At 44.9% G+C, this 72,089-nt stretch overlaps 1 protein-coding gene and 1 long non-coding RNA gene across 2 annotated transcripts; both read right to left on the bottom strand.

The window, feature by feature from the left end:
* Positions 1 to 27,841: 27,841 nt before the first annotated feature.
* Positions 27,842 to 55,151, bottom strand: ADAMTS15 (ADAM metallopeptidase with thrombospondin type 1 motif 15). Its single transcript, XM_045483486.1, has 8 exons — positions 53,828 to 55,151; positions 41,825 to 41,957; positions 41,140 to 41,307; positions 40,623 to 40,906; positions 34,895 to 35,072; positions 33,672 to 33,853; positions 33,391 to 33,566; positions 27,842 to 31,395 (listed from the first exon to the last, which is right to left on the bottom strand). The coding sequence occupies exons 1-8, from the start codon at positions 54,782 to 54,784 to the stop codon at positions 30,621 to 30,623; spliced, it is 2,853 nt and encodes a 950-aa protein (XP_045339442.1). The 5' UTR covers positions 54,785 to 55,151; the 3' UTR covers positions 27,842 to 30,620.
* Positions 55,152 to 57,779: 2,628 nt separating this feature from the next.
* On the bottom strand, positions 57,780 to 65,327 carry LOC123600949. Its single transcript, XR_006713894.1, has 3 exons — positions 65,190 to 65,327; positions 58,027 to 58,035; positions 57,780 to 57,792 (listed from the first exon to the last, which is right to left on the bottom strand). It is a non-coding gene; the product is annotated as an uncharacterized LOC123600949 (long non-coding RNA).
* Positions 65,328 to 72,089: the final 6,762 nt, after the last annotated feature.

The following is a 72,089-nucleotide window of genomic DNA, read 5'->3' as shown; positions in this document are numbered from 1 at the left end:
CCATCACAGCTCTACTCCAGCCAGATGCCATAGAAAAAAGCTGTGGCCCCACCCTATCTCTGCCAGCAGAGTCTGAATGGGGAGTTACTTTTCATCACCTCATCAGGCTGTAAAAAGACACCTACAGTGTCACTATCATAAAGGCCAAGAAGAGAGCCAGGAGATTTACCCCCCACTGGGCAGTGACAAATCATCTTCCACTGAGGTATATGTGGAGACAAATGGGGAACTGGACTTCAAGTCCACATGGAAATAATGAAGTGTCCCCTCAGCCTGCAGAGCTTGTGTCAGAGAAAACTTAGTGGAAAATCAGGACTCACTGCCACCCAGCTGTAATGAAACCACCACACCTACCTTCCCTAGTGTCAGTGGAGACTACATGGGAAGCAGGAACAAGATACTCCTACCTCTGTCAGCCAGGAGATTTCAGTGGAGGCCTAGTGAGGAGCCAGAAACCCCACCCTTGTCCAACAGTAATGAGGAGTCCCCTTCAGGTGTCATTGGAGGCCAAATGAGGGACCCAGATATCTATTCTCAGCAGTAACCACATGCCATTCTTCTCCTAAAACAGTGACTTTAAAAAATAAATAAATAAAAGCTAAAATAGAAGGTTTAAATAAGAATCAGAGTCCCAAACATAATACCCAAAATGTCCAAGTTTTAGCTGGAAATCTCACATGCCAAGAACTAAGAAAACAATTTGAATGAAAAAAAAGACCATCAATAAATACATATACCAATATAATAGCAATTGTAGTATTATCTGACAGAGATTTTAAAACAGCCATCATAAAAATGCTTCAATTTATACAATGCTTAAAGACAAATTAAAAAATAAAAAGTCACAGCAAAAAAAAAAAGGAAGATATTAAAAAGAGTTAAATGGAAATTTTGGAACTGAAAAATATAATAGAAACTCAACTGGTGGACACAACAGCAGAAAACAGAGGACAAAGAAAAGAATCCATACACCTGAAAATAAAGGCAATAAAAAATACCCAATATTGGCACCTGGGTGGCTCAGTCAGTTAAGCATCCAACTTTGGCTCAGGTCATGATTTCATGGATCATGGGTTCGAGGCCCACATCAGGCTCTGTGCTGACAGCTCACAGCCTGGAGCCTACTTCAGATTCTGTGTCTCCCTCTCTCTGTCCCTCCCCTGCTCACTCACACGCTCTCTCTCACTCTCTCTCTCTCTCTCAAAAATAAATATTAAAAAATTTTTAATACCCAATATTAACAACAGAGAGAAATTATACTGAAAAAAAAAAAAACATGAACAGAGCTTCAGGGACATATGGGATTATAAGAACAACATCAAAAATCTAACATTCAAGTCATCCGAATCCTGAAGAGAGATAAAAAAGAGGCAGGACTGAAAAAGTACTTGAAGAAATAATGTCTGAAAACTTCCCAAATTTAGTAAAAAGCAAAAACATAGAGACTCAAGAACCTGAACAAAGGCTAATAGGATAAACCCAAAGAAACCCATACCAAGATACATCATAGAAAAACTCTGAAAACTAAAACCAAAGAAAAGTTCCACAGAAGAGAAGTGAAACTTTACACGGGCTGAGGGGCAGGGAGCAGGATTAAAATGAGAGTGGATTTCTCACCAGAGAGGAAAAATGCCATGAGGAAGTGATACAATATATTTCAAGTGTTGAAAGAAAAGAATTGTCGATCCAGAATTCTGTATCTAGCAAAAATATCCTTCTGAAGTGGAGAGATAGACCATGCTCATGATTAGAAGACTCAACATAGTGAACATGTCAATTATCCTCAAACTTATACATAGATTTGACATAATTCTTATCAAAATGCCATCAAGGATTTTTGTAACTATAGACAAAATTATTTCTAAAATTTATATGGAAAGGCAAAAGAACTAGAATACTTAGAAGAAATTTTTGCAAAAGAAGAATCAATAAGAGGATGACACTATAGATATGGCAATAAAGATTGTGTATATTGGCAGAGGGAAAAATATATAGATGAGTGGAACAGAATAGAGAACCCAGACCCACGTAAGTATGTCCAACTAATTATTGGCAAAACTGCAAAAGCAATTCATGGAGAAAAAGATAACCTTTTCAAAAAAAATGGCCCTGGAATAACTAGACAGCCAGAGGCAACAAAATGACTTCAATCCAAGCCTCATGCCTTATAAAAATTCACTCAGAATGGATCATGGACTTAAAATAGAAAACTATAAACAGCCAAATGTTGCATGGTGACAAGTGGTAACTACATTTATAGTGGTGAGCACTGCATAATGTATAAAATTGTTGAATCAGTATGTCGTATACCTGAAACTAATATAATATTTAATTCCAGTTAAACATCAATTCAAAAATAAACAAATGAATGAATAAATAAACAAATAAATATAAGGACCTTTGTTAAATTGAATTTGCCAATTCACTCAGAATGGATCATGGATTTAAATGTTAAAAAAAAACTATGAGGCTTTTTTTTTTTAACCTAGGAGAGAAATCTTTGGGATCTAAGGCTAGACAAAGAATTCCCAAGCTTGACACCAAAATTACAATCCACAAAAGGAAAAATAATAAATTGGATTTTATCAAAATTAAAAACATTTGCTCTGCAGAAGACCTCATCAAGAGGTCTATAGACTGGGAGAAAATACTTTTAAACCACATATCTGGCAAAGGACTAGTAACTAAAATATAAAAAGAACATTCAAAACTCAGTCAAAATATAAACAATCCAATTTAAAAATGGGCAAAAGACATAAAGAGACATATACAAAGAGGACATAAGAATGACAAGTGAGCACATGAAAAAATGTTCAACATCATTAATCATTATGGAAATGCAAATTAAAACCATATGAGATATCACTACATACCTATCAAAATGGCTAAAATTTTAAAAAGTGATAAGGAGAAACAGAAGCACTCACACCTTCCTGGTGAGAATATAAACTGGTACAGCTACTCTGGAAAACAGCTTGATCATTTCATAAAAAACTAACCACACAACTACCATATGATCCAGCAATTGTACTCTTGGGCATTTATCCCAGAGAAATTAAGATATTTTCACACAAAAACCTAAACATAAATGTTTCTAGTAGCTTTTTTCATTATAGCCCAAAACTTGAAACAGCCCAGATATCTTTCAATAGATGAATGGTTAAACAAATGTGGCATATCCACACCATGGAATACTACTCAGAAATGAAGAATAACAAACTATGGACACACACGACACCCTGGATGAATCCTCAGAGAATTATACAGCCTGAAAAAAGCTATGCCTGACTTCTGGTTTCCGGCCTGGCATGTAAGGAGCTTAGAAGTCATCACTCTGTCCTAACAACAAGTAAAAATCAACAACTCTTCTTAGATTTATCAGAGAAATGAGGTCACAGCATACACTTCTGTGTCCAAAATTGGAGGAACCGACAGACAATGCAGAGAATTACAACCTACCAGAGCAGAAACCCATGAGAAAAACCTCTGTGGAAACCAGTGCTGAGGCAGGAAAATCTAAACTGCAATTGCAAATTTCTAGAAATTCTGTGTGAACAAAAGCCAACAACTGCAAGACAACTCTCACACTCTTGTGAGTTTTACCCCCAGGTTCTCACAGTGAATGCCATAGGAAAATCCCTTTGTGCTTCCAGCAGGAGGAGGAGAAAATGAACCATTTTGAAATTCACCAGAGGCCTGTCCTCAAGGGAAACAATTTTACTAGAGCCTAAACTACTGATGGTTTTTTCTGAGCCTAATCCACCTGGAGAAAAGAAAATAGTCAACTCCAGATCACTCTAGCCTTCCCTGTGGGAGAAGGAAAATACCCAACCCCAGTCCCTTCTAGCTATCTTACCACCTAAGGGAGTGAAAAAACAAAACTGAGAAGTATGTGTAAAGTTCACATTCCAGAAGCATAGACTCACTAGAAGGCTTAAGATCTAATCATGTGACTATAGAAAAGTTCCTTCCCCCCACACTTTACCACATTAGTAAAGGCCTATTTACTACAGTTCCTTTTACCTAGTACATCATGTTCAGCTATCAAGAAAAAATTATAAGGCATACCAAATGTCAAAAAACACAGTATGAAGAAACAAAGCACGTATCAGAACCAGACTCAAACATAGCAAGGATATTGGAATTATCAGGAATTTAAAACAACTTGAGTGGTCCCCCTTATCCATGGGGATACATTCCAAAACCCCCAGTGGATTCCTGAAATAATAGATAGTATTAAATGCTATATACAGTATATTCTTCTTATACATACATACTTATGATAAAGTTTAATTTATGAATTAGGTACAGTAAGAGATTAACAATAACTAATAATAAAATAGAACAATTATAAAATATACTGTAATAAAAGTTATGTGAATGTGCTTTCTCTCTCTCAAAATATCTTATTGTACTGTAACTCATCTTTCTGATGATGATGATGATGTGAGATGGTAAAATGCCCACAAAATGACATGAGGTGAGATCAATGACACTGAAATTGTGACATAGTAGTGTTAGGCTGCTATTGACCTTCTGACAATGCATCAGAAGGAGAGGCCTCTGTCTACAGACCACAGTTGAACACAGGTAACTAAAACCACAGAAAGCAAAACCATGGATAAGGTTGGGAGAGGGGACTACTGTATGATTAATATGCTAAGACTGTTAGTGGATAAAGTAGACAGCATGCATGAACAGATGAGCAATGTAAACAGAGAGATGGAAATTCTGAGGAAGAACCAAAAAGTAATGCTAAAAATAAGAAAACACTGTAACAGAAATAAACAATATCTTCCATGAACTCAGTAGTAGGCTGGATATGGCTAAGGGAAAAAAATATCTGAACTTGAGGATATCTCAATAGAAATTTCCCAAACTGAAAACAAAAAAGAAAAAAGACTGGAAAAAAAAAAAAAAAACAGAACAGAATATCCAAGAAGAAATATAGGACAACCACAAAAGGTGTAAAATACATGTAATGGAAATACCAAAAGGAAAAGAAAGAAAGGAACAGAAGACATATTTAAAGCAACAATGACTCAGAATTCCGCCCCCCCCAAATTAATGACACTAAACCATAGAACCATAAAGCTCATAGAACACCAACCAGGATAAATGCAAAAACAAACAAAAAGACACCTAGGCACATCATATTCAAAGTGCAGAAGCACCTGGGTAGCTCAATCAGTTAAGTGTCTGATCTTGATTTCAATTCAGGTCACTATCTCATGGTTTTGTGGGATTGAGCCCCATGTCAGGCTCTGCGCTGATGGTATGGAGCCTGCCTGGGATTCTCTTTCCCTCTCTTTCTGCCCCTCTCCTGCTTGTGTTCTCTCTCTTGCTCTCTTATTCTCCCTCTCAAAATAAATAAACTTTAAAGAAAAAAAGTGCAGAAAATTAAAATAAGTAAATAATAAAAATAAACAAAATTAAAATAAAATAAAGATTGAAATGTTGAAAGAAACTGAGTTTAAAAACACCTTATCTTAGGGGAACAGAGATAAGAATTATATTTGACTTCTCTTCAGAAGCCATGCAGATGCAGGCAGGAAGAGAATGGAGTGACATATTTAAAGTGTTGAAAGGAAAGAAAAAAAAATCAACCCAGAATTCTGTACCCTTTGAAGTTATCCTTCACAAGTGAGGAGGAAAGACTTCCTTAGGCAAACAAAAATTGAAGTAATTTGTTGCTTAGAGCTGCCTTAAAAGGTATGTTAAAATAACCTCTTCAAAGAGAAGGAAAATGATATAGGTCAGAAACTTGGATCCACAAGAAAGGAAGAGCACTGAAGAAGAAATTAATGAAAGTCTTTCAACAATAGCCAAATTATGGAAAGAGCCTAAATGTCCATCAATTGATGAATGGATAAAGAAGTTGTGGTTTATATATACAATGGAATATTACTTGGCAATGAGAAAGAATGAAATATGGCCTTTTGTAGCAACGTGGATGGAACTGGAGAGTGTTATGCCAAGTGAAATAAGTCATACAGAGAAAGACACATGCCATATGTTTTCACTCTTATGTGGATCCTGAGAAACTTAACAGAAGACCATGGGGGAGGGGAAGGGGAAAAAAAAGTTAGAGAGAGAGGGAAGCAAACCATAAGAGACTCTTAAAAACTGAGAATAAACTGAGGGTTGATGGGGGGTGGACAGGAGGAGAAAGTGGGTGATGGGTATTGAGGAGGGCACCTGCTGGGATGAGCACTGAGTGTTGTATGGAAACCAATTTAACAATAAATTTCAGGGGCGCCTGGGTGGCGCAGTCGGTTAAGCGGCCGACTTCAGCCAGGTCACGATCTCGCGGTCCGGGAGTTCGAGCCCCGCGTCAGGCTCTGGGCTGATGGCTCAGAGCCTGGAGCCTGTTTCCGATTCTGTGTCTCCCTCTCTCTCTGCGCCTCCCCCGTTCATGCTCTGTCTCTCTCTGTCCCAAAAATAAATAAACGTTGAAAAAAAAAAATTTAACAATAAATTTCATATTAAAAAAAAGAAATTAGTGAAAGTAAAAATAAAACTTTTATTTTTCTTATAGTTACTTGACCTCAGAGATAACAGTTTGTTCAAAATAATAATAGCAACCATGTATTCAATTACATATACTTGTGTGTGTATATATATATGTACAATATATGTATATATATGTATTTATGTATGCTTATCTATAAGTAAAATGAATAGTAGCAATAATATAAGGGACAAGAGAATAATTAGGGTTCTTTTGTTAATATAATATAAAGTTAATATAATATTGGAGTATCCACGAAGTAATATAGTGTTATTTGAAAGTGGACTTGAAATAGTTGTAAATGTATATTGCAAACCATAGGTTAACTACTAAAAGAAGTAAAAAAAAAAAAATTATAACTGATATGGTAAGAAAGGAGGGAAAATGGAATCATAAAATAATATTGTGACAGGAAAGGAATGGTAGACAAAAATAGGAACAAAGTCAAGATCAACATATACAAAATGTAACAAATATTGTAGTTATTAATCCAACTATATCTATAATCACTTTAAATGTTAATGGTCTAAATATATCAATTAAAAGATTGTCACAGTGAATCAAAAAAACAAAATCCTCCTATTGTTTGCAAGAAACCCGCTTTAAATATAAAGACATTGGGGCGCCTGGGTGGCGCAGTCGGTTAAGCGTCCGACTTCAGCCAGGTCACGATCTCGCGGTCCGTGAGTTCGAGCCCCGAATCGGGCTCTGGGCTGATGGCTCAGAGCCTGGAGCCTGTTTCCCATTCTGTGTCTCCCTCTCTCTCTGCCCCTCCCCCGTTCATGCTCTGTCTCTCTCTGTCCCAAAAATAAATAAACGTTGAAAAAAAATAAAAATAAATAAATAAATAAATAAATATAAAGACATAAATTTAAATAAATACAAATATCATGCCAACTAATCAAAAGAAAGTGGGAGTAGCTATATTAATTTCAAACAAGAAAAGTAATCAAGGATTAATATGTAGGGCTCAATTCTCCAAGAAGACATAACAATATTTTATTTATTTATTTATTTATTTATTCATTCATTTATTTATTTATTATTAGTTAACTAACATACCATGAAATATTGGTTTCTGGAGCAGAATTCAGTGATTCATCACTTACATACAGCACCCAGTGCTCATCACGTGTCGTCTTTAATACCCATCACCCATCTAGCCTATCCCCCACCCACCTCCCTCCATCAACCCTCGGTGTGTTCTCTATCATTAAGAGTCTCTTATGGCTTGTTTCCCTCTCTCATGTTTTCCCCCCTTCCCATATATTCATCTGTTTTCTTTTTTAAATTCCACATATGAGTAAGACCATATGGTATTTGTTTTTCTCTGACTTTTTTCACTTACCATAATACACTCTAGCTCCATCTATGTCATTGAAAATGGCAAGATTTCTTTTTTTCTTGATGGCTGAGTAATATCCCATTTTATATATATATATATATATATATATATATATATATATATATATATATCACATCTTCTTTGTTCATTTATCAGTTGATGGACATTAGGGCTCTTTCCATATTTTGGTTATTGTCAATAATGCTGCTATAAACATCAGGGTGCATGTATCATTTTGAATCTGTACTTTTGTATCCTTTGGGTAAATACCTAATAGTGCAATTACTGGGTCATAGGGTAGTTCTATTTTTAACTTTTTGAGGAACATCCATACAGTTCTCCAGAGTGGCTGCACCAGTTTGCATTTCCCACATCAGTGCAAAAGTGCTCATCTTTCTCAACATCCTTGCCAAACCTATTGTCTCTTGTATTGTTAATTTTAACTATTCTGACAGGTGTGAGGTGGTATCTCATTGTGATTTTGATAGGTATTCCCTCAATAATGAGTGATGTTGAGCATCTTTTCATGTGTCTGTTAGCCATCTGGATATCTTCTTTGGAAAAGTGTCTATTCATGTCTTCTGCCCATTTATTCACTGGATTATTTGGGTTTGGGTGTTGAGTTTGATAAGTTTTTTTATAGATTTTGGATACTAACCCTTTATCAGATATGTCATTGGCAAATATCTTCTCCCAATCCATGTCTGCCTTTTAGTTTTGTTGATGATTTCCTTCTCTGTGCAGAAGCTTTTTATTTTGATGAAGTCCCAATAGTTCATTTTGGGGTTTGTTTGTTTTTTTTGCCCTTGCCTCCAGTGACATAAGACATAATGATCTATAATGTCTGTGTACCTCCCAAAAGATTGTCAAACTATGTGAGGCAAGAACTCATAGAACTGCAAGGAGAACAGATGAATCCACTGTTAGTGTTGGAAATTTTAATATCCCTGTTTCAGAAATGGACAAACCCAGAAGACAGAAAATCAGTAAGGACGTAGTTGAACTCAACAATATCCTCAATAAATTGGATACAATTGACATCTATAGACTATTGCATCCAACAACAGAATACAGATTCTTCTCAAGAATACACATTCTTACCCAGCTCATGTGGAACAGTCATCAAGATAGATCACAGCCTGGGCCCTAAAACAAACCTTAAAAAAATTAAAAGAATAGAAATAAAATACTATCTGCTCTCAGATCATAAGAGAATTAAACTGGAAATGAGTAATAAAAAGATACCTAGAAAACCCCAAAATATTTGGAGATTAAACAACACGCTTAATCTCAAGATAAGTTTTTAAACATCTTGAATTAGATGAAAATTAAACATCAATTTCTGAGAGAAATTCACAGAATTGAATGTATATATATTAGGAAAAAAGAAAGATTTAAAATCAAAAAACAAAACTATAGTTTTGCAAGTATTGATTGTTACCTTTGGGGGACCTGAGTGAAGACTATGTGGGCTCTCTCTGAATGGTTTCTCATAATTACATGTAAATCCATAGTTATTTCAAAATCCAAACTTTAATTTAAAACAATAACGAAAGGAGAGCTGGAGATATCCAGAAATGGAAAAAACATACAGCATCCTAAAGTCATGGTGGCGGGGAAGTGCAAGATGCCATGCCGAGGTGTTATAAACCACCTCCTGACAAGGCCACCTTCCCTTCCCCTTTCCAAACAACCATGTGAAGCCAGTTCCCTCTCAAGGCTATAGGAAGCTTTGGGGTAGGAGCAGGAGAGTGAGGGGTGGGATGTTCATACAATTGCTTTCGAAGGAGGCAAAGAATAATGTCTATGTCAGTTCCGAGAGAGGGAGGGCAGACATATGTGGGCTACAGGCACCCACATGCCAAAGTTTCTCATTTCGAAGTCAGTCTTGAAAAATGGGCTACGGGGGTGAAGGGGGTAGCAAATGAAGTTGATACTCTGGTAGAACCACAGGCCACAGACACAAAGTGCGGCTTCTTGTGGCATGCCAGCCCCATGCCTGCTGTCTCTGAGCCCCAGTTGCTTCTTGAACCCATCTTTAAATTGTCTGTGATACTTCAATGGCTTCCCTGAATTCCCACTTTTTACCCTAACCTAGCTCAAAATGATGTTTTGTCTTTTACAAATAAAAAAACTGCTGCCCCAAATACCAAGGCTCGGGCTCTGGCTTGTAAATACCATTAATTCAATGGTTGTCACCTAAGAAAAATTTAATCCAGCCTTCAGTTACCCTCAAGCCACAGGACCAGCTTCAACAAAAGGAAGCAGTGGGATGATTGTGACAGTAGTAACTTCTGTGTGATGCCAGGAAATTGCCTTCCTCTTTCTGAATTGATTTCAATCTCTGTAAAATAGGGATAGTAGCAATCAGTGTCCATTCCTTCCCTCTCCTTCAAGAATCAACTCGAATGCCAACTACATAAAGTCTCTTCTCATTCACTTCATGCAGCTTCTCCCTCCTCTCAACTCCTATAAAATTTATCTAAAACACTCCCACACTTTTCATTTTGGGTTTTAATTACATGAACATTGTGATATTCCCCCATTACATTGTAAATTCCCTAAGGACAATGTTTGTGTTATCTTTATTTGTCTGTCTATGGTGCCCATTATGATATAGATAAAGTGAGCAGTGAGTACTTGTTGAAAGAATAAATCAAGGACAAATTGAGACAATTTGCTCAAGATATGAGTAAGCCCTTTTAAAAGTATAAACCATAAATTACAAAGTGTAAATGCACTGCATATATATATATATATATATATATATGTATATATATGGTCTGGTTATGCCTCCCTGCCACTTACTGATTGTGTGGTCTGGACCTAGTACCTTAACCTTCTTGTGCTTCTTGCAAACAAGGGCTCTACAGACAAGGCTCGATGGGGAAGGTGCAGTTGCATTCTGTTTGCTTTTGTTTTAATTTCTACCACTCCTAATTTCAAAGTAACAAAAATGAAATTTGGATACAATAAAACCTCTGTGCTCTAGGCATATAAAGATAAAAGGGTGAAATTAGAAATAATATACAGGAAATGGGGGGGGGAGAGATAAGTTAACTGGAATGATAGGAGACCACAGGTCACTGTAATTAGGCTCTACATTTAGTACTAAGCTTCCTGGTAGCCAAGGCAAAAAGCAGAACACAAAAGTGTTCTTTTTTTTTTTTTTTTTCTTTGTACTGTCAGGGGAAAAAAATCATACCAAATATTAGGAATGGCAAACCCTTTCCCGGAGCTGCCTTTTGCAAGAATTATGGTGTAATTCCTTTAAAAAGTCTGATGAATAACTTTGTGGGTAACATCCTCAGCTGCCTCCTCCCTGAACCACAAGGCTACAAAGAGAGCCACTAATCCAGAGAGGCCCTGAATCTGGGAGAGGATCAGAAAGGGCTCAAGTAAAGAGCCAGCCCCCAACTGACCCCTCAGCCCAAGGCAGCTGTGTAAATTGGCCAGTCACATCATTATTTAAAGCTGTCTGATTGGGTGTAAGAAAATGCCTGCCTAAAACAACTATTTTCCATTTGGCATAAGGTTGGGTTGTTCTCTCTGACAGTCTTTTGCCATTGGATTAGCTCTCTAGTATAACAGATTGTGTCTCCTGAGTGTAAAGCATAAGCCATGATAATAAACCGTGATAACAACATTGGTTTCCTGTTTAGTGTGGCAGAAAGGCATGTGCCAAATTCACCTAAAAAGTCATCAATTGTTTGCAAGTTAAAGAGAAGTATGTTTCAAGAGAGAGAGATAGTGAAGCAAGAGATTGAGGACATAGCTACGCAAAGTCTGGGCTTTTTGAATCCGGGTGATGGGGTACCTGGGCTTTCTTTGTTCTGTTCTCTCTGCTTTTGTGTGTTTGAAAATACCCATTTTTTTTTTCTTTTAAAAAAATTAAGCCAAAGAGCATTGTAATTTATACTACAAGACTCTGGCTATGAAAAGTGATTTGAACCGAGTAATAAAGCAGGACCCAGGGGTTACCAACTATTCATTGCCACTGCCATGACTCAACAGCTCCAGGAGGCCCCCAATGGCTTTCCTGAGTTCACACACTGGCCTTGTCCCAGTCCTGGCTGAGGGCACCCCAGGGACCCAGTGGGCTTTGAGTACTTCTAGAAGCATCTCAAACAATGAGCTGTTTGTTCCCATCAGTGGCTGGGCCTTGGACAGCCAGTCTCAGCTCCCTCAATGCCTGCAATGAGAAACTCTGACCTCTGTGAACGCTGGGGGAGAAGAGGGGCTCTGGCCTTCCCTGGAGTGGGGGAGGGAGAATGTGGTACTGGCCCTAGGGACTGGTGGATGTGGGGTAGGAAGAAGGAAAAGAAAGAGAACAAACATGAGGGGGGAGAGGGGTAACTTTCTTGTCAAGACCTCTCCACCTGCAGGCATACTGAAGCTGCAATACTACAGGAATGGCCCAGAAGGAAGGAGCCCAGAGCAACAGAACCCTGTATGGAGGAGAAGCTTCAGCAGTGCTGGTGGTGAATGGTTGTGACCTGGAGTGAGAAGATCCATAGAGGTGGGTGAACTCAGGGCAGCCTCCTCTCGCAGGGCCTGATGCAGAACCCTGAGTCTGGGTACCCTGATACAAGCTGATGCCTGCAGATTAGCCCGTGGAGGGGGTAGGCCTATGACCAGAAGGCAAGCGGCTAAGGGGGAAGGGGAAGCTCTCATCTGACCCCTCTGAACTTGGCAACCCCTGCTCCTGAGCAGCAGCCAGCTTTGCTCTTCCTCTCTTTGAAGAAAGCAGAAAAAGAAAGTGCTTTGATTTTCCTAAAACAAACACTATGCTGAGTAAAGAGATAAGCCAAGCCTTGGGTTGGCTCAGGCTCCCCTGTGCAAGGGAAGTCACACTTCATATTTCCAACATGAAAGCCGAAGAAGGGTTGAGCTGTGTGCAGGCCGAAGGCTGGAGAAGCTGTTTGCCACAATTTTCTTCTTGACAGAGAGGCCTATCAAGCTGAGGAGGCGGGGTGGGGGGGAGGGTCTGCTGTGATCCTGCAATGGTGGTAACTGAGGGCACATTTCTCTGGCAGCAGGGACTGAATATCCAGAGCCAATAAAATCCAACAAGGAAAGAGCCAGATCTGCACAAAAGGGTCCTTGGTGGCTGACAGTCAAGGAGGTCCCACCTCCCAACCCTGGGGAGTTGGAAAAGTGACCTTGTCGGCAGAGGGACATTTTCTGCAGAGAATTTGCCTGAATAACACCAGACAGGAAAGGCAGGAATCAACGTGTGAGGCTTGAGGGCAGCAGGAGGACTCCCCCTCCTCCCATGTGCAAGTGCTCATAACTGCTCTCTGCATTGACATCTCTGTGCATTCTTGGGGTGATCATAAGAACAGCCAGGCACTCAGCATTCTAAGTGCTGTTCACATGTTATCTCGCTTAGTCTGCTCAGCAAACCTACCAGGCAGGTACTATTATCATCTCCATTTACAGATAAGCACACCAAAGCACAGGGAGGAGCAAAAATTGCCAAGGTCACACATAGTTCATAAGGAATAGACTGGGGTTTGAACCTGGATCCTTGGCTCTGGAGCCTGAGCTGAATCATCATGCTTCAGCTCTCTCTCACTGTGGCTTGCAGGGCTTCCCACAGGCTCTCTTGCATCTCACCCCCACATGTGATTTTCCCCCCTCAAGCCACTCTCCTGAACTTCCTGGTTGCTTGTTTCCATTGATGGCTAGTGTTGCACCTGCAGGTGATGCTCACATGACCCTGTCCCTCAGCCCACCCAGCTCACATTTTAGGCCTCTTCCTATAACCCTCTGGCCATACTCCCCCCAACTCCAGTATATATTCTTCTCTGACTAAAAAAGTCAATTCCACATGACTTCCCCCAAAGAAAGAATGGGGGAAAAAGAAGAAATGAACTGTTCCCTCTTTCTAGCTCAAATATTCTTTTGGCCTTGATAAGGCCAAATATTCAAGTTGGCCTTGATAAGCCAATCTCTTATGATTAAATGAAGGGCCCTGCTGGCAACAGGCTCTGGTTTGCACATAATGAACAGATGGGGTCAGGATAGACACATACTCTGAGTACAAAGGTGAAGAATCTGGAGCATCTTAATAAGACCAGGAGAGCAAAGCCCCAGTGCCAGAACATCACCATCACCACTGACCGATGCAGACTTGACCACAGCTTGTCTTAACAGGGGACCAACAAAACTGTGTTCAAGGCACAGGGGCAAGGGACAAGAATCTACAGGAACCTTTCAGAAGTAATTCATTCTACAAGAAGGAAGTGCCAAAAGCCAATATCTTAGGTTGGGACAATGATCTAAGAAGTTATAACTTCTCTCTGTGATATGGCTATATTCAAAGAAGCTCTTGACAACCAAAAAGGAATATTGAAAATGAATTTGTCAGATCCTTCCTACCCGGACCCCACCCTCAATGTTAGGGAGATGACATCCAGCCATCATAAGTGTTTCTATCTACTTCTAGAGATGTCTAAATGAGCTGGAATATGGATGACTTAGTGACACTTCCCTTAAGTAATTTTCCCTGAATCTAATCTTCCTGAGCTGCCTTCTAAATTTAGTTTTCCAAGTAGATTTTGCTACAAAAGAGAGGTAAATAATATCAACAATTGTTGTCACATACTGAATTCTTACTAAGTGCCTTATAGGTATTTCCTCCTTAGACAGTCACAAGACTCCTGTGATTTAGGGTTGTTTTGTAGGCAAGGCCATGTTTGCCTATTATTAGATTACTTACAGGCAGGCATTGACCTAACTACCATTGTTCCTCTGCAGATTTTAGCATGGCACCTTGCATGCACAGTAGACTCTCAATTATTTGTTCAAATGAATCGTATTCAATTAACAACACTCTGGAATCAAGAACACACCTCTTCACTCCAAGTTGAAGTGGGAACTCTTTTTTTTACCATAGTAATAAAAATAGCCAATATTTATTGGTCTTAGTAGATGCCAGGCACTTGCCTAATGTTTTACATTCATTACCTAATGTGACTGTCATAAAAAATCTTATTATTATTTTCCCCATTACAAATGAAGCTCCAGAGATGTAGAGAAGCCATCACAAAGGGGTAAAACCAGAATTTGAGCCTATACTCTCAAATCATGAATCAAACAATGTAACTCTAGACTGTGTGTTCTTTATTGCTAAACTAATATAAAATTTTTTTAAATATTAAAAATGAAATCCAAGCAATAAACAAATGGGAAAAAATTTTCCCATAACCCATTCCTACACAGCCACATCCCCTTCACCACAATGTCTACCTACTCGCTCACAAATTTCCACTGTTAAATGTTTGATGTATATCCTTCCTAATGGTTTTTGGTACACACGTGCACATATACGTTACATACATACTTTGTTTTCAAAATGGAATCATACTCATACTAATTTTCAATTTATTACTTTTAACAATACTAGGCTCTTTTTAATTTGAGTATACATAATTTGTTATAGGCTAAATTGTGTTTTCCCCCAAAATTCATATGTTGAAGCCGTAACCCCCAGGACTTTGAAATGTGACTGCATTTAGAGACAGGAGTGATTACGTTAAAATGTGGTCGTTAGGGTCCCTAATCCAATATGGCAGGTGTCCTTATGAAAAGAAGAGAATAGGACACATACATGTACAGAGGAAAGACCCTGAGTAGACACAAGCCATGGAGAGAAGTCTTGGAAGAAATCAGACCTGATGACTCCTTGATCTTGAACTTCTAGCTTCCAGAATTGTGAGAAAAGTAATGAAGACACCTAGTTATGGCAGCCTAGTAAACTAATACATAGCTTTACCACCATTAAAAACTGCCACATACAATTCACATACAATTTTATAAATGTACCATAACCGATTTAAATAGTTCCTTTTTTGATAGGAATCTAAGGCCAGCCTGCCTTCCTTCCTTCTTTCTTTCCTTCCTTCCTTGTTTCCTTCCTTCCTCCCCCCCTCCCTCCATTCTTCTTTTCTTCTTTCCTTTTAAATTATAAATAGTGCTGTGACTAACACTCCTATGTATACTCCTGCACATTTATAAGTATGTGTTTCTATAAGTTAGATTCATCAAAGAGTTCCCATATCAAATAAGAAGCATATTTTATAAGTCAGTCCATATTGCCTGGAGGCTTTTGAGTTTTGCATGCATACAGTTTGTTAAATAATTCATCATAGTTCTTTTTCTGTACTAAACTGTCTTCCTGCTCTCCCTTCTATGCTGCCTGTTTCATTTTTTGAGTTTTTGACCTTATAGAGAGGGAGCTAAAAAAGAAAAAGAAAAAACAGTTACATGTTTAGCTTCAAAAAATGACCAAACCCCTCAGTCTTATAGAAGTCAAACAGCGTGTTCTGTCTCTAGCTTCTATTTGGGGCTCTTCATCTCTTGAGTTCTCTAAGCAATGCCTTAAACTTACTGAGACCACATTAAATCATCTGTGAAGCCACATGACCCTAACAGCCAATATGGTTGTCCTTGCTAAATCTCTCCAAGAATAGTCACGGGAGGAGAAAAGCAGCAGTGGTGTTGGAGAATTCTCCACAGTTGGATTCAAAAGAGTTCAACACATTAACACAGAGACTCATTTCTGGTACAAAGGATGTGAGACATCAATCCTCTCTTCATTTCTCTCACTTAAAAAAATGTCAATGCCATATGATTTCAGAATGCTCTTCCCCTGTTTAGAAACTAGATCCACCATTGTTACGGCTTAGCCTAAAGCCCCAAGTTTTCTGGGCAGGAATTCAATTCTCCATAGTCTACTCTTATCTGCTTTTACCTACCACACCTTTCTGGCACAGTGCCTCTGCTTCAGGTCAGCTTCTTCACCACTCCGCAGGGGCCAGAGTTATCACTGCCTGGTGCCTACACTCAAGTTAATTTTACAGTTTCTCCATTAGTCTGTGAGCCGTCTGAGTGCAGATCTTGTCTCATATTCCATATTCCACTTCATATTCCATATTCCATATGGATATTCCACATTCAGTATGCCTGGATTCAACTGAGAAAATGATACATATTGAAAAGGGGGGAAGAGGAGAAAAAGAATACAAAGGATACAGTGTCTGCCTCAAGGAGACCCCCTTCCAATCCACCCACACTCACCATCTCCCATCTGTCTGCAGCCTCCACATTTGACCTGTGCCTTCCTCATCCATCTCATCCCCTCGTCTTCCACAAAACTTTCTGGACTACCCTGCGCTATTTATTTATTTCCTAAATATATGCATAACCCCCCTGAACTGGATGACAGGCCTGTTAAGGATAAGGACCATTCCTCAGGCTTCTTTCTTATGCTCCACAGCTCCAAGCACACACTGCAATAGAAAGTTATTGGACTGAACTGAAAACACTATCCAACAATTAGTCCATTTTCTTTGTATGCTTGGGAGAGCAGCTGAGACAGGAACATAGTTTTTGGGAATTTCTGTGTGATCAGAGGCCCAGAGAGAACTGTTCTCACTATTTCTAGCCCTAAAACCTACCAAGCTAGTTGTCACTTATCAGTGTTGGTTTCTGCAAAACCAATCTGCAAAATGGGAATAATAATGGAACCTATTTCATCAAGCGGCTCTGAAAATAGACAACATGTAACACATAAATACTCATAACCTATAAACACATATAACATACACAACATAAAAGGATTTAACAGTACTAGAGCCGGATGTAGAAAACCATCCATTATTAGCTGCAGCAGCCTCATTATTACCCCACCTTTCAAAAGGTATTCAGATTTCTTTGCCCAAGGCCCAGTACAAAGAGAATGTAGTGATGAGAGCTACCCATTGGGCGGCAGTGCGGAATTCAAAACGTATTTTGGTGTCTAGGCATGGCATGAGAAATGCAGAGAGAAAATAGAAGTATTTCAGTATCACTTTCCTGCCCTCTGACATCCAAAACTACTTTAAAAGTCAAGAAGGACTAAGGAAACCACACAGGCAATAGCAAGCCTTTATACTGAAATTTCTCAAATATGTATTGTCCTTTTAAGGGCTGCCTACAGATAGAAGAGCAGGTAGGTATGTTTTGGGTGGGCAAAGTCCAAAAGGAGTGAAGAATCGTGGAGTTTTCCAAAGTATAAAGCCAGAAGATACACTTCCTTTCATTTCAGAAGAAATGACAGACAAAAGCATTTGAAAATTCCCCTGGAGCTCGGTTTTTCTATGTATGGAATTGATGAGTCTTTGAGCATGAAAAGAACCATGTCAAGTCCAACACCTCATCTAACAAGTGAAAAAATGGGACACCAAGAGAAGACAAGTCACTTGCAAAAGGTCACTGAGCCCAGTGGTAGAAGAGCCAAGACAGAAGTTTGACTGTAACTCCCAGAGCCATGATTTTCCATGTATAAAGAGGTACCTTTTGAAGAAATAAGAACAGAGTGACTTACCAAGACATAGTGCCCTGGACTCATGGAATAGGACAGACTTCCCCGTTAAGCAATTGGGTATCTATCTAATTGTCTCAAAGGCAATTTATAGGTGTCAAATTTTCCCAGGATGGTGAGGAGAAAATAGCAGTGGCCTAACCCAATAGAATCTCCATTTCAGAGATTGGGTGGCAAGGAGATTTACCCAGGTTTCTTTAAGAATGTTTTCTTACCCAGATACAGTACATAAACCTTCTCATTCAGAAAAAGCCACATTTTTCTCAGCCTGACTCCAATCCATTTGCCAATCCAAAACAGAGTGTGTTACACATTAAACCACAGGATTCTTTATGGGCAACATATGGAGCCATAATATCTTGTAACCCAGTGGAATTGTCCCTAGAGTTAATATAACTCTGTTAACATATGTTTCTGCTATTCCCATCCTGAGATACATGTATTAAAATATATTATGCACAATGTATGGTTAATTGAAAGATACAGGGGGTATATTAAAAAAATAAATCTGTTTATATGACCTATGCTGCAATACATTTGAAATACCATACTGTTGCTTTCACACTAATGTATGTGGACTCTCTGTCTTTTCCTCTGATCACTCTGTCCTTTTCCTTTCAATCTCCTATGTCTCCTTGTATGTTTTCTTGGTACCAAGCTAACCACAAAATAGTAAGATTAGAGGTAGGGGGATGTGATGCGAGAAAGTAAGGCAGTCAGTATGGAAGTGTGGTAGGAAGTGAGGAGCAATAGGAAAAAGAAGTATCAGTCATCCCATCCCCTCAAATCTAGGCAGTACCAAATTTTAGAAACATAATCCAGAGAGGAGATCAAGAATATCTAATTTCCTCTCTCTCTGTTCTGTGGTCATATCCATGTGTCAAAATGGCCTAATTTTATACTTTCCTTTAAAGTGAGGAAATCATTGAAAGGAAAAACATCAATCTGCAGTTTCCTTTGACAATTCATTCACTGTCAGGCCCTGTACACAGTTAGTTATCAAGACTGGCTCACACTTGACCCTACATATTTCTGGAATTTATGTCATCCTCTCCAATTCATTTTGACATTAGTCCAGACTATGAAGGTCTTAAATCTGTATTATTGCAGGGACCTCTTACTTGGTTTTTCTAATAACAGTCTTTTCCTATCCCAGTCCATGCTCACTACAAACTCACAAGAGTTGTGAGCTCTTAAAATATGATCTGATTTAAAAATATTTTTTAAAATCCTTCAATGGCTCTCCATTTCCCACCAAACAAAGCACAAACTCTTTACTGTGGCATAGAAGGCCCTTCATGATGACACCCCAGCCAAGCTTTGAAGACTCATCACCACCACCCTGCCCCTTGCATTCTGTATGTAGTTCAGCCATATCATACCATACTATGCCCATTCCTAAAGCTCCATCCATACATCCTGACCCCATTGTGAGGAATGCCTTCCCTCCTGTCTACTAACAAATTCAATTCATTCTTCAAGACCCAACTCCAACATTATTTCCTCTGTGAGGTCTTCCCAGATCCACTGAAAGTTATTACTGTGATTGCTTCTTCTATAATCCCATAGATTAATATGCCTGCCTCCAATATACCCTTCCCCACACTGTATCAGAATCATTTGCTTATGCCTGTCCCATCCCCAATAAAAATGTGAGCTAAGGGTTTCATTCTATAACTCTTTTGATAAACATGGAATTTAGAGTCCTGACTCTGTCACTTACAAGTTGAGAGAACACATGCTAGATCTTTAACATCTTTGACCCTCAGCTTCCTCATACACAAAAGGGTGCCATAATTTAATATAATTCATAATGCTGTTGTGAACAATAAATACAATGACACAAGTAAAGACCCTAACATAATACTTGTATATAGTTAATGCTAAGTGATGGCTGTTATATGTATGCCCAGCACTTATGAAGTGCAAAGTCATTTAAGGCCTACTCTCAAAGTCCTTAGAGTATAAGCCAAGAGAAAGATAACACTGTGCAATATCAGAAGGACACGGGGGATGCCAGGAGAGTATGAAATGGGTCATCTACTGTTATGGCTGAAAGTCATTCTAGAAGGAAGGATTGAAAAGGGTTGAATCCGGAACCAGAGACAACAAGGATAGGCTATTGATATCCTCCAGGTGAGACATGATGCTGGCCTACAATAAGCTAGCAGCAGTAGAAAGGAACATTTAGGAAGAAAGACACTTAGGAAGTGGAATCAAGTCATGTGAATCAATGAATGATAAGATGTGGGGGTCCCTGCCAGAAAGTCTGAATGTACACAGGTCCAATTTTTTTTCTTTCAGGAGCCATCATTATGCTTTTTTTTTTTTTAACAGAAGCAATGTGAGAGCATGTGATTCCCCAGGGAAAGTGTGTATATGTGTGTGTGTGTGTGTGTGTGTGTGTGTGTGTGTGTGTGAAATGAGCCAAATAAAGGTCTGCAAGGAACACCAGTGTTTAAAGCTAAAGGAAGAAAAGTTGCTAGAAGGGAGACTGACCGGGAACAAGCAGAGAGAGAAAAGGAAGACAGAAGCACAGAAGCAACCAAGGAAACAGAGAGAAGAATGTTCTTGTTATTCTTAGTGCCTGATACTTGGTAGATATACAGATACTTGCAGAATAAATGAATGAATAGCTGAATTTAAATGACCCACTTAAAACTGAAGACATATGGAAGTCCTCTCATAGAAACAGGGATACATCTATTATTTTACCCCCATAGTCTTCAAGGCACTCAAGATCATGGACAGAGGGACCTCAGCATTCAGTAAAAGAGTGGGGAATCCAACAGCTGGCTGAAATCCATCCCATAAATGAAAGAATGACAGAAAGAAAGCACAAGTTTCCTCAAGACCATCCAGAAAAGAGTCAGAGAAACCAACTAATCCAACAGCTTCACTACTAGTGGAACAGCTGGCATGATGAGACTTCCAACTTGCTGCAACAGAGAGCCACACAGGAAACACGGCGGGGGGGGGGGGGGGGGGCGGGAATGGAACAAGTCAAAAGGCACCATGAGGAAACAGAGAATTAAATTCAATGTGAGAACCTTGATTGGATCCTATAAAAGACATTCTTAGAACTGGAGAAATTTGAATATGAACTGGATATCTGGTGCTATCATGGAGTTGTTAATTAGGTATGATAATGATATCAGGCTGTGTAAAAGACTGCCTTTATTCTTAGGAAATGTATGCTAAAATATTTAGGAGTGAAGGGTCAGATGCACCTGAAAATTTAGTCTCCAGAAACTTGGAGAATCATGTCCCAAAAACTGTTCTGCAATATCCAGGAAGCAGGAACCACATTGACTCCTGAGGAGCTAGATAAAAGGCAGCATAAGAAAAGTACAAAAGGGGACACCTGGGTGGCTCAGTTGGATAACTGTCCGACTCAATTTCGGCTCAGGTCATGATCTAATGGTTCATGGGATTGAGCTCCGCATCACGCTCTGTGCCAACAGAATGGAGCCTGCTTGGGATTCTATCTCTGCCCCTCCCTCGCTCTCTTGTACTCTCTCTCTCTCAAAACAGATAAACAAACTTTAAAAAAAACAAAGTACAAACAAATAGAGATATCACATGTCCTATTTTTTAAGACATTAAGGAAACAACTATGAGAAGAATAACTTTAACCTACTTATATTTCAACACAGATTGGGAAATAACCATGAAAACTCTTTGAGAATTATTTTTTTTAATGTTTTTATTTATTTTTGAGACAGAGAGAGACAGAGCATGAGCAGGGGAGGGGTAGAGAGAGAGGGAGACACAGAATCCGATGCAGGCTCCAGGCTCTGAGCTGTCAGCACAGAGCCTGACGCGGGGCTTGAACTCACAGACTGAGATCATGACCTGAGCTGAAGTCAGACACTTAACCAACTGAGCCACCCAGGCGCCCCTCTTTGAGAATTATTAAGCCAATGTAATTACTCCTGGTTTAGAGTATAATGAGCTGGCATTGTTTGAGCACTTACTACATAACAGCACTGTGCTAAACACATTAGCCCACTGAATTCACACAATAGCTATAAGAGGTAGGCACTATTATTTCCCCTTTATAGATTAAAGCTGTGTCTCCCAACCAAAAGTCTCAGCTCCTGTCAGGCAGCCCCATCTACCTAAACTTCTCTAACTTTGGTCCTCCAAACCATTTCTCCCTTCACCCTTCAAGGCCAGTGTGGAAACTGAACCCCACAGTTACTAGCCTGGGGTGCTATACCAGCTCTTGGGATTTCCCTACCCCACCACCCACACCTTTGTAAACTCTTCTTTATTCCACTCTTTCCTCAGATTATCTCAATTTGAGTGTGTCATCTATTTCTTTTTGGGATCTCAGCTGATAGTAAGAAAGAGAAACAGAGGGGGAAAAAAAACTAGAGAAATGTGAATCTTACCCAATAGTAAGGTGGATCAGGAAGCAACCCCCCTTGGTGGACAAGTAGCCCCTGAAAAAAAGAAAGGCAAATTGGCAAAACTCTGGGCATGGTAAAACCACTTGGGAGAATACTTTGCAAATAGCCCATGATAAAGTTGAAGATGGATATACCCTATGGCCCAGAAATTCCACCCCTAAAATCTCTCATATAATACATGCACTGGGAAACATTTGCAAGAATTTTCACAGCAAAAGTTTTGTAATAGCAAAATTCTAGAAACAACCTAAATGTCTATCATGCATATCCACATAATGAAGTAACATACCAGACTGAAAAACAAGTGAAGTAGAGCTACATGTATCCATATGAAGGCTCCCACAGGCTTAATGTTAAGCAGAGAAAGTAAATTGCAGAACACAGTTGAGGTGCAGGTATATGCAGGTATACGCAGATGCTACCCTATCTGACTTTACCCAGTTGAAAAGCATGCAAAGCAAACTACATTGTTTGGGGAACCAGATATATGTAGTGAAAGAATGACAGAATGGCTGGGGATAATAAACACCAAATTCAAGATAATGGTTAACTCTGGCAGAGAAGGGAGGGGCATGAAGAGGGGAGGTATCCTCTGGGAACTTCAACTCTACTGGAGATGTTTCAGCTCTTACACTGGGTGATTGGCATCTAGGCTTTATTCTCTCATTCTTTGTTCCTTCTGTGTGTTTTAAGTATTTAATTACTATTTTAAGGAAGTGAAGGGAGAAAAAGAAAAACTTCTGGAGGTCTCCAGGGAAAATGAAGAGCCACGTGGATTGCTGGACTCCATTGCCAGTTTTACTCCTCGCCATTCTTTTCTGCTCCTTTGACACTCAAAATAATTCAAACCATTCGAAGTTTCTGGGGCTTATCTGAACTCTAGGTTCATTTGATGGCAGTGTGCTTCCAAGAGCCAGACGCAAGTCCTAAAAACCTCAGAAGAAGCTCCACTGGGAAACATACCAAATAAGCAATCAAGTGAATTGGTTTCCTATTAAGAGATTATGGGGATCAGGGCAAGTTTGGGTTAAGAGATCTTTTAGAAACCATAAAACCTTGCCTCAAGAACATGCTCCCAGGTCATTTCAAAAAATCTTTCAGGACAAAAGAAACAGTTAATTGTCTCTCTGCCTCAAGAGTGGCTGGAAGGCATCCTAGAATACAGCAGAGTCTTGAAGAGCCTAGTTCTGGAAGGAAACAAACTCAAGCTTGCATCCTGGCTCCCACTCACTAGGCTGGCTTTGTACAAGTTACTTCACATTTTGAAAGCCAGGCTTCAGCATCTGTAAGGCTGGATTGGTCAACCCTCAGAGGGTGGTTATGAAGGCCAAATTGAAACTTGTTTGTAGATTAGAACAGTGCCTGCACGGAGAAGTATCCTCATAGGTCCAGAGAAGATGGTTCTGTCATCATCTTGGGGCCAGATTCCCGAGGCAGTGCAGACCCAGTGCAAAAAGGGCTCTTGAAAAGGTCATGTCATCCTCCTGAATACTCTTCCTTAGGCTTCTCAAAGTCTCTTTCCTCAAAATCCTCAACACCAACACCATGACATGAGTTCCTGCTGGATCACCCGTGGTGGAGGTGATGGGTCCTCTCTCTGCAGAGACACTAGGATCCCAGTCCCACAAGGTTATCCGGCAGTTGGTCAGAAGCCCCAGACACAGTGGCCTAAGCCGCTGTGTATACAGTCTAAGATTGTGGCCCAGATGGGGCATGAGAAGGGGGTGGGTAGAAGGGGACTGTTGGTAACAGCTTAGGGATGCAGCTGAAATCTTAACCTCCAACCATTCACCATGATGATATTTTCGCCATTTTCCCGATTCTAATTCTTCATGAGGAGATCCCTCTGTCTTCCTCTCCATCTTACCCTTTCTGCCAAAATAGCTCTCCTTTGGGAACAAATAGTTCTGTTTCTTCTTTGGAATGCCTCTGGAAGCCAGGAACTCTTATCTCCCTCAACAACATTCTGGCCCATGCTCGGAATGTGATTTACATTACTGACCAGAGTACAGGAGAACAAAACAAAGGAAGGGCTTCCCAGTAGAGCATGAAGGGGGCAGGGTGGAGAGTACGGGGTGGGAGCGAAAGGGGGAGGGCAGAGTTTCTGGAGTAGTGTGGGGTCTGACCCGCTGCCCCGTCCTTCCACACACAATCGGGAGCAGTGAACGTGTCATTGCAATTCTCTTGTGGGCTGGGGTGATGTAGTGGCATCCAGAGAGCTTGAAGAGAGATGTTCTGCTCTTCTGGGATTTGTTGCTAAGACTGCAGGCTTCGGAGCTGACTCACTCAACAGTGCTGGGTGCAAGCCAAGGAGGCACGGAAAGACTCTCGGGGTCACACACGCTGCCCTCCGCGTGCCAGCTCAGGCTGCTGGGGACCAGCCAGGGCTCGCCGGGCAAGGGGAGTGAGGCCCAGAGAGTCAAGACCTTTTTGCAATTATTGAGGCTATTTCTCCACTGGGGCAAGAAAGCATTCCTCTCATGAGGATGGATTACAAAGCAAATTGTTCCCGCCTCTCTTCAAAGGCCAAGGAGGTTAGGAAACCACTCCTTCCTTCTCCAGAAAGCCTGAAAACTCAGGCATATTTGTCTGCTCCAGATGGCTTCAGTGTGACATGCTACCTCCTTACCCTACCTGGCTCTTTTGAACAGCCTAACTAGCTGCAGGGTGGGACCCAGACTTCTCTCCTTCCTCTTTTATTTGCTGACCTCCTGCAACATGAGAAATATACTTTTGTCTCCATGCCAAGTTCCTGACACTGGACTTGTAAAGCCCTTTTAATTTCCTAAGGAATAAGGGTACCAGCAGCATTTTTTATTCTGTTTGGTCTTTGACCCTTGTTTCTAACACAAAGCTCCTAAATCCCTTGGCTTCCTGGGTGACAGGAGGATTTCTTATTCCAACAAGGCGACTCTGGGTAGGCATCTGGATAGCTTCAGGGTGGTGACTTAACACCAGAAAGGTCAAGCCATGATCAGAAGCTGAGAACTTTCAGCCCAACCCCCCATCTTCCAGGGACAGGAGAAGAGCTGGAGATATTGAGTTAATAATCGATCATGCCTACATGAGAAAGCCTCCACAAAAATCCTTAAATGACAGTTTTGCATTGGTGAACACACTGGGAGGGTCACACTCCACTCTCAGAGACAGAAACTCCTTCACTCTGGGACCCTTCCAGACCTTGCCCTATGTACTCCTTCATCTATATCTTTCATCATATCCTGTATAATAAACCTGTAAAATTAAGTAAATGTTTCTCCGAGTTTTGTGAGCCAACCCAGCAAATTATCAAATGTCCCCAGAGACTGTGGGAACACTCAACTTTGTAGCTAAGTTGGTCAGAAGTGTGGATGCCCTAGAGACCCACTGCTTGTGACTGGTGTCTGAAGTGAGGGCAGTCTCTTGAGACTGAACCCTAAACCTGTGGAGTCTGATGCTAATTCCCTAGTTAGTGTCAGAAATGAATTAAATTCTAGGACACGCAGTTGCTGTCTGCAGAGTTGGAAAATTGGTAGCGTGGGAAAAAAAAAACCCACACATTTGGTGTCAGAAGCATTGTAAGCAGAGAAACCATTTTTTTACCCAGAGACCAACCCGTGGGAACTTTTCCTCAGAAAGGTTTTATTGGCGATTGCTACAATGGAAAACAGAAGGGGTAACAGAAATAACAACCCCAGGATTATGACAATGCTTTGAGAAATTTTATAAAAACCTTAAAGTTGCTGAATTCTAGCTTAGACATCAATCAACCCAAACCCTTCCTTGTCCCTTCCAGGCCTCCAACTAGCCCATGGTGTCAAAGTGGGTTCTTCTGGCTAACTCCTTCTTCCACCAGAACCTTCTATCAAGTGCTGAAGCTTCATCCAAGCTCCCACTCCACACCCCTCGCCCTGGGCCTCTAGGTTTCCAATCAGTCATTCATCCCATGGCCTTGCCCTGCAGGAAAGGCATGAAAGGAACCCCATTCATCTCTGAACACCAGGCTGAAACCAAATAATCATCTGCCAAAGTGTAAAACGTAACTGTGTCTAGAAACCCAGACCGCTAAAGCTGGAAGCACCTTAAGGATTTAAATCTACCTTTCCCACTTTGCAGATAGAAAATGGGGTCCCAGAAGAGGATTTTAGATCTAAGACCAACGCAAGTTTCTGGACTCCTAGTTGGACGTTCATTAAAATGGGTCACACTCGGGGCGCCTGGGTGGCGCAGTCGGTTAAGCGTCCGACTTCAGCCAGGTCACGATCTCACAGTCCGGGAGTTCGAGCCCCGCGTCGGGCTCTGGGCTGATGGCTCAGAGCCTGGAGCCTGTTTCCGATTCTGTGTCTCCCTCTCTCTCTGCCCCTCCCCCGTTCATGCTCTGTCTCTCTCTGTCCCAAAAATAAAAAAATAAACAAAACGTTGAAAAATAAAAAATAAAAAATAAATAAAATGGGTCACACCAGTCCCCCGCCTGTATATTTGTTAACATTGTCAGACCAAAACCAAATAAGGAAGAGGGAAACAGTCTTCAAACACAATGGAACTTTCCCTCAGGAGACTTAGTAGGGCCCTCAGGGGTCTGGGAAACCCCACATGAGGGACCCTCCGGCCTTCCTTTGTGCCTTGCTCCCCTCACCACAGTCCTGCCTCACAAGCCTTCTCTCAGACCCTCCTGCACACCTGGTCCTTCCAGTCACCAAGTCCCAGCATGCTGCTCGTCTGCTGAAAGGCTCCCATCCCCTTCTCAAAAGGGTTGTGCGTTTCAATATTTGCAACCTTATTAATATTATTAATATTTGAGGGCCCAAGTTTGGCATGTATACTAAGTGAGGGTCTATTTAGTAGAGACAGACTCTGAATGCTGTCTGACACTTAGATGCTAATCACAGAATGCCCCTAAACCCCATCCTCTGCCAGGCTTTCCCTGGGCACTCTACCCCACACACCACACACACCCAGATGCAAGTTCTCTTTCTTAGCATCAGTTCATCTCTTCTTTGCACCTACCTCATCTGTCATTATTCTGGATCTTTGCTTCCCAACTGTTCACTCTGCCTCCCCAGCTAGCCTGGGGGCTGCACAGGACAGAGACTGTGCCTGTCCTAGTCACTGTTGTGACTATCATAGCCCCTATTCCCATGGCTGGTGCATCGTGTGTGTTCACAGCAGATACAGGGGGATCTATGCATGGATAAGATGAAATCACAGAAGCAGGACACAGATTTTAAATACTTACAACTTTATTAGGAGCAGGCTGTCGTCCCTGCAGCAGCCAGCTCCCATGTATACACAGTATACACAGCCTAGCCAGTACCCAGGTCCTTCCATCCTTCTGCAGCACGTGGAATGCAAAAGAACCAAACACAAAGGGGGCTCTGTAAGTGACAGTGTCTAGTGCCTTTGGGAGCCAACTCCCGGGCTGGGAACAACCAAGCCCCCCAGCTCACCCAGCCCTCTACTCCAGCACAGCAAGGTTCACAAGGTTGGACTCCTCTAGTCAGTGCACACAAAGGGCAGAGGAGGCAGGGGGCTCCAGAGCCCAGATCCTTACTGGTCCACACCCCATGGAAGAAGTTTCTGGAGCCCACAGAATCTCCCTCCTCTTCCACAGACATGAGATACCACCTTAATTTTTTTTTTTATCCCATCACCAGAAACCTATACCTTGAGGCTTGTCTCTGCTCAGCCTTGGAGAGCATGGTTGGATTAGCAAAATGGTCAAGGATAAGACAAACCTCCCAAGTTGTCTTGGTCATACTTATTTTAAAAAGAAAAAAAAAAAAAAAAGGAAGAAGAAAGACATCACAACAGAAAAAAGCACTGAGACCCAGCTTGTGTCAGGAACAAGGTAAGTTGTCCCTCCTTGAAATAATTTGTAAAGCTGCTCTGCTAGGGGGCCAGTCACCCCCACTGATGGCAGCTCCCTTCCCTCCCACCCCATTCCCCTGCCCATTCTGCACAGCCCCTGTGCCACCACCTCCTCACCAAGGATGGGTGCACCAAGCACAGGGTGCAGTGCTATCGTCGGCTAGTGGGGGTCCACATCTGCCCTAGAGCCCTGGGTTCCCTTTGATGCTGCAGCCCCACAGTGTTCACCCATGCAGGGGGGAAGATTCCTCCTCACTTCAGTCTTCAGAAGTGACTGCAGCCCTGCCTCAGAAATCCACATGCCCTCAGCCCCTCTGGGGGAGCGCTGTTCAAGGGCTCAGCCTGGGGTTAGGCTGGAATTTGGAAAACCATCCCAGAGGCTTGCCTGGATGGCTGGTTTGTGGGTTCTGGCTATTAGGGGATGCCAAATAAAAGGAATGAACCCCTTTCCCAGGGAAGATACTTGCTCTGATGTCACCTTGCTAAAGTCCAGTATATATTACCTGACTCAGAAGCAGAATCCCCCATGTACATGCTGGAGCAGCTGCACCTTCAAGAAATACCCTGCTTAACCAAAGACTGCTAACTCCAAAACATCTTCCCATGTGGAGCTATAGGAAACACCCTGGTATCTATATCCCCAACATGTTTCCAGTATAGACAAGAGTTCCCATTGTGGCTGCCAAGGGCTTCTGGGTCAGATTATTGATTCTTGGTGTCACCTGAAACCTGTCCCCAAGGCACTTGAGGAGAGAGATCCTGTCTTCATATTTGGAACACCAGTGGGTGGTTGGCTGGGCTATGAGGAGCAGGACACAATGCACCACACAATCATCTTTGTGTCTGGACAGCTCAGTCTATGGAGGACAACAGCCAGGTCTGCTGGAAGCACCAGGGTCACCACTGCCCCTGGGGAGGGACAAATGTTGGTTCCCAGAGAGCATAGCCTGAGGTAGCAAACAGTGAACCCCACTATCCAACTGCAATGTCATGTGATGTGCCCAAAGCCAGACCATATGTAGCTGGCCAGATGAAAACCAACCTGCAGGCATTTGGATGTTCAGCACCTAGCCCTCTGTGCATTTCCCACGCCCTTCTTAGTGGGGACAAGACCATGGCCACTCTGAAGGTTCTCTGAGGCAACACAGAGCTAAGGTAGCAGCCCTATTTATACCTGCCTCTCTGGAGGAAGAAGCCATCTGAACTGGGGCCTCCTCCTCCCCATCCCAGGGTGTTGTGCGCCGTAAGTTCAAGCCCAGCCACCAGTGATACAGAACCCCCTACATCACTCTTCAAACTCCGTGCTTTACCACAGAATCCATCATCACTTGTATTTTATTTTAATGGTCAGATCCCTCTTGAAGAAGGCAGTAGGCTCCCTATTGGCTTCCTATATCTATATGCAATGTGTCAGAGGGCATGTACTTGGAAGCCCTCCCACCAGCCTGATGTCATAGACAACACAGTGAGAAGAGGTGGGTGGCTCTTGAGGGAGGGCCAGGAGTAGAAAACCGATGAGAAACCTCCAGACTCCCCCTACACATATACCTCTTCCCAAACGGGGTGGCCCAGGCTCCAGTTATACCTAATCCCACTCTCCCACCAGTTTTTGCCCACCCCAGCCATTTTTCATTATTCAGTCCTTGTCAGTCAGAAAGAAAAGGTGGGCTGACAGCACCATCAAAACCTGCCTGTTCAGAAACGGCTTAGAGCCCCCCGGGGCCACCTGAGGGTGCCAAGCTGCTGGGCCATGGCTCTTCCAGCAGCCTGTGGCCTCCCTGATGGGGGCCAAGGTCCCTGAAGTTCTTCCTGGGAGGTGCCCATCCTCCAGGTCCCTTGGAAACCGGGCCCCGGCGCCTCTACCCAGTGCCCGCACCTCTCAGCCTCTCCCAGAGACTGGGCCCTGGAGGAGCCCGGCGTGAGGTAGACTGTGCATTAGTCACTTGGCTTCCCCCACCGAGGCCAGGGAGGAGGAGGGGACCTCTCACCCCTGTCCCTGGTCCTTGTCCCTGGAAGTGGGTGACGTCATGGCATGGACCCCCAGCCACTGCCCTCTGCCCACGGCTCCAGCTGGTCAGAACACTGGCAGCACCAACTGGGCAGAGAGTAAGAAGGAGAAAAGGACAGTCTTATTCAGCATGGCCTCAAGATACAGAAGTCCAGCTCCTGGGGCTTCCGGCGCAGGTTGCACTGGTCCCGAGCCAGCAGCCGCCCTCCAGGGCCCAAACACTTGAGTGGACGCCTCTTAAATCCCCGGCCGCAGCTCTTGGAGCAAGGCGACCAGGCACCCAGCTCCCAGGTCGGGCAGGGCTCCCCACAGACTCTCGTTTCCACCGGCCGATAGGCTGCATCACAGGCAGATGCCACATGCAGCCCTGGGGGACCACGACAGTCGACCGCCCGCTTCTGCAGGCCACTGCCACAGCTTGCAGAGCAAGGCCCCCAGCTGCCTGCCACCCAGCGTGCAGGGGGCCTGTCGCCCTGCTGCTCCACCTGATTGGAGAGGCTGAGGACACTGTTGTGGAGCACAGAGGGGCCCCGGGGGTCCTTGGGGTGAGAGGCCTTGTCTTCCCGAGGCTCCTTGGGCAGATAGAAGGAGTAGCGGACCCGGGGTGGCGTCATCTTGCCCACAGAGAGGACCTCCACGGTCAGGGGCTCCAGGATGGGCCGGGAGGCCTGCAGGCTCTCCACCGCGGTCCCCGTGCCGCTATAGCGCAGTAGGCTGCCCTTCACCACCAGGTCCCGCTCCACGGCCGAAACCACGAAGTGCCCATTGAGCAGGTACTTTCCCTGGCTATTCTTCAGGGCCAGGTAGTTGTCATCTCCAATCAGCCCCTTGTAGCCACGCTGGCGGATGTCGATACTCGAGGCACCCGCAGGGATGGCCACCACAAAATTGTAGCCATGCCTGTGGTGAGAAAGGGGATCATACATTAGACACCTGCCTGGACATAATGCCCTCATCCCCCTCTAAAGTCATAGCTGATGCCCCTTTCACAACCCCTGCAGGAGGTCACCAAGATGGCAGAGACTGCTCAACCACAGCACGGAAGGTCAGGGGGGGCACACAAACTGGAAGGCAGTACCTCAGATTGTCACCACATCATCTGAAGCTACATACACTGGCTGTACCACCCTGTGGCCTTTTTTATTCAGGATATTTATACTGTGGTGAATTCTTTTATTTTAAATTTTTTTTCATATGTCTTTATTTTAAGGGGGGGGGGGGCATAAAGAGAGAGAATCCCAAGCAGGCTCCAAACTGTCAGCACAAAGCCCAACGTGGGGCTCAATCTCACAAACCATGAGAGATCATGACCTGAGCTGAGATCAAGAGTCGGATGCTTCCCCGACTGAGCCACCCAGACACCCCTACATGGTGATGAATTCTAGGGCAGAAGTAAAGCACAGGTTTTGGAGCCAGACCCATCCCTATCACTGGCTTAGCTGTTGGCCTGGGATAAGTCACTTAGCTTGTCAGTTGCCTCATCTGTGAAATGGAGATCATAATCACACATACCTCATTAAAGCACCTAGAGCCTATGGCACAGTGCCTGTCATCCAGTAAGCACTCAATGCATACTAACTGTGAGAAGGAGGAGGAGGTGGAGGAGGAACAGAAGACAAGGCTTCAGTCCCTGAGCCCAAGGCTGGGGCTAGACGTAATGAGACACACTGGCCCTGGAGTCGGGCACCCAGATGAAGCCCTGGCTTGGACACCACCTCCTTGGTGGCTCAGACAAATCAGTCTCTCTGGGTTCCAGCGTCCTCACCCATACAGTGAGGGGGTCAAACTAGATGATATCTAAGGCTCCTTCCAGCTCCACTAGTCCATGAAAGGAGTGCCTGCCATTTAGCCAGTGAAGCAAGTCTGGGGGTGTTTACCTTTAATTCTCCACTTGGTCACCCCCTGCAGATCCCTGTGAACACCACCCACCTGCAGTGCCGCCTGTTCCCAGAAAACTTGCCCACCTACAGGCCCAGCAGAGGGCACTGTGTCCAGAAGAGGCAGCTGAGGCTCCTGGACAGCCATCTAGGCCTTTCTATCATAGCACCTGGCCTCCCAACTTTTCAGAGCCAACCATAGCCTTGCTCAACTGAGAGCTCAGGGACTCCGCTTGCTCCAGCTCCTTCCAGAACCTGAGGCAGGACTTTCCAAAGGAGCACATTCCCCCTGAAAATAAAAGGGAACCTGCTGGACTTCAGAAAGCCGGGCTCTGGAGGTGGGAATAGAAGAGGCTTAGAGACATTTCTTCAGCTGACCCTGTACACATCTCCCAGGAAGAGGGAATCGATCAGTCCTAGCCACTCACTCTGCCGTTTATTGCCATTCTCACCTCAATCTCATCCCTGAGGCCAGGGCCTCAGGCTCCGGGAGATGGGCAGGCTGTCACATTTTGTCCCCAGGCATGTTTTGTGTTTTGTGATCATCATCATGAACATTTGGTGAGCATTTATTATGCACCAAGTACTACACTGAGCATTTTACTTAGAGTAACACCCTTAATCTTCACAATAGCACAATAGGAAATATATTCATGTCAGGCCCACTATACAAGTGAGGAAATCCAGAATTCCAGAGACGTTGTCACATGTTCAAGATCATCCAGAAAATGGGTAACTGAGATCTGAACACTGGCCAGTCTTACTCTAGAACTCTAGATAGACTCTAATGTTTCTCTGCCATCTCCCTAAATATCATCTCCTTTTCAGTGGTGGACTCCTCAAGCATTCATCTCTGTCAATTGCCTGGCTGGCTGGCTGAATATCATACTCCCAGAAGAGTCTGAGTGGCCCCTACACCAACGGCACAGCCCATTTACCCCAGTCTAACCCAAGTTTCCACCACCTGGGGGCAGCTGCACTCAGCCCTCCTCCCCCTGCTCCAGGACCCAGAACTCACATGGGCTTGGTGAAGAGGCCTGTCACCTTCTTACAGCTCTTATTGTCGCCCCCGCACACCCCACACTTGTCGAATTTCTTCTTGGAGCCCAGGTTCCCATCACAGCCAGCCTTGATGCACTTGCCTTGGACACAGACCGAGGTGGAGTCAGGAGTACATGGTGTACCATCCACCACCTGCAGTGCCCCCAGGAAAGGGAGAAAAGGAAAGAAGGGCAGTTCAGCCAGATGCATCCCAAAGACTTTGTCTCTGCTTTGGTTTCCTGCCCCATGCTCACTCACCTTGGGTGCCAACACATAGAAGTAGCCGGTGCCATTGGCTCGGCAGATGAGCTTGCACTTGTCCCGGGGAGAAACACCTGAGTACTTGGGCACCCATGCCACGGCAAGAGTGAGCCGGTTGGTGCTATGGTTGTAGCCATTGAAAGCCTCACACTGCTCCTCCCGGAAGCTCTTGCCGGAAGCTGAGGAGGGAGGAAGCACAGGCAGGAAGCTAAAGGGAGGAGTGATGGGGGAGAGAGAGCCCTCCTCCCCAGGGTGCTCAGCGCCTGTGGCCTTCAACACCTCTTACCCTCATCTGAGTTATCCTCATCCCTTCTCAAAGAACTAAAGCAGGCTAGGACCAAAGGATGCAGGTCACAGCCAATCACACAACCCCCAAGCAATGGGCTGCCTTCAGTTCCCTCCATAACAGACACCCTAAACAGTTTGGGGCTACACAATCCTTCAGGAGTCTTCTGAAACTATTTTCAGAATGTTATGACATGAATAAAATAAATTACATCAACGACAAATAATACTAATTATACTGATATACAACTATCAATATATATCAAAACATATTTGTGATATGTGTGCTCCTTGTTAGCCCAATACATAACAAGATTCAATAATGAGTCTAATAACCACCGTCATTTTTAAGTAGTGATGAGAAGAAATGGCATTCTGAGAAATGGCAATAACTGAAATGTCATATGAACATATCCAAGATCTCTACTGGGGACAAAGTCGCGGGTAGTGCCACTAGCATTGCAGTTTGCTAATTAAAAGAAATAATAATTTTAGATAGAAAGATTAGTAAAAACTATACTAAACTACTCACTGAAGGGAATGATAAATTTTAAATTTAAAAAGGCTAGTAAAAATAGAGATGTAATTTTCTCCCCTCCAAGCTCATGGACCCTGGATAAAGAGTCCCTGCTTATGAGTGATGGGCTTGCGAGACTTAATTAACTAAGAGGACATCTAGTGTGTCACTCTCTTGGGCCACTTAGCCCCCCAGCCTAAGTAGGGGGAAGAAAACACCCCCGCCCAAGGGGAGTGGGGAAGAAATGATCCCAAGAGGAATCTGCTCCTCTGCACTTCCAGACTTTGTCCTAGGGGATAGAATCTTGACTGCTGTCAATCTGCAGCCATGAAGTATCCAGAGTGTGGAGGATGAGGGAGGGGTGCCCTCCAGCCTCGATGTCCCCAGGCACAGGCCAACACTGCCCTCCCCTCCTCACCTGAGCTGGGGCAGGGCTCCAGGTTGCAGGATCGGTATTTCACCCTCACCCCCTCGCAGTATTTGCCCCCATTGGCAGGGGTGGGGTTGCTGCACTGCCTCCGGGCCAGCTGCACGCCCCCCCCGCAGGTGCGTGAGCAGGGGCCGTAGGGCTCCCATTTGGCCCAGGAACCGTCCACCTATGAGAAAGAGTCCGTCATACTCCTGCAGTGGCCGGATGCACACCGGGAGCCTGCAGAACAGCTACATGGGTACAGCCCCCACCATTCCATCCCGTCCCACTGGAATGAAGTCCACTGTGGATCATAAGGGGAAAATGACAAGCAAATGGTCAGGGTCCACACAGCGCCCACAGAACACTTCAACCTGGTCAGTAACAAATGCCAACTGCACCTAGTTATAAATGAGGCCACTCAGAAGACAAGCCCCTTTGGGCTATGGGGTCAGATAGCCAAGTTCTGTCATCATCTCTGCCCTCACCACATGGGTGGTCTTGAGCAAGGGGTGAAACCTCCTTAAATTTAAGGTGCTTCATTAGCAAAAATGGGACCAGTAATACTCAGGTGTGAGATCAGACAGATTTAAATGATACATCGTGTGTGAAAATTCCTAGCACTGTGTTGGCCACCGAGCAAGATGGGTTTCTCCTTACCTACTCTTAGCGTATTGACAAGAGTCTCTAAATCTAAGGCAGGGGCGGGCCCCCAGTCTTGCCAGAAAACCTTGTTGCCATAGATACTTGAATATTTTTATTTATAAATGATCCATAATCCAGACTCCTCTCCAAACCAGACTTAAGCAGATCTTAAGCTCAATCGGGCTGAAATTGAGAAAGTTTCACTGCAAGAGGTTCTAACATTTGTGCTCAGAGGAAATGAAGACAGGAGACTACAAAGCAATCCCAAAACTTTGTTTGGCTTCAGGGTGAACTATGCAGTGTTGTTTCATTTTTCAAGAGGGTGGAGAGGGGAAAGAAACGGTATAGTCTTCATTATTGTTTTTCTTAGGATGCCAGTAAAGCGAGTTTTCATCCCCTGAACACACATCAGTTGGGCAACAAAGAAAGTGGCCTAGTTGTACAAGCCTGGGATTAAAATGCTCTCATACATCATCCAAAGTGACTAACCCACATGGAGCTAATCAGGAACTGGCTGCATGTAATCTAAATACTTTAACTTAGGCATATGCAGCATAGTTATTCTATCTGCCCTTCTGTCCTATAGCTTTTGCTTCACTGAGTCAACATGTCTCTCATCCAGTGAAAGAATTACTTGCTGTTAGCCCCGCCTCCTCCTGCAACTAGCACCCCACCTCCTCCTGGCCTTTCACTTCCTAAGAGTCTCTACATTCGCTCCTTCCACCTCCTCCCTCCTCGGTGCCTTGTAATATGGGTTTTGTCCCCATCACACCTGGGAAGCTGCTCTCTCAAAGGCCTGACATGACCACTAATAAACTGAAGAGTCTGTGTATACACCTCATTTTCTCCAGTTTTCCTTCAGTACTTAACACTGTCTCTGCAGCTTCTGAGATGATGCTGTTGTGTCGTTGTTTTTAAACTTGCATCACTTTTTCCACCCTGTTCCTACAGAAAACATTCATCTCACAGGAAACACTCCTGCCATGTGCCACTCATTCACCAAAAACCTGTTGAGTTCTTACTCCATGTCAACGCTGTGTGCATCAAATCCCTGCCCTAAAAATGACTGCATCCCAGCAGGGGAAGATAGACAATAAAAATAGGCCTGGGCATATAGTGTCAGAAGCGGTTAAATGCAGGCACTGGGGAGAGAGCGGTGGGGAGGGCCTTGGTGAGGTGGGCTGCTCTCCATTACAGGGGGTCATGGAGACTTCACTGCAGAGGTGACGGTGGTGCAGATGCCTGAAGGAAGTACAGGAGGGAGTTGTGCAGATAGGAGGGAAAGAGCATTCTAGGCAGAGGGAGCAACGCAAAGACCCTAAGGAGGGACGGGCCTGGAGTGCTCCAGCATCACATGAGCAAGAGAAACAGGAGGTATAGGCAGAGAGAGGACTCACTTGTCCAGAGCACACGGAGTAAAGTCCCTGAAGGGTTCTGAGCATGTGGCATGACCTGACTTACATTTTAAAGGACCCCTCTGGCCGCTATGTTGGGAACAGTCTGTGAGGTGTAAGACCAGCAGCAAGGAGATCAGCTAGGGTGCCAAGAGCAAGAATCCAAGGGGGAGTTGACAGTAGCTTGGCACAGGGTGGAAGCAGATAAGGTGGGAAAAATAGTTCAATTCTGCATCTATTTTGAAGATAGAATCAACAGGAATTGCTGAAATAGTAGATGGGCGGGTGTGAGAGAACAGAGGGTTGGCATGAGCAACGGGAAGATGGAGTTGCCAAAGCAAGTTCAGGACAGATGATCAGGAGCTTGGTTTTACAGATGTTATGTTTAGGATGCCTATCTGAATGGAGAAATCAAGATTCAGCAAGGCATGCGAGTCTGTAGATCAGGACAGAGGTCTGAGCTGGAGATACACATCTGGGAGTCTTCAATGTATCAGTGTAAATGGTACTTAAAGCCATTGGCCTAAATGAATCACCTAAGAAGTCAGTGTGGATAGTGAGGAGAACTAAGGACTGAAAGCTGGAATGCCCAACACGGAAAAACAAGAATATGAGGAAGAGCCAGTGAAGGGGACCAGAAGGGGCAGCCAGTAGGGAGAAGGGAAACCAAGACACGAACCTGTGTTCCCAGGGGAGAGAGTGATCAGCTGTGTCAAATGTTGCTAACAGGTCAGACAATATGAGGATGGTAATCAATCACTGCCTTAAGCAGTGTAGAGGCCATTTGGCGACCTTAGTTAGAGTTATTTTTAGAGGAATAGTGGGACTGAAAGCCAGATTGGAATGGACTCCAGAGAAAAATGGCAAGACAGGAACTGGAGAGAGAAATTTCATACCACTCTTTCCAGGAACCTTGTGGTAAAGGGAGTCAGAGAGATAGATTTTGATTTATGGAGAGGAAGTAGGATCAGGAGAAGTTTTATTTAAGATGGGAGGAATTATAGCAAGTTTGTATCCTGATAGAAATAATTCAACTCAAGAGAGGAGAAATCTGACACTGCAGGAGAGAGACGGAAGAATTTATGGAGCATTTTCCTTGAATAGAGGGGATACTATCCTAAGCGCAAAACACTGCACCGCCAGGCCCCATATGAGAATGTGGGCAGCTCATCCATAGCAAAGGAGGAAAGGTAGAGATTACAAGCACAGAAGCAGGACAGACAGCAGATGTGGTGGTGGGAGTTGGTGGAAGTTCTCTTCTGATTACTTGATTGCTTGTTTTTTTATTAGTGAGATGGGAAGAAAGGCCACTGGCAAAAGTGGAAATGAAGAGAAAGGGTTGGTAATGGCAGAGAGAGGCGAAGGTGTGACATAATCGTGTAGGATGTTGGGAGGACGAATGCAGTAAAGGAAATAAAATACCATATGACTCCTGAGCAACATTGCAGGCCCCCCTAAGTTGTCAGGCCATTAGTTTAAGCTGAACCCACTGAGCATGGTTCTATGTCTTTCTCCAGCCGCACTCACCTCCACCTGCACAGTTGAGTGACAGTTGGATTCCACCAGGACAGTGGTTTATCCTAGCGAGTACGACAGAGAGAGGCAGGGGCATGGGAGCCACGAGTGTACATGAAGGAGTGATTTTAACAATGGACCACGGAATTGCAGCTCAAGAAGGAGGTTGGTGAGGGCACAGGAAGAGCAGGTGGGACTGAAGAATTGCTGGAGTCCAAAACTAGAGGGCTGGACAACAGGGCCTTGGTAGTCAGAGTGTGATTCTTGCAAATGAGATCCCAGGGCAGCACTGGGGCTGTGTGATCAGTAAGATAAGCTTTGTGCTTTGACCTCGGCTGATTAGGGCAGTGTCCTTTGTGAAGGGCCAGGGTGGTGAAGGGAATGTCCAGAAAAGAGACTGAGGATATGGTGGATGTTGCTGTTGATGGACTGAGAATTCCAGAAAGCATGTGGAAATACTGCCTTCTCAGATCACATTTCCTATATCCAGTATCCTCTTGGGCAACATCTTTATCCTCCAGACTCCTCTTCCCAAGAGAAGGAGCTGGCCATGGCTGGCCTGTCCTTGGGACCTTCTGGTGGTCAAGGCAACCCCAGACTAGCCCCAAACCACACCCCCAAAGATGTTTCCTATATAGCTCTGGCCTGTCCACCCCTCCAGCTTGCCCCACCTCCCTGACTTTGCTCATCTCTGCCTGTTGAGACCCTACTCATTCCTCAAGTCCCTCTCCAAATCCAACCTCCTTGCCAAAGTTTTTTCAGACCCCCCCCCCAGTCATCATTAATCTCTCATTCCTTATTCCATGACACGTTTTCACACTTCTGTCTTAACACTGAATACATGCCTCTCTGGGTCTTGAATTACAGTGAAATTTCTAGCTTCCCCACTAGACTGTGAGCCCACTGAGACACAACCCATGTTTTATTTCTTTCACTGACCACCACACAGTACCTCACATAGTTCTCTGAATACAGTGGGATGATGCCTAATAAATGGCCAAAGCCTTAATTAAATATATGTTCCCAAAACATAGAACAAGATTTTACATAATTGTGTACCAAACCCAGCTCAGGGCAACTGATAAAGTGCTGGCAAATGCTTTTGTATTATATTGCCCCCCTGTACATAAAACCCTAAGACAAGGCCCTCTGCATCCAAGACAAGGATGGGGAAGGGACCATCATCTCCAGGATCCAGAAAGAGGATGGACTGCTTATTCCTGTCCGACAAAGTCCCAATCCCTTTGTGACCCCACCCCCAGACCAGAAGAATATAAAGTTTTTATTATATTCAGAGAATATGTGGGGTTTAAAAATTGTTCTTATTCAACTGTTATTCTTTTTACCATGAAAAAAATAACTTTTGCTCAGTTATGTCTCAGCTTCAAAAAACAATCACGACAGAAACTTGGTTTGGAATGTAGCAAATTACTGAAGCTTGCCCAAAGGTCTGTTTCCTTTCAGTTCTGAGCCTGGTTCGCCTCTGGCCCAGAGCTCCCTGGAAACAGAACACACTCAGAAATAGATGATAGGGACACCTGGGTGGCTCAGTCAGTTGAGTGTCTGACTTCAGCTCAGGTCATGATCTTGCAGTTCACAGGTTCGAGCCCTGTGTTGGGCTCTGTGCTGACAGCCCAGAGCCTGGAGCCTGCTTCAGATTCTGTGTTTCCCTCTCTTTCTGCCCCTCCCCCACCCACAGTCTGTCTGTCTGTCTGTCTCCCTCTCCCTCTCTCTCTCTCAAAAATAAAATAAACATTAAAAAGTTTAAATAAAGAATTTAGAGTGAGTGCTCAATAAATTTAGTCATCATTATCATAAGAAAAAGAAATAGCTGATAAGGGGAGGCTGGAAGGAGCCAACAAGTGAGGAATGCCAAATATCTAGTGATTGGCTTTGGGTTCAGTGCTCACTCCTCCCCAGGTAGGATGAGGCACAGAACTCAGGGCTGGAACCCCTTATTCCACATGAAAGACTTTCCTCACATGTCTGAGGCCTCGCCAAGTTCTCTGACCTACCATATCTCTTGCCTCCAGGCTTAGAGTCAAGAAGGGGATAGGACCACAGACAGGTAAATGGAGGCACAGTGCAGCAATGTGACACAATTATGGCTACACAGCAAACCTGTTCCCGCTGGAGGCCTCCAAGTCCACCCCCTGCCTCCCGCTCAGCTCCAGCACACTCACCCTATACTTATGGAGGTTGTGTCTCTCCACACAGGTCCCCTTGAGGCAGAACTTGCCCTCGCCACAGCTGGTGCCATCTGCCCAGGGGAAGTGGCGGGTCTGGCACACCATCTGCCCCTTCGCCTTGCCAGTGCACCACAGTTTGGTGCAGTACTGCATGTAGGGACAGGGCTTCGAGCCCACACCAAAGGCAAGCTCACACTGCTGGCTCAGGCTGTAGCTGGCACCCGGTAGGTCCTCAGGCAGGGAGATGGGCTTGCTGGGTTGATCCAGGAGGCAGTCACCTACAGGGAGCCAAGGACATTCATCAAAGATGAGTTGAGAAAGGTGAGCTCAGCCAGCCGTGAGTCTGAATGATAGGGAGACATTGAAGCAAGAGCCAGTGGAATGGACTCCCTTGAGAGCCCAACTCTTTGGGCTCATGCACACCTTAGGTAACAGAGGACAGGTGCAGAGAGGTAGTGAGCAGTCACTCCAGTGACAACCCCGAAGTCCCTCCTCTGTCACCCTGGCTTACCATGCCCACTGTCCAGGAAGTCAGTGACGATGGCAGCACTGCAGGCTGACCAGGGGTTGGCACGGTCAATCTGGATGAGTGTTGGGGACATCATGTGGTTGGCTCGGAGTTTCCCAAACACCTCCTCACACACTTTCACATTGTCATGGGGCATGTTGAACACGTGGCCTGTGGGGTGAGGCAAGAGGACTCAGAGGGCAGAAGGATGTGGGCTATGCAGTTTTAAAGCAGCAGGGCGGAGGGGAGGGGAGGGCGGTTCAGCTGAGGAAGCTAAAGAGCCCATGTCAGCAATTTTCAGGCTGGTCATTTCTTCCTAGTGATAGACTGACTACTTTGCAAATGTTAAGATAGTGTTCTTGTGTTCTCTGTCCTGTCCATCAGGCTGTGGGCTCAATGAGAGCAGCAGTGTTATCTAATATATTCTCCCCTTCATGCTTAATTGATGAGATACTCTGACTGCTGAGTCAGACAATATTGCTGGCCAACTGGGCTGGGGCAATCAGAAAAAATAAAACCAAGCGATTGCTAAGGCAGACTCTGACCCTAAGAAAGGATCCCTAAAGCTTCAGGACATGAGGAAGCAAAGACAGATGTCTACCCCCTAACCAAAGCACCCAGGGCAAACCCAAAAGGACCCCAGAGGGGAGCTCTCCTCCCTGTACCCAAGAGTACCCTCCAACCTTACCCAGCTCATGGGCAGTGGTGAAGGCTGATGGAAGCCCATCATCCTCGATCACAGAACAACTTCTCTTGGGGTCGCACATAGTGCCCACATCAGCCATGCCCAGCGTGTCACAGGTGGTGGCCCCACACAGGTCCTGCCAGGGTGGGGGAGAAGCAAGAAGCCAGGCAGAAATTAGGATGGGGTACAGAAGGAGCCTGGAGGAAAGAAAGGCATCCTATGGGATGCTCAGCTCATCCCAACTCCCAGTCTAACGAAGTCCAGCACCTTCCTAGACAGGTCCTTTCTCTCAGAGGGTTGCAGGGCTACACATAGAATCAACCCAGACTGAGGGAGGAAGCATCAGGAAGAAAGCCCTATGGCTCACTGAGAAGATTGTGCCCAAATCCTACTCATAGAGATCCTGTGGGAGGAAATTAGGAGGTACAAAATTAAACTACAAGGTCATTGCTTTATATAGAGACAGACTTCCGAACCAGAAAATGGTGAGGTTCCAGTCATGGATAACTGAGGCAGGTGGGAGTGGAAGGCAAGTGTGTTCCTCATCCAGAGTCAGTTCTGAGCAGTCTCGGTCCTTGCAGAGTGACTGGACAACCGTGAATTAAGCTTAGATTCTCAGCCAAAGTGTCATGGGCCAAGGACCCGCCCAAGCCAGAGATTTGGCTTCCTTGAATTGGGAGGAGGCAGAATGAGGCAGATACAGTCTCCTATCCAGACATAGCTCAACTGGCTGCAGAAGTTCAAGGGGACCACTGGCTCAGCGGCCGCTAGGAACAAAAAATAAATGAACTGCCACCTAAGACAGTCCCTCTTTTTTGTACTGAAACCTGCATCAGAAACTAGGACTTCCGGGGCGCCTGGGTGGCTCAGTCGGTTGAGCGTCCGACTTCAGCCAGGTCACGATCTCGCGGTCCGTGAGTTTGAGCCCCGCGTCGGGCTCTGGGCTGATGGCTCAGAGCCTGGAGCCTGTTTCCGATTCTGTGTCTCCCTCTCTCTCTGCCCCTCCCCCGTTCATGCTCTGTCTCTCTCTGTCCCAAAAATAAATAAACGTTGAAAAAAAAAAAAATAGAAAGAAACTAGGACTTCCTGCAACAACCCTGATGGGAAGCACTTCTGGGGATGGATATCTTAATAAACTTATTGAGCCATCAATGCACCTACATATATTAAGAGCCCAGGAGTTGGAAACAGGACAAGATACTTAATCACAATAGAGAAGACACTGTTGAATCAGTGATACCGGTATTCTTTCCATTACATCCTTGTCTTCATTCACAGTTTACAAGAAACTATTACATGTATCATCTCATTTTAATCCCCCAGAGAGTGTTAGGAGGCAGATACATCATTATATCTATTTGTCAAAGGTGAAAACTGAGGCCCATGCTCACAGTTAATCATGGCGATGATTTATTAAATGCTGACATCGTGTGTGTACTTAACGTGCATGACCTTACTTAATCCTCACAACATCCCGCTGGAAGAATGACTGCTATTATCACCTTCCACAGGCAAGGAAGCTGACGCTCAGAGAGGCCCAGGTCACAGAGCAGAGATGTGCACTGGGGTCTGTACGACTGGTACCAGCATTCTTTGCACCATGTCACAGCTGATTGGTCAGCAGCTCCTAAGTGAATTCCCAGGAGAAAGAGTGGTGTGTGTTCTCCATGGTAGCCAAGGCATTCACATAAACACACCCAGAGCTGTTCTCAATCTTATTTCTCTTTAGGGCTCTGTGCACGTGCGTGTGCATGCACATGCTGATGGTGGGGAACAGCTGGGCAGCAGAGTTAGTGGGGCCAGGAGGCATAGGAGGAAAAGTGGTCATAGTACAGAAAATCAGCAAAATTTAATCCAGAGCCTTCCAAAGTTTACCACCTGAGCAGTCAAACTTGGCTTCCCACGGTCAGGTGATAGTCACACCTCCTAATGAGCGTTAACTCTGGCCAAAGAACTGGGAGGGTAATCAGACTCCAGAATACACAGGTCAACAATGAGCGGTGGATGCCTGGCCTTGATCTGCTGTCCTGGGCTCACATGTGGCATGTCTGCCGTTTCTTGGAACCCTTCAGGGTGAACCTCAAACTCCCTCTCTTCCAAGTACTCTTCCCTTTCCAAAGGCTCACTCTTCCAGAAAGTTCTCCTTCCTTCAGAGTTCCGAGACCTAGAAGAGAACTGCTATCAAAACCTGGGAGGGGAAGTTCACCTGACAAGCAGTTTAAGGAACACAACTGCTGAGGAACAGGGCAGGGTCACACGGATCAGCTTGAGAATGGAGGGAGAAGAAGGCAGGGGACAAAGAAGGAAAGAACAGAGGTTTGCACAGAGGCATGGAAGGGGGAGGGGGCTGGGCCCATTCATCCCTAGACACTATAGTACAGCCTCCCCGCTAAGGCAGGGGTCTCTGAAAATTCTCGTCTAGTGGTCACAGCCCATAGGGAGAGCCTGTAGGACAAACATGACACCATCCTGGGGCCACCATGCACACTCACTGCGGGCTTTGTGTAAGAGAAAAGGCATGGGAACAAGAATGGAAAAGCCTAGACTCTGGCCCTGGCCCCACCGCTAAGTAGATGTGTGTTTTGGGGCAGGTCACTTCTCTCCTCAGGCCTCAGTCTCCTCTGCTCCTTCCCTGATCCCAGGGTGCTCAGCCCCTTCTGGCCCTGTAGGTTATGAAAGGAACACATACAATGATAGACTTCTAGAATGGAAAGAACCCTAAGGATGATCTTGTCTACTAATCCATGAAACGAACTCCCAGAAAAGTGAAGGTCACCCATGTGGACATTCAGAATCCCATCTGCTGCTCTGCTCAGCAGAAATGGTGAGACCAGACTGACAGCTCAGACTGGGGTCTAAGCAGCCACTGGAGCTCCACTGCCCAGCAGCCCGCCTCTGCCGCTGGAAGGTCCTTAAAGCCAAAAAAAAGGCCTCCATTCTTCTCCGGGAGGGTGGATTCTCTCTGGAGCATAGACATGCAGCTGCAGACCCTTCCTGGCCAGGAGCAACCTGTTCTTTCCATCAAGAAATCCCGGTTTCCCTGGATCAAACAAGAGGAACAAGGAAGGAGCCGGCAGATTTCCTGAGGGTCAGGGTGTAGCTGAGAGCAGCAGGCTTGCAGTAACCAGTGTCTTCATTGTGGGAAGATGCAGCTGTTTGGGGTCAGGGGCTCTGCTTGGCCCTCTTCCCCCAGCCAGGGACTCAAATGAAGAATTGCGGGATCTTAGTTCTTTGAACGCCTACAGGCAGGTGTGCAGGGCTCAGTAGTGCCTCATTTGTGGCACTGAATGTCTCCACCCTTCTGGAATGAACTCAGATGCACTCAAATTGCCTTAACCTCTTCAGCTCAGGCCCTTGTCTCCAGAAATAGAAACTGTTCTGGTTCCTTCTGCCTGGAGGGTGGAGGCACATCCCACCCAGCCCCTACCTGCCTCACTATTTCTGGTAATTTGCCATTTCTCCTTGAAGCTACAGCTGCTGTTCCAGATGACCCAAGAATCATCTTGGCCAAGACCCTGGTCTTCCCAGGTTATTGTTTTCACACTGTACCTTTTCATAAAATAATTTAGGATTGGAGAGCCATGACTTGAAAGCAAGCACCTTGCAGTGGCCCAATCCACATTTACCATGCCCACTCCCTCCACGCCTCACCACAACTCCTTGTGGCCTTCCTTCCCACCTCCTCTCATTTCCCCAGCCACATACTGAGATGCTCATATTTTCCAGCAGTACGGGGTGGAGGACCCACAAAAATCAAGCACATTAACTTTTTTTTTAATGCAGCAGAAGATATGTGTTCTCATGCAGCCAACTTCCTACTCATTATGAACTCGTAAGCATGTGGGCCAGTGCTTATATTCATGGCCACACCGCAGCTTCCAAGTATTATACTCACACAACTTGGGAGTCAACCTCTCACTCTGTAGATGAGGAAACTGAAGCTCCATGAACTCACCCAAAGCCATACAGCTATTAACTAAAGAATGAGCTACTGAACCCTTTTGACACCAAGGCCAGCAGGGGTCTTTGGTCTGAACCACAGCACTCTAGTTAGGATAGCATAAGTACTGTTGAAAACCACCCAGTGCTTGTATTAATATTGTGCCTTTAACTTGTTTCCCATCTGAATCTCTGGCGTGCATCTCTGTATTTCCTCATCCAACCCCAAATCTACCTCTGTTTGTAATCCCTAAGCATGGGAGGGCCTTGCTTTGCTAGAAGAAGGGGAAAAAATATAGCAATTCTGGGTGTCTGGGCAATGGGACTAGGGATGCCTGGTGAAGAAGAGAACCCACTCTGGAAACATCTATCAGCAGAGTGGGTTTCGCTAGAATATTAATTCCTCAAGATGTACAAAATGGTGTTACAGTGGGAGACCAAGGTAACTAAGACAAGAATAAGAGAAATCCAAAGCATGCAGGAAGACCAAGCTTTTTCTGGAAATCATCAGTTCAAGAGAGGATACATATCGAATACAATGTTAATAGCTGACACTGAGCTGCTACCAGGTGCCAGACACTGTTCTAAGAGCTTTCCTGTATTAGTTCTTGAATCTGTACAACAGCTTTATGAGGGAGATGCCATTGTCAGGCCCCATTTTACATATGAGGCTCAGAGAAGGTAAGTTACTAGCCCAGGATCAGTGAGCCCAAGGTCAGACAGGAAGGGAGGGGCAGAGTGAAGACTGAAATCCAGAAGTGCCGCCTGAGAGCTGAATGCTTCCCTCACATCAGTACTGCTTCCAGAGATGAAGGGGCTGGGGAATCTCAAGATGGCAAGACTTTCCAGCCCATACCCTCAGCCCCCAAAGCACAGGTTGGCCACTGAAGAGGGAGAGGCCTGGGAGAGGCCTGGGGAGAGGGGAATGACAGGATTGACTGCCAAGAGTGCTATTAGAGCAGCGCCTGCACCCCTTTCCTGGTTGAGCAAGCTCCTGGCTCCTTGCCCCACACCTGCACTGACACACTGACCCCGTCCCTCCTATGCACCCTGTCTGCTGGCTCCCTGCTGGGGCCTCTCCTTTCTCCAGGGCAAAAGCTGATGGCAAAGAGCCAACACGAAATGCCAGAAGAACCTGACCCCTCCCAACCCTGCAGCCTGACAGCTGAAAACACTGAGTTAATGATCCCCAGGAAGGGAGGTGAGCTACCTAAGCACCCAGAGCTACACACACTCCTTTCACTAGTATCAGTGCCTTCCTCCCATGAATACATACTGAACAACGGCAGCATGCACGGCCCACTGGAGGGGCTACAAAGACACAAAAAAGTCTTTTTTTTTTTTTTAGATTCATTTATTTATTTTTTAGATTCATTTATTATTTTTTAAAATAATTCTCCATCCCTTCCCCTGGGGTCTGTTAAGTTTCTCAAATTCCACATATGAATGAAAACATAAGATATCTTTTTCTTTTTTTTTAATTTTTTAATGTTTATTTATTTTTGAGAGAGAGAGACAGAGACAGAGAACGAGGAGGACACAGAGAGGGATATACAGAATCTGAAGCAAGCCCCAGGCTCCGAGCTGTCAGCACAGAGCCCAATGAGGGCTTGAACTCACAAACTGAAGATCATGGCTTGAGCTGAAGTCAGCTGCTTAACCAAATGAGCCACCCAGGCACCCCCAATATCTCTTTTTCTGACTGACTTATTTCACTTAGCATAATACCCTCCAGTTCTATCCATGTCTGTTGCAAATGGTGACATTTCATTCTTTTTCATCACTGAGTAGTATTCCATTGTGTATATATACCACATCTTCTTTATCCATTCATCAGTTGATGGACATTTGGGCTCTTTCCATAATTTGGCTATTGTTGATAGTGCTGCTATAAACATTGGGGTTCATGTGCCCCTACAAATCAGCACTCCTTGCTTCAAGGAGTTTACAAGTCAGTGGGAATGTGCGGAGTCCATAGTTTTCACACAAAAACAGACATGTATTAAGTGTACTTACAAGTACAATGAGACAGAATGCTTTAAAACAGGGCCATCCCAAGTGTAAGTTCTGGCAAAGGATCTGTAGATAATTATTCAACAACAACAAACATACTGACAGACCACAAAGGTAGTGATGACAACAGGTGCCTATTCTGGAATACCCAGTAACTTATCCTTGATAATGCCTTTAAGTTCAGTACCATTGTCATCATCATTATCCTTCTATGGATAAGGAAAATGGAGTCCAGGTGGCTGATTCGTTCAATGACCACTGCTAAAAGTCAAGTGGCAGGACTGAAACTCAACTCTGCTTGACTCCAAGCCCATGTTCTTTCCATTGTGCCACACAGCCAAGACCAGGCATCAAGGCAAGGTGTGGGTAAGCACCATGAGTGGCACAAACATCTACCAAGAAGTTCAAAGACAGGATGACAGCAAGACCAAAGGAGGGAGAAAACCTCATTTGCCTTCCTGTCTAAACCAGCGTTCAAGAAAAAGAAAGAAGATTCTGGTGCACATTCCTCCTGATGTTTATAGCAGCATTATCTACAAAAGCCAGATTATGGAAACAGCCCAAGTGCCCATCAACTGATGAATGGATAAAGAGGATGTGGTATATACATACAATGGAATATTACTCAGCCATCAAAAGGAATGAAATCTTGCCATTTATGACATGGTTGGAGCTAGAGAATATTATGCTAAGTGAAATAAGTCAGAAAAAGACAAATACCGTATCATTTCACTCATATGTGGAATTTAAGAAACAAAACAAACAATCAAAAAGAGAGACACAAACCAAGAAACAGACTCTTAACTATAGAGAACAAATAGATGGTTACCAGAGGGGAGATGTGTGAGGGGATGGGTTAAATAGGTGATGGTGATTAATGAGTGCACTCATGATGAGCACCAGGGGTTGTATGAAGTGCTGAATCACTAACTCATATACATGAAATTAATATTACACTCTATGTGAACAAACTGGAATTTAAATTAAAAAAAAAAAAGATTCTGGTGCACACTCCTTCCTCCAAACTTCCTCCCCCATCCTCCATTATTAATATAGGCTTCCTTATTTGGTATAAGTAAAAGAAGGACGGAGAAGAACAATCACCTTCCAAGTCTGGGAGCAACCATATTCCACTCCTTCCTCTCCTATTCCCCTTCCTCCCTCCTCCCTCCTCCCTCCCAGAAGTAGTGTTCAGTTTCCATTCAGTGATAAAGATTAACAAACTCTTAAATACCAAAGCTACAGGTACCCCTCTTTGCTAATATCATCCAAGGTCCAAATTCCAAAAGATTCTGACAAAACTATAACTCTTTTTATTGTATTAGGAGATATGTGTAAAATACATGTTATCATTTTATTACCTTTTTTTAATTGAACGCTAAATTTCACTGCCATATGGCAAGTCATTTATTATAGAAAGAACTAGCCTCTATCTCAACTGAGCCTCCAGAGTGCTGTTCCTCTCTACACAGTATAGAATACATGCATGTGCCCCCATAAAACATAGTACTACTCAAGGCCAAAACAAGGTAAGCACCAAGCTGGGGACTAAGAGGCAGAAAGGTGAGGACATGAATGAAGGAAACAGAAGAGAAGAGAACAATGGCAAGCAGCCTGCCCTGGAGAATCTCAAAAGAGGAGAAACAAGAGCATAGAAAAAATGGTGAGGGGAGATGGGGAGGGAACGGCATACAGTCCTACTAAGTGCAACAGAATAGGGGCGCCCAGGTAGCTCAGTTGGTTGAACATACAGCTTCCACCCAGGTCATTATCTCATGGTTCATGAGTTCGAGCCCCACATGGGGCTCTGAGTTGACAGTGTGGAGTCTGCTTGGGAGTCTCTCTCTCTCTGCCCCTCCCCCACTGGTGCACTCTTACTCTCAAAATAAATAAATTTGAAAAATAATAATAAAAATAAAATAAGTGCAACAGAATAAATAAAGTAAATGAAGGAATACTCATGCAGAAAAACCACAAATTGCAAATCCTAAAAAACAAAGTCTGTTCAAAGGAGAAAATGTTACAAATAGCAAAACAGATGGTGGAATGGAGAAGAGGGCCTCCTGCAACACAGGAACAAGTTTCCATTCCCATCACCACCAGCTCCCAAGCCCAATACCTTCTTGCCACCTGTCCCTTGTCCCCTTCCCTCAGAGGGCCTTCCTGGCTCTAGCCACAAGAAGAACAATCCCCCACTGGACTTCCAACCGAGGGCTCATGCCTCCCCCATGGCACTTAATACACCCTTGTGTAATGAGCTATTTCCTTGTCAGGCTCCCAGATATCCAGTGAATTCCTGAGAGCTAGAGGCCACATCGTAATATCTGTACCCCCACAGCCCAGGACAGTACCTGGAAATAACAGCTGCTCAGTAAGCACTTTTGAAACGTAGAATAAATTCACGAAAGCTAGTCTGCCACAAAGTTACCCAAATTGCAGAGGCATCGGAGGTTAAGGGAGAGCAAACTGAGAGAAATGCAATCCTACTGAGCCCCAGCACCAGATACCTCATTCCTGCTGCCCAAGGCAACAAGAAGCCACTGAAACTTGTCTTCTCACGGAAATGAATGTCCACCCAGAAAGACTGGCTGTAATTCTCCACAGATCCTGGTTCCAATCCCGTGCTGACCTCACCCTGCTGTTATGAGTCTGGAGACTGATTGCTTTGCAGAATCAAATGTGCGCTCCTTCTCCAAGACCATGAACTGACTCTGAATCTTTAAGAAAACTCCTCAAATTGCCAAAATATTTGTTGTATGATCAATTCTTTTTTTCTCCTTTGCGCACAGCAAAGTCTCCTCCCTGGGTCATGTCTTTCCAGTGTTTTGATTTCAACACCCCACACCCCTCCCTCTGCCCGCCAAGAGGACAGCAGCGTCTCCCCATAGCCTGGGCCCAGACTTGTTTTCATGCACAGCAACTCTGACAGTGGGTCAATGGGGGTGCTCCGGTGCCCATCAGTCCCAATGCTCCCACTGTTCCCCCTTCAGGTACCTGGCACCTGGAGCTCTACAGGTGCTGTTCTTGCCTCTTCCTCATAGGAGGAAGTACAGTCTGATGGAGACTGACCCTTCCCTGCTTCCTTCCTGTGTGCTATCAGAGTCACTAGCCATTTTTCAGAATTTTCTGGGGGGAACCAAGGAATAGGTGACTCTAAAGATGTCTGACAGTTCAAGATCCATTATAGACCAAAGGCGATTAACAAAATAAGCATATTTCTAAAAACTTGTTATCCAAACAAACCATATACAATTGACCCTTGCACAATATGAGGGTTAGAAGCACTGACCCCCATTGCAGTCGAAAATCCACACATAACTTTTGGCTCCCTAAAAACTTAACTACAAATACCCTAGCGTTGACCAAAACATACCAGTAACAGTCAATTAACACATGTTTTGTATGCTATATGTATTATACACTGTACTCTTACAGTAGAGTAAGCTAGAGAAAAGAAATTGTTATTAAGAAAATCATAAAAGAAAATCCATTTAGAGTCCTATACTGTACTGGAAAAAGTCCACCTGTAAGTGGACCCATGCAGTTCAAACCCATGTTCAAGGGTCAACTGTAAATACAGATAGATAGATAGATAGATAGATAGATAGATAGATACAGATAGATAGATATGCAATCCTACTGCATATCCTATATATATATTTTAGTTTGAAAAAGCATTGCTTACACCAACATTACAATAATCAGGGAAGTTCATACCCGACTTAAAGGATTACTACTAAACCTTACAAAGTAAAACACAAGTTTCTCTTGCGTTGGAGTGCAGCAGGAGACTCCTCCAGGTTCCCGGAGACCACATCTGCCTTTGTCTACAAAGAGCAGCTGCAGGCTCGTGTTCTCACCACATACTGTACCTTCCCCAGGGGAATTCAGGAATGAGCAGTTCCTAAGACCCTGAGAATGCTGCAGGCCCTGAAGTCTGTGCTGGCAAGGAGGCGAGGCAGAGATGTTTACTCGAAAGCATTAAGCACATACCTGGATGTTGGTCCTGCCAACACAGCTTCCCCACTTTCTGGCTTCGCCCTCTAGAAGCCTAAGAGAAAGACAGCTTCCAAAATTCACATCTTGCACATCACTGCTTCTGACCCAAGTGGCCATGCATCTTGTACCCATTATGCATGGTTAGCATAGCCTCTGGGTCTAGACACCACTGACAAACAGAAGCTGTCATGCTGCTTGATTGCTTCTTCTTTAAAACGCGAATCCTTCTGATGATGTGGCCCATACTCCCAGCAGGAGTCCTCTTTCTAGGGCTGGCTCCAAAAGTCAACCTAACCACAAAGCGGTGGAGACTGAGGTCTGTTACGTTAGAAGCACTGAGTGACCTCCACAGGGGCATCCCAGGTAGCAGATGGGCCAACAGCTGCTTTGCCCATTAAGATATCCTGTTCTTGGCCTTGCTTTTTCCCCCCAGCAATCTGACTGCCGAGTTGGTCTGTGTGCAGAGGTCGAAGCCACCTCCTCTGCAGTTTCCCCATGACTCAGACAGTGTGTGCAGGGGCTGGGCAGTGGCAGCTCTACAGACCTCAATTGGAAGAATGAGTGCAAGGAAACAGACTCAGGCCAAAGACCTCCCTAGAGGAACCAGGTGGTGGGAGGAGAAGGCTGGGAAAAGAGGAAGTTCAATTCCAGGAGGGGACAGGCGGTGCCAAATGGGTTAGTGTGGAAGACTTTAGCTCCAGCCCGGTGTGTGCCAGTGCAGCTCTGAGTGGCCTTTGGAAACAGTGGAGAGTGACAGCCCCATGGGTAACCAAGGATTCTGTGCCATTCCCAGAATGACGTGGTTATGACAATAACAAAACAAGAGCATGGCACCAATTCAAGTTGCAATCCCCAAAATCAGAGGAAGCGGGTCACTTGGATGCCCCTCTTCCTCCCAGTCCCATGAATCTGAGAAGTTTCAAGAATCCAAAATCTTCAACATACCCAGTCACCACAATACCTGTGAATGTAAATTTTCATAAAGCCATAGCAAAGAGCAGAGGTGCTTCTGTGATCTGACCATCTTTCCATTCCCAACACTCAGTACCTTGCCAGTCCTGCACCTGGGGTCTCCAGATGCTCTTTACTAAGCTCACACCACCTGCACACTGCCAGGGGCAGAAACTGGAGCCCTACAGTCAAGTGTGGTCATCAGAAGTTTCAGTGAATCGGTGTCATAAGTAACCTCTGCTGCTCTGCTCCATAACACACATCAGGGCAAATGGGTCACCCTCTGCCAACAAGGAAATGGGAAAATTGAGAGATTTTTCCCAACTCGGCTCCAAGTGCAACTCCACTTGAAACTCCAACCTCCAAACAGGTGCTTGAACTAGATGGCCTGCTCTGAATGGACTGGAATCCCCTCAAATGGAAGGCAGGCCCAGCACACAAGGGCACAGGAGAAGCAGCAAAGAAGGACGGAATGCTCCCAGTACTTGAGTCTGTCTTTTTCATTTCAACCCACAAAATATCCCAATTGATTCCCTTCGTCCCCATCCAGGTTTTCCAGGCCCAGGACAGAGGATAACTGAACATGTTACCCAGAAGAAATGTAGCCAGGCTCCGAACTGGAACGCTTGCATCACCTTCCAGTTTCACAAGAAGGAAAAGAAGCCTCAGAAGAGCTGTCTGGAAGGATTTAGACGCCCTGGTTGAATAGGGGCGGACCTTTCCCGACCCCTCCAACACCATCCTCAGAGCGCCTCCTATCTGCCTTGGAGGCACACTGCGGCTCCGGGGCGGCAACTTCCTGGGTTCCGGCCCCTCCGCGCCTGATCTAGGAGGCGCTGATTGGCCACGCCAGGCCAACACCTTCTGAAGTAGCAGGCGCTCCTCCGACAGCCCACGTGCATCCAGATGCACGTGAGCCGAAGCTCCACGGAGCCCAGGAGCGGACTGTCCCTGTTAGAACCAAAGTGGGAGACGGGAGAGATCAACAAAATTTTAACCCGGGGTCACTTGCTTGGCACAAAGGGCATTTGGAGAGCTAAGGACGGTGACCCTAAGAAAATGGGGTTATCTGGGTCCAAAGAGGTGACAGATCATCTAACTCACCTGCCTGGTGAAGAGGATGGCTGTGTCCCAGTACTCTGGGTGTTTGTCACTCACTTTATTCAGCTTCTTCTGCCAGGCGCAGAAGTTGCGCAGCGTCAAGGCCGCGTTGCTCGTGACCTTGGGCCCGGCGTCGCGGTCTCCGAGAAGTAGCACCTTGACCACAACGATGGTGATGGGGTTGAGGATGCTGGGATGGCGGTAGAGTCGCGCCGCTGTGGCCAGCAGCGTCAGCAAGTAATGCTCCAAGTCCGCGCCGTGGAACTTCACCATTGACTCGTCTGCCACCACCAGTGTCTCCACGAACCGCGGGATAGACACGAAGCGCTTGGCGCGCCCGGACCTGCGACGGCTGCGACTCTCTCCTAAGCCGGTCCCTCGCGGCTTATAAGGGTCCAGCGCCCGCAGGATGGCGGGGTTCCAGCCTGAGGCCACCCCGCAGCGAGAGGTGGGATCTCCGGGTGGCCCGCCAGGGGAGCCCCGGCGCTGGAGGAGGTGTGCGCCCTGGCTGTTGCGCTGCACTGCCTGCGCGCTGGCGTTGGGGAGTGGGCTAATGACATACTCAGCGCCTCCGTAGCCAAAAGCTCCGCGTAGACCCCCGCACAGGCTCACAGCGGCGAAGGAGTCTGGTTCGGCGTTCACGTCCCCAGAGTAGAAGCAACGTCGCAAGTCTGCAGAGCTCCCGGTGAGTCCCGCGAGGGGGACGCCCAGATGCTCAGTGGCGAAGGCGGGCGCCAGGAACTGAGCATCTGGAGTTAAGTGTAGGTAAAAGTCCTCCTGAAATGCTGTTATCTGAAAAATGAGTCCCTGGTGCCCGGAGTCCTCGGGACCCCTCCGGTAGTAGTGGCGGCCATTGATGTCCGGGTCCAGTCGAATGGGAACCACCACCTCCTGCTCTGGTTCTGCCCCGCCAGCGGGTCCCCCGGCGAGAGCCAGGGTTAAGATGCCCAGCAGAAGCATGGCGCCGGGCAGCGCACTGCCGCACTCTCAGAAGGGCTCGGCGCGGCTCCCCGGCCGCCGGCGAGTCTCCTTGCAGCAGGCACACGGGAACCACCAACGCTCCGGGGCAGTCCGCAGCTCCCAGAAAGCAGAGCAAAGGGAGAGAGACTCCTCCCAGAGCAGTGAGCGTGCACCGAACAGCCCGCGCCTCCTACCTGTGCCTTTCCAAGCAAAGCGCGCCCTGGGAGCTTAAGTACAATCGCTGTCAAGTGCAAGGACAGAGATTTGCAGCCGAGAACTAGAGGGAGGTGCCGGGCCACTTCGAACCGCAGCCACTCGCTGCGCTGAGAGCCAGGAGCTGGGCGAGCCTATTAAAGGCCCCCTCCTCTTTGGACTGCCCAGTCAGCGCCCCTCCCTCTCTCCCCTCCCAGCCTCCCAAAGCTTGCAGCCCGAACCTCCCTCCAGGGGCCACCGGAGAACTCGGTCCCGCCTCCAGAGCGAAGAGCCACTTGGCGGGGAGGGAGTGGCGTTGAGCTGAGGCAGGAGGCGTGGGCTGGCTAGAGAAACCAACGCTTATAGTCTCGGTTCGCATTTTGCCCTCGCGTTATGCCCCAGTGCCCCCACACACCAGTTACTTCCGTCACGATAGACATCTGTCTGCTCCCTGGGTCAAGGCCTTTATCTCAAGGCAGTTAGGGTCAGGAGCTGGGAATGAAGACTCACCGTTGACCCCTCTTCTCCCCTCCCCATCTTAGGCCCGCCTCACCCCTCCCATTGCAACGTCCCTCCTGTTTTCTTCATCACAGAGTCCCCTAAAAGACCCAGAACCAAGAATTGTCCCTGTAAATGTCATATCGTCAGAAGGATGAATTCCCAGGAACACGGAGAACCCTTCTCGAACCCGTGTAGGCCTACAGTCTGCCCTGAGGCAGTGGTGTGCTGGGTGGGCTGGTTCAGAGGTTAAATTTTCAGGGATTTTGCCAGGGGGCTGTTAAACACCACCGTTACTAAAAATTACACTATATAACTTACAATTATAAATTGTTTAATAACAAACCCTGTCACTTCCTAATTATTTAACTATAATCTATGTCCTTGAGCCTCCAGAACCACCAACCTTCCAGGAGAGCCCACAGCTCCCAGAAAAGACAGCAAAGGAGGTGAAAGTATGATGGAAATATTAAATGCTACCTCATTCAAGGACATCACAATAAGAGCTGGAAACAGGTCCCAGGGGGAGTACCTACACCACCAAATGGGCAACTGCTATCGCCTAGGGCTTGGGGAAGGGAAGAGAACCAGTGGGCCAGCACCAATGCCTGGAGGGGATGTGCAGAAAGGGGTGGTTTTCCTGCCAGAGAGGGACTGAGGGACTGGTGGGCAATAGGAAAATCTGCCAGTACTTCCTTCGAGTTTTTCTCGTTAGATCCTTAACCAGGTACCATGTAGGGCACTTGAAGGGAAGGCTGAGTGTGGGTCAGTGGGGACAAGACCATCAAGCCATGAGTTCCCATCTAGTTCCAACATAGTCTGGGGAGCCCTGTTTCAGGCACTGGTCCCCAAGATGTTCTGTACCTCTCCAAAAAATCCCCTTCTTTCTTCTGACAAGGAAAAAATGCAAGTAGAGGAAAGAAGGTCTTTGTAGTTTCTCCTAGTATCTAGAACATCTTGTCACAATCAAAAGGCTCCAAGTGAGTTTCCAAGAGGAGAGGACAGGACAGGGGAGGATGCAGTGATTTGAAGCATGAAGTGGGGTGGTGCAGAAGAATTTTGGAATTTTCTTAGGGACATGGCTGCTCAAGTGAACAACTCTACTGCTGAAGGAAAGAGAATGCCGGGACTGGTCCATCAGTTAAGAGTACTTTTTGCCCATTACCTTCTCCCCACAAAGGACTCAGTCTTCCAAGAGCCCCCTGGCACCTTGGAACAGGAAGCCTGCTCAGATACCCATATTTCTCCTGGGCCCCTCCTTAACTGAGATGCACGGGGCTGAAATTCATTATGTGAATGAGTAAGAGATGGGTGTTTATGCTCTGTAAATGCAAGGAAGCATGTGCATATGGCAGGAATGTATGTGAGAGCAAGGAGATTCAAATTTACAAAGCCCTTGTGTGTTTGAGTGTTTCAAGAGGGCCTATAATTAAAGGAAAACTCAGACAGACCAAGGGCAATCATAAGTCACTTATTTAGAGCAAGCAATTGTTTTCCTACGCCCAGCAGTTTGAATGATGGGTTACAAGGCTTCCAAAGACATTTTACTTTCACTGTGGTGGATGGGGTTCGGTAAGGGCTGTGCCATGTCAATCAAGATGGCAGGCTCAAGGAGAGGAAGCCCTTCTCCACCTGTGTGTCTTGCTTCCTCTTCCCCAACCATGGTCCAACTGTTCTCACCACTGGGCACAGAAACCAGCCATGTGGACTTTCTCAAAGGCACTGGCATGCATTGAGCACTCATTCTGTGCTGAGCACCACACCAAGAATCTCATGTGTGTTATCTTCCTTAATGCTTATCTGTCCCCTCTTGGAGGCTACAGTTCTGTCCAGTCACTTCCGCCAGGTTCATGTATCTAGGGATATGCTAAAATAGATTACAAACAGCATTCGAGTAGAAGGCAAAATTCAGCATCAACCCTCCATTTCCATCACTAATCTGATACTCTGACTCTTAATTTCCCCATCTGTCAAAAGAGAAGGGATTACCCTAGACCAGAGGTCTTCTCTTAGAGAACCGCATTAGAAATCTCTGGTCTATATGATATCTAAGATCACTTCCAGATCAAATATTACATGACAGTTTGACACCTATGGAAGGCAACATTGCATGATGATTGAAAGTCTAGGCTCAGAGGACCCAGACGTGCAACCTTGCTCCGCTAACCTCAGTTGTGCAATCTCAGGTATGTGACTATGTGACTGGACCTCCCGAAGCCTCAGCTTCTTCATTATTAAAGTTAGGATAATAATACTACCCATCTCTATCGTTACTATGAAGATTAAATAAGTTAATGCTTAAAAAGTGCTCAGACGTGCTTGGTACATAAAAAAATGATTCTTAAATGTTACTTAATAACTAATATTCTCATTAGCCATTATTATTATTATCAAGCCTTCCTTGGCCCTCCAAGATAACTGCCATCATCACCTTTTGAAGTCTTCTGATATTCCTAACAGGGAAGGGATGGAAGCTAATGGGAACAACCTCTCCTAGCTCTGCCCAGAAACCTCCAATGTCACTTTGACCACCCCACCTCACATTAGGACACTGCTGTTGCCTCCCTCTGGCTTCTGCCTGTCCTCCACCATCTTCTTTTTTATTTAATCTTTATTTATTTTTGAGAGACATAGAGAGCGAGCTAGTGGGGGAGGGGCAGAGAGAGAGGGAGAGAGAGGATCTCAAGCAGGTCCCAAGCTGTCAGTGTGGAGGCTGATGCAGGGCTCAAACCCACAAACCGTGAGATCATGACCTGAGGTGAAACCAAAAGTCGGACACTTAGCCAGCTGAGCCACCCAGGAGTCCCCCTCCACCATCTTAAGATCTTTGAGAAATAAAAAGCAAAAAACAATTCCTTCCCCCGCAAAGAAAGACTGGGAGTGTAGTCCATGGTGTCAAATCTAAATACTTCAGCTTGGCCAGTTATGCCTTTTGCCAACTAGGCTGACCTCTCCCTGCCCTTCAGGTCTCCAGCCAGGTGCTGCCTCCTGAGAGGGGACTTCTTAGGCCACCTGATCTAAGAAGCCCCAAATCATGACCATGATTCCATGTTTTATTTTTTCCATGGAATTTAATTCTATTTAAACCTGTTTTATTCACTTGGATCTTAACTTTCTCACCCCAACTAGAACGAAAGTGGGACCTTGTCTGTTTCATTCCCTATTATATCCCCCAAGGCCTGGCACAGTGCATGGCAAATAGGAGCTCTCCATTCATAGTGAGCGGATAAATCGACTAGTTCTAATCCCAGCTTGGTCACTCATAGTCTATGAAACTCTGGACAAGGTACTTCATCTCTGAGGGCACCTGGGTGACTCACTTGAGCCTCAGACTCTTGATTGCAGCTCAGGTCATGTCTCATGGTTTGTGGGTTCGAACCACACATCAGGCAATGCAGATCCTGCTTGAGATTGTCTTTCTCTCATTCTCTGTCTGCCCCTCCCCTACTCTCTCTCTCTCTCTCTCTCTTTCTCTCTCACAAAATAAATAAATAAACTTAAAAAAAAGATACTTCATCTCTAAAATGGGGATAAGACTAGCTTTTAGGAGAGTTTGGAGTGCCTGACACACTGCTCCCATGATTATTAACTCTCTTCAACTCCCTGATGGAAAGCTCAGCCCAGTAGCCTAGTCACCTAGCCCACTCGTTTCCTAGTTGAGGCAGCTGAAGCCCAGAGGGATGGTTACTTATCTAAGGCTCCCAGCCAGCTGCTTTGCTCATGTCATAAACTTGTTTCTCCCTACCCTTTACATGAAAACCTGGCTCTAACTTGGTTTCTTCTGCCCAGAAGCTGTTCTTACAACATGCATAGCTTTGTGTAAACCATTTCTTCCATATAGGATGCCCTCTCAGCCTCCTCTATGCCTATGGATTTAACTTTCACCTCCTATGTGAAAGCACTTCACTTAACTCACACAGCACAGCTTTGTTCCTTGTTTCTCAATTCCTTCAGTGTATGCTTATTCCATTTCTAACATAAGAATATTCCGTTTGGGGGTACCTGGGTGGCTCAGTCAGTTAAGCATCTGACTTTGGCTCAGGCCATGGTCTCACAGCCTGTGAGTTCAAGCCCCACATCGGGCTCTGTGCTGACAGCTCAGAGCCTGGAGCTTGCTTCAGATTCTGTGTCTTTGTCTCTCTCTGCCCCTCTCCTGCTCATTCTCTCTCTCTCTCTCTCTCTCTCTCTCTCTCTCTCAAAAATAAATAAACATTTAAAAAAATTTTTAAATCATATTCTGTTTGAACTTGCCTTTTCTGATTAAATGTTCAACCCTTTTCCTGAACTGGGCTATGGCCACAACAGACTAGACCAGAAACTCACCAAAACCAGGGCTTCCTTTTCTTTCATGTCCTCTTCCATGACAACACCCAAAGCAGGTGTTGACTGCTAGGCTGAGCCAGGTGGATGCAGGAGGCTCCAGGTAGGAAATCATCCCTAAAGGAGGATGCACAGAGGACAAAAGGAGGCAGCCACAATGATTCAGTTTGGAGACTTAGACTTCATTTCTCTCAGATTGTGACTTTTTTCAACATGAGAACCAAGAATGACTTCCGCCTACCTGGAAAATCAAGCATCCTGGAGGATCTCCCCAAACAGGAAAAAAAAGATTAAGGAAAAAAGAGAATGGGTAGGTGAAAAAATAAGAAATGATCTCTATGGTCTAGGCAATATTTTAATGAGGAGGGAAGTGACTGACAGAGGTCTCCCCATCGTTCAAATAGGGTCTACCCATGTTAGGACTCATTGGTCTACCATGTTAGAACTTAACTTAGGCTTAAATTAGATTCATCATTCTTTGTCAAAGATCTCTAAAAGCCCCATATGTATTCAATGTGCTCTTCATGGAAACTGCACCGCAGAAATGGGCAAAGCACACGACATCTAGAAAAGGCGTGGGTTTGAGGAAGCTTCTTGGAAGATTCAAGGAGTGTTAAGCCACTGAGCTGCATCATCCACTGGCTTCCACCAGTGCTGGATTCCTTGGCCACTCTTCTCCCAGATGTGGAGACAGCTGAAGCAGCTGGAGATTCATCTGAGACCCCATGAATTATAACCCTGGGCCTGGGTCCATTCTTCTTTGCTCAGAGGAAATACTTAACTCTATTTTTTTCCCTCTCAGCCACCCACTCTGTTTGGTTCTCTGGGGCAAAGTATTTCATAGAAATCCCTCTGGCACTTAAGTCCTGTATTTGTTCTCTTGGATGCTAGGAGGTGAGAACAAAGGGTCCTGACTTGGCTTGAGGAAACTCATCAAACCATGGTTCCCTGCTGCCTCCTGCTTATACCCTGAATCTCCCCCTTACACAGTTTGAAAAACAGCTGCTACCCTTGGATCTCAGGCTTCCCAATTTAATCATTCATTTTATAGATTTACACACACACACACACACACACACACACGTAAATTACTTTGGAGCACTTGGCTGTTCAAGAGATAACTAGCGCTCAGGCTGGTAGAGGAGAAAAAACTAGAAGGGAGAAGAAATGAATACTAAATCCTCCACTCCTGTCTGGGGATTTAGAAAGAAGTTTTTTCTGCCAAGCTATCATCTATCCCCTCTGCTCCTCCCAGTATACTCTTTTCCTGTCACCATCAGCACCCAGAATAGTAGCTTCAAACTGGGCACTTGAACTTGAGCCTCAGGCCACCAGCCACCATCAGCAGGAAAGCACCACCCCTGAACTTTAGTACGTTAGACAAGGATCCAAAACAAAATGCATCATTCCTCCCAGGTGACTATGTTTTCTTCCCTCGGCACATTTTCCTTCTTAAAAAATTTACTTGACATACACAAAAGAGTGTGTGATTTGTAAAACGAGTTCCTACATATGATTGGACTTCATCTTCACAGAAACACTTGGGGAGGGAAAATGGTAGGACAGGAATTACTGGCATCTCCACTTTGGGCAATTAAAACTAAGACTTAAAGAGGTTAGGGGGATAGACAAAGGTCATCTGATTAGTAAGTAGCAAGAGGAAGACTGGAACACTCACCTGGTATAAAGTCCCAGCCCAGAATGTTTCCTCTCTACCTCACTCAGCTGCCTCTCTTCTGGCAAGACCGTGCCATTTTCCTCACTCCCAACGTGGGCACACCCCTTCTGGCCTGTCGTATACCCCCAGCACGCAGTTCTTTCCTCATCTTCCTTCCATACCCACACCCCTCACACTCTTTGAATGCTTGCTTACAAGCTAGTTTAAATAGGATTTATAAGAACACCGTGACTTGCCTGGAAGCCAAGTCCAACTCTAGATCAACACCTAACTTGATGGCCTCAGTGTGACTGGTCTACTGTCTTTGGAGCCTTTACAAAAAGCCACAGAGAACACTCATCACAGAGGAGTACTATTTAATTTGTATTAAGAGAGCATTTTTTTCTGTTGTATTCATTTTCACTTCCTTCCCTCCAGGCTACGGCACTAAGGGGACTCGACTCACTGCAAGTCAGTAGAGATCACAATTTGCTCTAATGTAGTGATTCTTCACCATTTGGAGGCTATGGAGATGTTATAAACACCGTGAAACCTCATCCCTAGAAAAGTACCAGGAATGTACACACGCTTGAAACTTGGCCCATAACTTTGGCAGATTTGTACTCTCAGAAGCCCATTCCCTAGCTCCTGAACTATACCAAGCAAGCCCTGCCCATGCCCAAACAGGAAGAAGCCTCTTCTCACACATATTGTTAAAATACTTGAAAATCAGATATGGTTGCTCCAGGACCTGAGCCTAAAACACCAGCCCTTATATGACTGAGAAATCAGGAGCATGGAACAGTCAAGCTGACTGCACAAAACTGCAGATCTTCAAGCCAGGGCTTAGCCCCAGCTCTGTTTGATGTTGGGTTATTTGGGGATGCTAGTTAAATGGCCCAGTCTCCAGGAACTTTGAATTCTTTACTCATGAAAATGGAGTAATATTCTTATTATCATCAGTAAGAACACAATGAGCCCACAGAGTAAATAGCATTACGTGGGACTCTTGTAATTAGAAAGTATGATATAGGTCTCACTTCCGGAGTTTGCAATTTCTCTGATTTGTTCTGCCAAAAAACAAACAAACAAAAAAAAAAAAACATGAAGTGAGCTGTAAGCTCTTTCTCTCTTCATGTAGGTAAAATTAGGGGGTAGGTACATAGCCTTTGGAAACCCAGGACAGCCAACCCTTCCCATCTGCGCTGTGCTCCTCCACTCTTGTCTCCTCCAAGCATTCTAGCCCCCTCCCCTCCACCTGCTACACTCCCTGTCTTCCCCACCCCACCCAGCCCCTGCTCTGCTTTCTGCCCTCTCTCTAATTCTTCTCATACATCTTCAATTCCTTTCCTCAAAATTTGCTGCTGCCTGCATCTTAATTTACACTCAGGTGAAAACAACTGATAACAGTTTCAAAGTGCTTCCCATTCACATATATTTACACCTTTAAAGTATCAAAGTCTTGTTCAAAATGCAGTTGTGATGGTGGAATTTCAGACAGGACCAACAAGGGAGGTTCTTGAAGAGGGAACAAGAGTTCTCAAAAAGACCTTCCTAGGCAAGGTCACCACTAAGGTTGAACAAACCACCTGCACAGCAACAGATTCCATCTCTCCACCTGTCTGTCATCCATCACGCCTCTTACTGGACCCAATAGGTTGGGAGGGTTCTTACTAAATCTCCTAGGATGGAAGGATTTCCACCTCATAAGCTACTGCCCACAAATTTTTATCTGGTTTCTCATTTACAAAATCATGTGGAATGCCTACCTCATCTTTCCCTATCTCTTACTAACTTAGTCGATGTGCATTGCCTCATGTCAGGTTTCATGCCTCTGTTTCACTCTGGAAGTGAAGTGGGTGGGCAATGGGAGATGAGCAACAGATATCATCATGGACAAGGTGAGAGCAGTGAGCCCAGAGTGGCAGAAAAGATTTCCAATAGAGTGTCCACAACCGAATACGCATGAGGCTTATAGGCATGAGCTTTCTCTGATCCTCAGGAACATCAGAAATTAAAGGGCAGAAAACTCTGGTATTTAACTACAGAATAACATCAAACTAGACTTTGACCCAGATCAGTGGTAGAAGAAAAGCTGCTTCTGGCTATCCTGGCCCAGACCCACCTCCCACTTGAGTGTGGATCCCAGAGCAGAACCCAAGGCACCCAGCAGACCCCAATTGTCTCCCACCTTGGGTTCCAATGCTCTGCTGAGAAGATAGATGTTATCTCCTTCATAAAGGCTTGCTGTGTTTTCCCTGCCCTTGTTCCTGCTCCCTACAGCTCGGTGCAGCCTCCTTTGTCACCATTGAGAGCTGAGAAGTGATGGAATACAGTAACCAGTAATGTCACTTCTTAGCCAAACTGGCTGGAGCAGCCCTGCAACTTGTCCAATACTTTCAAGCTGTGGTTGATGAGACTCTAAACATCAAGTTACCCCCAGTAAAGATTTCTCCCTTTCTCCTCTCTTTCTCTCACCCGGGAATCTCCTCCTTCCCATCAGGACATCCCACCCTGACAGGGTGAATCAGCCAACAGACCAACTGGAAGACACTTGTAGACCACAGAGCTCCACTGGGTGGAAATCACTGCATTTCATAAAGGCACATAAAGGGTGCCTATTGCTTCTGGAAAGGTCCCAGAGGTCGGAAGAGAAGAGACAACAGGAGCAGTGACTGGACCGACAAATCTCACCTGTGCTCTCGAAAGTGTGAAAAGAGAAAAGTGGGGGAATGGGGAAACTGGAAAGATGAGTAGAAATTTAAAAGAAAACCCCAAATTTTACATATATTCATCCAACAGACTGCATTCTTACAGCTCTAACTACACATCTTAGCGTTGGGCTCTGAATTCCGCATTCGTAGTCCCCGTGACTGCTGAGCTTCCAGTGACATACCAGAGGGTCCTAAACAGGCCTAAAAACAAACTCATTAGTCCCTCTTCTGAACATACCCTCCACAACATACACACATGTGCACACCTTCTTCTTCCTGTTTTCCCCAACTTGGCCAGTGGCATCTCTGATCACCTCAGCCCTCAACTAGTCAGCCTTGCTACCTTCGCCCTGCTGAGCCTCTGCACCCATCACCCCATGGACCCTGCGTACTCCTCTCCATCACCACCACCACATCCTTAGTCCAGGGCCCTCACCATCTCTGGAAAGCTTGTTCTAACAGGTCTCCCTTTTTCCAACCCCTCCCTTCACGTGGTCCTCAGTCTATATAATTGCTAGAGCTGTCCTTCCAAAAGACAAACGCCGTCAGTTACTTCCCTGCTTAAGTCTTTAATGAGTCTTCATTGACTCTGGAAGAAAGCTCCTCAGCACCCAGGGTAACAAATACATGCCCTCACATACTGGCCCAGCTTACTGGCCCAGCTAACTGTCCCAGCTTCATCGCCTGCCACACCTGGGCAAGACCTTACACTCCAAACCTGCAAGATTCACTTTCCCAAATGCAAAGGTTCTTGTATGTGTCTGTGTGTCTGTGTGTCTAGGAGAGAGACAGCATGGCTTGAAGCTTAGGCACCATCATAAACCAAACAGTAACTATCCAGACCAGGAATTCACGGCCAACTGACTACTTCACAACAGAAACAAATGGTCTTTGATGTCTGTCACCCCAGAAAGGTATTAGTACCTAAGATAGAAATTCAGGAAAAACAAGCCAAAATGTACAAGACCACACCAGGTGTCACCTTTGTATTTGAATTCAGAACCCATTTTGGTGGTGGCAAGACAATGGGCTTTGGCATGATTTAGGATTCCTTGGAGTATGCAAAGAAAAATGAACCCAAACACAGACTTGCAGGACATGGCCTGTATGAGAAGAAAAAGACTTGGGGCTCCTGGGTGGCTCAGTCGGCTAAGCATCTGACTTCAGGTCAGGTCATGATCTCACGGTTTGTGAGTTCGAGTCCCTCGTCGGGCTCTGTGCTGACAGCTCGGAGCCTGGGGCCTGCTTCAGATTCTGTGGCTCCCTCTCTCTCTGCCCCTCCCCCGCTCACACTCTATCTCTCAAAAATAAATAAATGTTAAAAGAATTTTTTAAAAAAAACGCAAGAGGGGCGCCTGGGTGGCTCAGTCGGTTAAGCGTCCGACTCTGGCTCAGGTCATGATCTCGCAGTCCGTGAGTTCGAGCCCCGCGTCGGGCTCTGTGCTGACAGCTCAGAGCCTGGAGGCTGCTTCGGATTCTGTGTCTCCCTCTCTCTCTGCCCCTCCCCTGTTCATGCTCTCTCTCTGTCTCAAAAATAAATAAACGTTAAAAAAATTAAAAAATAAAAATAAAAAAGACGCAAGAAAACAGCAAAAGGAATGCAAGAACAGAATGACGAAAGTCAGGGGCCTGCAAAAGTCAGTGCTGGCACTGGCAAAAAGTGAACTGGAGATGGGACAGCAGAAGGAGTAAAGATTCTGCAGTGACTTTATCCGTGGTGATTGTGCAGACTTTTTCGTAAGAGGATTAATAAACTAAGAACTTTAAAAAGAGAGAGAGCATGGGTGTGAGCAGGTTACACATGTCACACAAACCCTGGGTTTTGCTATAGAGCAGCAGGGGGGACAGTGGGATTAGATGTGACATGGAATGAATGCAGGGCTGGGATCCACATTCTAGCCCTGAATCTCCTGTCAACCGGGGTGTGACTCCGGGAAAATGACCTCCTTGCAGATCTCAATTTCCCTATCTGTAAAGTGAGAAGTTAGAAAAAGGATCTCCTCCTCTAATGTCTGTGTCCCTCTTCAAAATTCTGTAGTGCCAATGAATTTGATGAGACTCCAGACAGAGCAGACTACAAAAAAGAATGTTCTTTAAAAAAAAAGAAAGAAAGAAAGAGGGGTGCCTGGGTGGCTCAGTCGGTTAAGTATCTGACTCTTGATTTCAGCTCAGGTCATGACCTCACGGTTGGTGAATTCAAGCCCCACATCAGGCTCTGTGCTGTGGAGCCTGCCTGGGATTCTCTCTCTCCCTCTCTCTCTCTGCCTCTCTTTCCATTTCTCTCTCTCTCTCTTTCTCTCTTAAATAAATTTTTAAAAAATAAAGTTTTTTATTAAAAAAAAAGAGAAAGAAACAAGTCCTATAACCTCAGGAAGCATCATCAGTGGACACCTGCACAATTTGCTCTAGGCCTAGATGTCTAAAAGAAAAAAAACTGGATTTTTTTAAAAATCCAGAATCAAAAGAATGCTCATTTCCTCTGAGAACACTTGAAAACTAGAATGGATGAGGCCTTAAAGATCTCCTCTCCCACCCAATTCAAGAACCCTACTTGAATTTCCCACTCCCACTCCCACTCCTACAGTTATTCTGCCAGGCCAGATGGGAATACATGATGGTGATGATGATGATAATGATGATGATGGTGATAGAAACAAACACTGATGTATGCTTACCGTTCTTAGCGCTTCAAATTCCAACTCATTGTGAACATATTTCTACACAGTGGATAGTTTTTACATCAAGTCCCTTGAAATAAAGAACTTGAATAAGCATCTTATCTGCCCTGAGAAATTACCCTGCATCGGAAGATCCTGGTTCCTTTCCTTCATCTCTCTTTCCTTCCCTCTAAAACAGGGAGAAAGGGTACAGTATTGCAAGTTAATACTATACACACACACTCACACACACACACACGTGTGTGTGTGTGTGTGTGTGTGTGATCAGATGTGGTTTATTAGACCCATTGTTTACAGAGATTCTAGACCCTCTAGGAGCAGCTATAAAAGGTACATGTGACAAGACTACCATCTAGTGGTTAGAATCAATAATGACTATTTGGGGGAAACCTACCATTTGCATTAATAATTAACCAGATGTTCAGAAACCCAACCACCCTCACAATTAAGGTGGTCCCAAGCCCTGGAGACATCTCAGCTCAGCCAGCTCTCCCAGACTGCCTGATGATTTGAGTTGAGAGACACTGGACTGATGACCGGGAATCAAGGTGAGAAAAGAGCAGAAGGAAGGAGAGAAGCATGCGTTATGTTAAAGACAACCACACAACACCTCCTCCAACCTTCTCTAGTGGCTGGTTGTAAGAAATGTAATAAACAGTCAGATTCTTATTTGTACGATTTTGAAGAATTCCCGACTCAGACTTTTATGACATGATAGAGATTTCTAACGTTTGAAGAAGTTGCTCCGAAAGTTGTAAAAGAGGATAAATATGAAGTTCCAACAATGCCACCTGCTGGCCATAAGGTGGTAAAGCGAGCATGACCTAAGCCTCTGTTATCAACAGGGTGTCCATTGTTACGGCATATAAAACTCAGAACGCACAAGTTACACTAGTAATCACAGATTGTAATCACAGACGCACTGCACATGAAACCTTGGGCAACCTTATATTTTGGATGCCCAACATTGAACCCAATAACACGGCAGTTAAGTCACTGAAAATACAAACAGCAGAAACAAAAAAGCTTTATTTGTTTGCTTCTTGGTATATTAAAATCCATTAAAATCTGTCCAGCAAGCAAGTCAGTGTCGACATCACACAAAAGTTTGTGCTAGATCTGGTTCTCAGAGATAGAGATAACAGGATTGAGAGCTCATCCATTGAACCTGTGACTGTAAACACCAGAACAACCAAATGAAGGTAGGTTAAGCATTCAAAGTAGCTAGCACTTCACAGAAGTAAGGAAATTGCACGTAAAGGGGCTTCAAAAATATGAGTTAGTGGTTTCCCAAATAGTGGGTGAAGTTCCAAAGGTTATGAAAGAACATTTAGGACTAAGAAAGAATTAGACAAATAAAAATACATAGGGATACTTGTGTACATACAGGTGGCAGACACAAAAACTTGCATATCAAAGAGAATATTAGGGGAATGTCAGCACGTAAGTGATGTCAAAAGTCAAACATAATCTTCCTGGGATGGATGCTCAGTAGTGTGACAGATAAAGACCAGGAAACTCTCTCTCTGTTATAGGGCAATACAGGGTTGTGGCTATTACAAAATAGCCAAAATTATAGAAAACGAACATAAATTGTGGCAAAAGGAGTATTATTTTGTTTAGAGAGAAAGAACTCTGTTCATGTTTAAGTGCTACAAACAGGCTTTTGGGGAAAGCTGTTTATTCCCTTCTGTGGGATCTTTAAAGATGAATCCTAGAATCCCTTCCAGCTCTGTAATGCCATGATTTAATCCTTGGTTCTAAACAAAGGAACATTAATTCAGCGCAGGACATTATCACCAGAAAATAATATATTTAATTGGTAGCTTATGAATGTGACCTTGGTTAAAAACACTGTCTCCACTACTTAATATTTTTTAGGTTTATTTATTTATTTTTGGGGGGTGGGGGGGAAAGGTTTATTTATTTGAGGGAGAAAGGAGAGAGAGAATCCCAAGCAGTCTCCACACTGTTAGTGCAGAGCCCAGCATGGGGCTCAAGCTCACAAACTATGAAATCATGACCTGAGCTGAAGTCGGTGCTCAACTGACTGAGCCTCCCAGGCGCCCCAACACTGTATCCACTACTTATTAACCCAACGACCGGAAGCAAGCTAACTCACCTCTCTCATCCTATTCCTTTATCTGTAGGATGCCTTTTTCAGAGGGCTGTCATGAGGATAAAGTGGAATCATGTTTGTGAGCTGTTCAGCAGAGTGCTTAGCCCATAGTAAGCACTCTCAAAAGATGGAGACTGTCATTTACTGAGGAGTGAATGAAAATTAAACTAAAATGAGCCTCTAGAACACTGCCTGACCCAGAACAAGCACTCAATTTTAATGAAAAGGTATGAATTGCCAGTGAAATTTGAAAGTAATACAACTTTTTTATCTTCATACAGGGGGGTATCATAGTATTTTAGGAAAAATTTAACCACTAATGATGTGTCTTTGGGCAAATCACTAAAACCTCTGCATTTCTGTTTCTTCTCTGCAAAATGGGAATGTAAGTAGATTAGATAACCACTTATGTCTCTTCCAATCTGGTTCTAGAAGGAGGTCCTAGATAATACTAGAGCTTAGTATAGATAATAAATTGATAATATACACTCTATAAAATTCCAGTTATGAACTAAGATATAATCAGTGACCAATAGTAGAAGTTAATTAAAAACTTAAAATTCACAATAGACCTACAATATAAAATACCATAAACACAAAAGTCCTTTAATTACTTAAGGACTGATTAAATAATGAGTAAGTGCTAGATAAAGAATTAAGGACAAACATAGATATTTGAATTTTAAGTTTTTTATATAGTTTCCTTTATAGTCACACCAAGAAATTATTTTGAGCCTCTCATTTTGTAAAAATCACGAGTTTAAATAATTTCATATTCCAAATTTTGAAGACTCCAAACTAATGCTGCTTTACTGTAATTCAGGAGTCAGCAAATGTTGCCTGCAAAGGACCAGATAGTAAATACATCTTAGGCTCACTCAACCCTGCCCTTATAGCACAAAAACAGCCATCGTGTAAATGAATGGCTATGACTGCATTCCAATAAACCAGTATTTGTGGACACTGAAATTTGAACTTCAAACTGTTTTCAAGCGTCATGAATTTTTTTTTCATTTTTTTCTATCATTTAAAAAACATTAAAACCATGCTTAGCTTGTGGACTATGTGAAAACAGCAGCGCAGGATTTAGCCAATGGGCTGGAGTTTGCCATCCTGTTGTAATTACATATTTTGGGAAAGAACGTGATAATGTAGGGAATCCAGAATTGGCAAAATACCCCTCTGGGATTTTTGCTGGTTGGTTGGTGTTTGTTTTGTTTGGACTGTTTTCATCTACCATCCTCCTAAAGGCTTTCACCACACACCAGGGACCCTTAGTCCCAGGGGCAAGGGCACGCACTGGGTTTAAGCATAACTAAGACAAGCCTGACACCTTGAGGTCGCCCAGCAAGTGGCAGGTGCTACCCTGGAAATTAACTAGCAAGGCACATCTCCCAGTAAGTGTGAATCCAGGAGGGGGCAGCCATGCAGACTCAACCCAGCAGTGAGCCAGCCAGCAGCTGTTGTTATTGTTGAAATGGGGCAGGATAAAGTCCGCAGATCACTGTCTGACTTCTCTCTCCAAAGGGCTGTCTTTAGGGGCATTTCATTCTATTAAAAAAAAATAACTTCCAGAGCCTTCCCAAATGAGACCAGAGGGCTCCAAGGACATTCAAGACTTTCCCTGGGCTGGTTAAATCTCCTGCCTGCAGCTATTAATACATTCCAGAGGAGAGAATGGGGAATGGAGCCCAATGGCCCCATCCTTCTCCTTTCAGAGACTTACAAAGGAAAAAGAAGGAAAACGTATAGGGACACAACTGCTATTGAAAATCAGCACTTTGACTCTGGGACTTAAAAAAGCAAAGACCAATGATCAAAAATGTTACAACAGGCTTGAAGTAAATAGGATTATTCATCACCTGTCCAGGTCAGACTCTACCAGGGCCATTATGCCATTATGCTGGTATGCAGTTTTCCTCATTTTTGGAAAAGGATTGAAGAGGCCGTTCTCTCCATACCCCTTTCTCCGGAAGTGTTTCCCAAAACATATGAGACGCGAGCTATTCCTAGCTTGTAAATGATCTGGAAAGACAATTCTACAGCTTGCTAATGCATCCTTTTTTCTCATTCGAAGCCATCCTTCCGTGTTTCAAGGAAAATAGACAAAGGAGACATTTGGAAAGAATTTGGGGGACACCGGGGTTTACCAGAGGTTCTGTAGTCACAAAAGTACTTTTGTATTTGTGACAACCTCCTCTTTGGAGGTAACAAGCCCGGAGGGTCTCATATGCATGCTGAATGTCCATAGCTACCAGTTCAATTGGACTAAAAAGCAGGGAGGACCTCAACTGCCAGTGCCCCCAACACAGGCAGAGAACTGGGTAGCTGGGTATAGGTGAGCTGGCAGAGGATTTTAAAGGTCCTGATGCCAGTGAATCTCCCACACTGACAACTCGGAGCAAACACAGAGAGGAGTGACTCTAGAGCCTGTACTTAGAGAACAGGACCCTGAATCCAATCCAGAGCTGTGCCATTAAGACTGGGGTGACATTAAGTGCTTCGTTTTGTGGCCCTCAGTGAAGACTGTAGATCATGCCACTCCTCTCTCTCTCTCTGGGCTGCAGTCCTGTGTCATCCCTGGGGGAGATGGCAGTGTGGGAAGGAATCAACTCTCACATACATCCGTACCCACAGCTGTGGGCAGTGCCATGTGAGGGGGCTTGCCACCTTTCATCAAGGACCCAAAAAAACTGAGCAGTATTCAAATCAAGTTTTCAGGGCCCAAACTGCAGTTCCTGAAGATCTGCAGCCTTCCTAGGGAAATGCTCACCTTCCCTCTGGGGTGATTCCACTTTGCTGCCAACCTTACCTCTCGTAATTTACCGCTGTGCTGGGCTCTGCGCTGCAGCCCCTGGACAAGGCAAGTAACCGAGACCTTGGTTGTGTTAACCAGGTGGTATTTGTCCCCGATCCCCAGCTTGGGGTGCAAATGTGGTTTTTAGTGGGGAGCATGATTTTAGTATGACCTTTCCTACATCCCTTTTGGGCCTTACAATTGAAAAGCTCTGGAACCTTCTCTGGAGACCTCTCTTCTACACATCAGATCCCCAGCAGTCGGGATACAACAGTCGTAATCCCCAGAGTGATTCTACAGGGATGGGAACACTGTCGCTGGAGCCAGTGC

The sequence above is a fragment of the Leopardus geoffroyi genome, chromosome D1 (assembly GCF_018350155.1).
Source record: "Leopardus geoffroyi isolate Oge1 chromosome D1, O.geoffroyi_Oge1_pat1.0, whole genome shotgun sequence".
Taxonomy (NCBI): domain Eukaryota; kingdom Metazoa; phylum Chordata; class Mammalia; order Carnivora; family Felidae; genus Leopardus; species Leopardus geoffroyi.
The sequence above is the reverse complement of the archived record's forward strand: the minus strand, read 5'-3'. Positions and strand labels throughout refer to the sequence as shown.

Bases quoted from the DNA above. Each gene is read 5' to 3' on its own strand.
- ADAMTS15 (XM_045483486.1), bottom strand. From the start codon at position 54,784: ATGCTTCTGCTGGGCATCTTAACCCTGGCTCTCGCCGGGGGACCCGCT. The intron at 40,907-41,139 runs GTAAGCCAGGGT...GGCTCCCTGTAG, and splicing joins CTTCCTGGACAGTGGGCATG to GTGACTGCCTCCTGGATCAA. The intron at 33,567-33,671 runs GTGAGTGAGCAT...GGGGCACTGCAG, and splicing joins TCTATGTGTTGGCACCCAAG to GTGGTGGATGGTACACCATG.